Consider the following 71,479-nt stretch of genomic DNA (forward strand, 5'->3'; position numbering starts at 1 on the left):
GCACCCTCCAGTTGAGGGAGGGGGGTATCCAGACAGCCCCCCTACCCCACTGCCTGCATCCCAGACCTGGAGGTATTACCCTAAATCTCTATCTTTACAGAGCCAGAGCCCTGGAATGTAGTCTGTTCCCCCCACCACCACTTCTGGGGGCTGTGGGGACATTCTGACTACAGACCTGGTGGCTAAATGCAGAGGCCTTTCTGCACATTCTGGGCTGCAGATACAGTTGAAGTTTTCAGGCTCAGAGCAGCCTACGGAATGGGGCTGGGGAGGGGGGTTGTTCTAGGCTTTCTCAGCTCAAGACCCTGACCCTTCTCTTCCACTGTGGACTTGCCAAATCAGAAGGGGCAAGATCAGGGGCTCCTTTGCATCCTAAGTGTAATACTGCTTTCTCCGATCCCTGGGAGCTTGGGAATCTCCAGCACTGATAGCTCCGCTGAGTCTCTAGAACGATGTTCCCACAGCCATTTCTTATTTCATTAACCTGAAGCGGGTGGTGGTGGTCATAGGGAGGGGTCTCATCCCCCAAATTTGAGGGAGTGGGGACAACATCAACACGCCTAATTGATAAAGTAAGTATCAGTGCTAATTCTTGGTGGAAATATTGGAGAATACTGGATATTCTGAAATAAAAACCGCTAGTGTTCCCGAATACTTCCGGTCAAAAAGCAGGAAACCGAGAAGCGAAGACATTGGGGAGGACGACACTAAAGTCCTGGAAAAAACATAATAAAGCCAGATTTAAGTAGGCAGCAGGCGAAGTGACCCCCTGAGAAAGGAGAGATTTTCCCACCCTCAGTCTGACCTTTTTTTTTTTTTTTTCAAAACGAGTTGGTCAAAGTTAACTTTTGCCATCATTTCCATTGTTGTTACAATTCTTACTAATTTTCCCAGCCCTATCCGCACTTCTACCTACTTTCTGCCTTCCACAGAGATCCGAGTCAGGCGGGGACACGTCGGGGGAGAAACGGAAACAGTGAATTCTTAAGCGAGTTCTCTTCGGGGAGGAAAGAAATATGGTGGTTTGGGATGCGGCTTTCTTAAAAGTAGAAGGCAAGAGTGAAGGAAAAAGATTCACAGCGGACGCCCTGGTTTTCTTGTTTTCGACTTTTAAACTGGGTAGCTCTGTTCTCCTAGGCATGGCAATATTAAAATCTGGGCAGGAATTTTGCAAAATGAGGAAAACACATTTCGGGAGAAAACCGAGCTGGGGGCGGTTCGGGAAAAGCCTCAGTCCTCCGAAAGAAGGGAGGAAGGTTGTATCATCAAGTCTCTCTTTCCAGTTAACTGTCCAGTGATTGGGGAAAGAATGGAATTTCTCAACTCTAGTTGAGGTCTTCGGTTTATTCTATCCGTGGTGCGGCCTCCGGCCCCTCTGGGACAGCGGGTTTGGAAGGTGAGCCTGCGGAATCTTTCGTGAGTCGGTCCGGGTGATTGCGGGGCCCGCGCTGGGGATGCGAGAGGAAGGAACTAAAAGGAAAAGAGCTGGCTCCGCTCGGAGTTTCGCTTTCCCCTTTGGGGCCCAGGCCTCGGTTTCCGGCTCACCTCGGCCCAGAGGTCAAATGGGAACCCGTTTCCAGGTTTTGGGCGAAGGATTTCGGGTTGCGCTCTTGAGCATCCACAGGCGCAAAGGCTGCACCCAAAGGGCCTTGCATTGGGTAAAAAATAATTATTAATAATTTGGGAAATGAAAGCGATGCTCGGTAAAGTTCTTGAGGCCTGACGGAGAAAAGGCACGCGGGTTCTGTTTGCTGGAAGCAGCAGAGCCTGCGGCCAAACTGGCCGGGGCGCCCGCGTCCGGCGCTGGAAACCACTGGTCGCTTTCCCCACGGGCCTGACCTTAGCTTCTGAGGCTGCTCGGTCGACTGCCTTCCTGCACATTTTGAGCCGCTCCAGCCCCAGATGGACGGGGCCTGGAGCCAGGCCATGCTTCGGAAAGCCCTGGGGGCTGGCCGCGCGCGGAAACCCAGTCTCGAACTCCGAAGCCGGGGGGAGAGCCCAGATTCCGAAGTTCGGGCTCTCTGGGAGCCCCTCGGCGGGGAACTTACCCTTTCCGGAAGGTCGGACGCTCGATCGCTCGGAGTCGGGTAGGCCTACCTCTCCTCTCGGCGCTGCCGGGGACGTCTATGGGGTACGTTTCGCCCCTGAACCCAGTGCATTTCCAGCTGCGCGCAAAGGCTTATGCGCATCCACCACGGGGCTGCTTAGAAGTTATGCCCACTGATGAGACCAATAATAATGATGATCGTTATTACAAAACAAAATAGAGCGCCTCGTCCTTCTACAGGATCCGGCACTGCAATTTTTCTCTACAGAAATCACCCTTCTCCACCCCCCTCCTCCACCACCCAATCGCACCCCACCCCCGCCGGGCCACCCTGGGACTAGCTTCATCCCCAGACCCAGCTAAAGGAAGATTTGCAGAATGCGGCTTTTTCTCAGCCAGAAACACTGGGGACGACTCTTCGTCCTAACGTCTCTGTCTCTTTTCCTCTCTGCGATAACCCAGTAATTGCTTCTATGCACGTCTGCAAGAGGGCACTAAGTTATCGCGTCCCAAACTTAACCAGTTATAGAGGCGCCTCAAACGCCAATGCTGAGAGCTCCTCCTGAGAGAATTAGGAAAAAAAAAATTCTCTTAACCTCCTTCAGGAGACCTCGATTCCTGCCCCCCTTCCCCCCAACCCGATTTCTTTCTAACCTTTGGGCTGAGGTGGGATTCTCACCTCCCTTCGCCCAAAGCTCCCCTCCTCCCTCCCTAAGAAAATCGATCTTGGTTCTATTTGGGGATGCTGTCCGCCACCCCCATGTCCCCAGAGAGAGTTGGATTTGTTTATTTCTTTATTTTTCCCCTGGCCCAGGCGTCTGGGACTTGTGGTTGCGCAGACCCCTGGAGGGAGTTGTAGGGGAAGTCGGGGATTCGAGAAATCAACATCCCGCCACTGCCCCCCAATCGAGCGTGACAGCGCGCGGGCCGGTTGCGTGACTCGTGACGTCTCCACGTCCTATAGGTGCAGCGGCTGGTGAGATAGTCCGTATCGCCTGGTCGCCTCTTTATTTTATTGGGGTATGCCTGGTAATAAACAGTAATATTTAATTTGTCGAGGACCACAAACCAACTTCGAGCTGGGAGGTACCTTACTACCCTTGACAGACGCTGGAAGAAGGCTTGGCCTAAAAGGGGTCTCTCTTGGGGGGTGGGGGTCCTTTCCAAACTCTCCACCTGAACACACCCTTCCCAGCGAGGCGTCACTCCCCGCTTCTGCGCTGGAAAGAAGAGGCAGGATTTTTGGAGGTGAGTTTTGCTCTGGGGGTGGGGGGTATAGGATTGCCTTAGCACTGGCCTGCCTACCTTCCCCTGGGTTTACCGCCCCAGCTTGACCCCGCCGCATGCCTCCTCTCCCAGCCTCCCGATTTTTCGCTATCTAGATAAGAATGCACTCATTTTGCTCCCAGTGTCACCGGGCACGAACAGATTCTCTCTTGAGATCTCAAAATCCCAATTTCGCTCGGTGGCCCTCAGGATCTGCACTTCACAAACTAAGCAAGTCTGGCCAGGCAATTACTCGGGAGAGTACAGATTGTCCCTCTCGGGAGGGGCCTGCAGATTATTTATGGGAATTTCTTTTATCCTCAAATCTCTAAGAATTTAAAGGGATTGGAGAGCTCTTTCTGGATTTCCCCTTCGTTTCTGTCAGAGATGCTTAGATGCCGGTTCCTCCTAAAACCATGTTTGTTTTCCATCTTTGGCCGAGGGTCGCCCCCTGAGCAAGCCCAAAGTACTCTGAGCTGACGTTTTGGAAGGGTGAGGGTGTTTTCACAAATAAATAAACTGTCTCGGGGAAAGGCTGTTTGAAAGCAAACCTGGAAGGTGGAGTGAGAACTCTAGAGACTGCTGGGCTTGGTTTGCTTGCTGGTTGCCCCGATTTTAGGGTTGCACAGTCCTCCACTCTGGAATTCTGCAGCGATGCGTCAGGCCTGCCCTGGGATTGTAGTTCCCAGGAGCCACAGAAGATCACACTTCTGTGGTCTTCTGAGGTGGCCTCCGATCTCCAGGGTGGTTCTCTTGCCTCCACCCTTCTCCCCAGACCTTGGCCTGCAGGCCTGAATCTCTAGACCAAGCCTGAGTAAAAATCAGGGTGATGGATATACGAAGGAGAAATAAAAACAGGAACCCTGACATGTGTTCCAAGCACTAATTCTTGATTTTCCAAGCTGGGTCTGCTCAGGCTAAGACCTACTGACTGTGTTTACGCTTCTATTGACCTCTTCAACTCGACCCTCCAAATAATACATTTCAGACAAGGGGAGGGCAGAGAGAGGAGCCGAGTGGAGATGAAACCCCAGCCAGCCCCCAGTGACTGTTTGATTATTTTAATAAAACTGGGCACTTGCCTATGTACACCTCCAGCCAGGGAGGTCTGGTGGCTCTGGGGGTGGGGGGGGGGGGCGGGGGGGAGCCCAGGGTAATTTCTGGGCATCTTTGATCTCGGCCCCCATCCCAACGCACCTTCACCCTGCCTTCACCCCGGAGTCGCCTAGAGTCGGGGTGATGAGTGGGGAGGGGGGAGATGTCAGGGCGGCTAGCGGCGGCAGGCTGGGCCAGGGGAGGTCAGGCAGCTCTCCTGTCTTGAGGTCAGCGGCAGAGAGAGAACGCGGGCCAGGCTGCAGAGGAGGCTCTCGGCGGGTGTGTGCACGCTTGGTGCGTTCAGACTCCCGTTCTCCGCACCGCCCGCGACACCGAGATTATTTACCCCGGCAGAAGGCGAGCGGGTTTGCGATGATTTGTGCAGGATTTTTTGCAGCCACCGAGCCGCGCTCAGAGAAGCCGAGATGGATGGAGGTTGGGAAGGGGGTGGGAAGAAGGGGGGTGCTCTCGAGGTCTGGGTTTGAGACTCGTGTTGTGATTTGAGTGTTCGGGAAATCTAATGGAAAAGGTGGTTGGGGGAGGGAGTGGGATGGGAGAGGGAGGGGGGAGGAAGAGAGGGAGGGAGGAAGAGACAGACAGAGGCAGGCAGCGTGCAGTGGGAGCGAGTTGGATAGGCAATTTCAGTACTCTGCAAGCATCAAGGCAGCCCAACGTCACTGAGCTCAGCTGAGTCGGCTTGTATTTCTGAGAGGGGGAGAGGGGGAGAGAGAGAGATAGACTCTTACCTCGGATTCCGGAACTTTAACCCTGAAAGCCGCGCTCAGCAAGGACTTCAGCCATTCCCAGGCTCCCTCTTGTCTCCCAGCTTTCCCCCCCTGGGGGTGCAAGGGAGAACCGGGCACCGAGATTGGGGGTGCTCCGGGAGGCTGCTGTTTTGGCGTTCTTGAGAGCCCTGCTGGCGCCTGACAACTTGGAAGCCTGTAGGGAGAGTGAGCGCACGGCGCAGGAGGTGTGTGTTGGATTGTGGGCAGTCGCTGCGGCGAGGCTCCCGCGGTGGGTGCTCCCTTTGTAGGCAGCGGTTGCCGCCGGTCCGGGGAAGCAGTCTCCCCCGTAGACCCCGGAGCCACCATGCCCGTGCCCCCGCCTCGCCGCCGGCTTCCCTGCTAGGAGTCAGAAGGAATGTGGTGAATGCACCGGCTTCACCGAGCGAGGTAACCGTTCCGCCGATGGCCCGGGAGGCTGGGGAGGGAGCCCGCTTGCCGAGGCGGCTCGGGGAGGCGCGCAAGGCGGCTCTCGAGCCTGGCCCGGGGATTCTGCAGGGCCTGGCTCGCCAGCGATTTTCCGCGGCCCGGAGCTGCCCGGCGCGTGGAGCCGAGGCTGGGGGAGAGGCGTGGAGGTTTGCAGGACGCGCGGCCTGCTTCTGTCAAACCGCATCTCGTTCGGGCCCGCCAGCCCCCCAGCTCTCCGGAACCTCGGCCAGGGCTCGGGTTGGGATTGTCCCCGCGGCCGGCGGGTGCAGGGGAGCGCACGTGGGGACGCCAGCACCGCTTTCTTTTGTTGTGAGCCGGCTTCGGGGCTCCCATCACCGCCTCCCCCGAACCTCAAGGGCGTGGTGAAGGAGGCGGCTTGGAAATCGTGCTTAGTAGCCGATCGCCTCCGTACCATTTCTGGGTCTCCGGCCACGGCAGATCGGGGGAGTGGGATCCAGCCTTTTGCTGGAGCGGCTGCTAAAATTGGGGGCGGCATTTCTTGCGCCTCCTTCCCAGCGTTCCCGGGTTTTGAGGGAGGAAATCCCTACTTGGGAACGTAGAAGAGATTGGAAGACGATCAGAGTATGGGGCAGGCTCCTCAGGGCTTGAACCCTTCTGCAGCTGCTATTTTGCGTGTTCCGACCTCACATGCCTGTAAAACCTGGGCCATTAGGCGCCTCGCGTCGGATCTCAGTGGCGGGTTCAACGCCGGAAGCTCAGGACTTATCCGGGAACCGCTTTGGCGTCGCCAGCCCCAAGCTTAGGCCTGCAGTTCCAGCGAACCAGGCCCGGCTGAAGCTCGGAGAAGCTCCCCTCAGTCAGGCCGCTCGACAAAACGCCCGGCTGGGGCTGGAGAGCCGAGAAAAACGTGCTCCGGAGGCCGGCGGCCCCGTGCTGGCTTCGGGCACCCGGGCGCGCCTCCTTACGAACCGCAGCGCGACCGCTTTCTCGACCTTTCTGTTTGACTCCTTTTTTATTTTTCACGTTGCTTACGACTGGGGAGAAAGGGAGGACTCTTAATGTTAAAGGACTTCTAAGTTTAAGGCCCGGAACTGATGAACGTGAATTTTCAGGACCTGGCCTCTTCTGTGAATCTTTCCTCTCCTGTTTTTGATCTTTTGCAAGAGGCGGGTTATTTCAGGCATTTTGGCTACTGCAGGGAATACTCCTGTTGCCAGTTTTCATCAACAGGGCTCTGCTGGCCTCCTGTAATTTGACGAAGAGAAAAAATTCTCAGGGCAGTAGGTTTGTGTTTTGTTTTGTTTTGGGTTAGTACCCAATGGCTTCCAAAAATACCCAGGCCTTATCTTTATTGGCTCTTCCAGAAGTCCAGACAAATTTGACGGGCAGCTCGCTTATCGCGGGGGAGCCTGCGCAGCGGAGATGCGGGCCTCGCCTCCTCCCGCTGTGACGCGGGGCTTTCGCAAGAGGATGTGCGTGGTCATAAAGTAATAGTAATGCTAAGAATAACGGGACCTTCTGCAGCCTCCTTCAGCGGGGGAAGGAGGTGCTGCGAGCTGGAAACCGCGAGTGGCAGCCTAGTAACTGCCCCCTCCTGTCACCAGAACTGTGCTTCCAACCTTCTCTTTTTCTCTCTCTGCGCCCCCCTCTCATCTGTCTGTCGCTGGCCTTCCCGTCCTCAGAGCAGGACCCCGAGCGGTCGCAGGGCCCAGGGATCACCATGGCCGACGCAGACGAGGGCTTTGGCCTGGCTCACACACCCCTGGAACCAGACGCCAAGGATCTACCCTGTGACTCCAAACCCGAGAGCGCGCTAGGGGCCCCCAGCAAGTCCCCGTCGTCCCCGCAGGCGGCTTTCACCCAGCAGGTAAGAAGGGCCTCGGGGCCCTTTGCAGAAGCCAAAGCCCCTCTTTTCAGGGGTTGAGGCGGAGGAGGAAGCGGGGGCAATGCCCATAATTACCCTTTTTCTTTTTATCCCCATTCAATTCCACCCTTCTCTGCCATGCCTCCCCAAATGCCAGTGTGTTTCTATCCGCTGTATTGTGACGACTATTTTTATGGCCATAGGATTTTTGAATCAGTGGAAGTGGTTAGGAGAGTCATAAAGATCCGGCTCTTTGGAGCCAGCGAACAAGGGTCCAGATCCTTCCTTTCCTGCTGCACGAGGTGTAAACTCGGTCTGAACGCCTCATTAAGGGCCGGGTCAGCGGCCGCTTCAGGCCGGCGTGAGCGATGGCTTGACCCCTCTTCAGATCTGCCTTAGCCTTCGCCTCCGCCTGCCTCCTCCGAGTCGCCGCCCCAGCCCCGCGCGCCGCATCGTTTGTCTGGCGTCCGGGGCCTGGAGAACTGGCGAGGCCCGGGCCGGCAGGCGGGGAGCGCGCAGGGCTGGGAGGGGAGGGCGCGGGGAGCCGCGGGCTCGCCTGGCTGAAAGCTGGGCCCCAGCCGAGCGTGAAGCCTCGCCTCTCGCTCTGCGCCCTTCACCCGGGCGCCCTGGGCGCTCAAGGCGTCCTCTGTAGACCTTGATGATTTTTAAATAGGGTGTCAGAGGGCTGGAAGTGGTTGTCTTGACCTGGAGAGATACTTGCACGTAGCTGAAACCCTTCTTTGGGATTTCGATGGCGTTCTTGGCTTTTCCATCGCTTCTCTCCTCTGCCCTTCCCATCTCAGGAATATGCCCCTATATTTGTAGCGTCGCAGAGGGCACGCATTTTCAGAAACTTAAGAGGTTTTCTTCCAGGAAAAAACAAATCTACCTATTAGACGTTTCCAAGTTATTGCAAAATGAAGACATATGTATGTATATATATGCATCAGTTTTGTAAAACTTGTAGTTGATACCAGGGATGTTAAATCGCTGTGCCCAGAATCAAAACAGTTTGAAGTGAATGAAGCTGGATGGGAGGAGGGCCTAGGAGGCATATTCATAGAGATATTTGAGATTTGATAATTAAGTTTTGTTTGGGACTGTGGCAACCTATTATAATATATAAACATTAAAAAATTTAAATTTCACCTATGTCTATATATGCACCACCATAGGGAGATTAAACACACACATATACAGTATTCTCACATCTGTGTGTTTGTGTGGACATCTGGGTGCCTACATTGGAATATCCTGAGTGAGTTTTTCGAGATTGAGGCTTTTTTTTTCCTTTTCCTTTTTCTTTTAGCTGCCTCTTGGCTAAAATGTAATTGGTTCTTTTTTTTTTTCCCCTCAGCCCCATCCTCCCCATGCACATTCTGGAATGCCCTGATGGTTGGGGTTTTTTTTTTCCTCTAGCCTTATGTTGGTGGCATTAGAATGAGACAGATCTGCACCATGGGGTTAAGACCTTCCTGGACAGAGCACACACACACAAATTCCTGGGCAGGGGCTGCTCCAGAGCCCAGACAGTGCTGGGGACTGGGGGCAGTGGTTCAGCCTATACGCCCACTGGCTTGAAGGGGAAGGAGGAGAAAACTCTGTGTTTTCAGGGTGTGTGGGGAGGGAAGGCTCATTGTCTCCAGGTCTTCTCTGTGTGACTTTTCTCTCCTCCTATAGGGCATGGAAGGGATCAAGGTGTTTCTTCATGAAAGAGAACTGTGGCTGAAATTCCACGAAGTGGGCACAGAAATGATCATAACCAAGGCTGGCAGGTGAGATGGTCTCCTCTGTGGAGGACGTGGAGGGAGCTTGTGGTAGAGATGAAGAAAGATGTGGGAGATCAGAAAAAGGAAGGAATAGAAACAAAGAGAGGAGAGAGACAGAGATGGAATATGAATATATTTTGTTTGACTCTATTGTGGTTAAAGAGGCATAGCGAATTCCCCCAGAGATCGCCATCAGTGTAAGAGAAATAAAGTACCTAAAAGATTTGATTCTTGAAACTGGGCATTTCTTCCACCTCCTATATAAGAAGACCCAGAGCTGGGGAGGCCATGCTCTCTGGATGGATCAGTAATGAGAGAAAGAAGAGATGAGATGGGAGAGCCCACGGGAAAACAGAAAGGTGCCGAGACACACAAAGATGAGAGGGGGGGCTTTGGGTTTCATGGGATCTCAGACTTGATTCCTCGCCCAGACCCTCCTTCCCATTCTCCCTGACCTTGGAGCGGTTCCAGGGTCGCACCCGATCGCCAAACCTCGGAATCGTTGAGTGTGTTCGCTACCTCTTTCATTGTTTATAGAAAGAGGCGAAGCCTTTGAAACTGAACCGGGGCTCGGCCGGGCTCTATATACAGACACCGATAAACACGGCAGTTTCGTCAAGACACTCACCCCCAGAGTTCCTCTTAAAAGCTCGCAGAGTTTTAGCTAGAAATGCGAGACTTCTGGGGGAGGGGGTAGGAGGGTCGTGCTGCTCGGTGTCCCAGCGTCTGGGTGCGCGCGGGCGTGCGTCCCGGCGCTGGGAGCACCCCGCCGCGGCCCTAGCAATGCTGGACTGGCCCTCCTCGTCCTTAAGGGGCAGAAAGCCCCGGCCTGCGTGTGAAGCCGAGGAGCCGGTAGGCCCGAGCCACCGAGTGTGTGAAGGGGGCGGATGGAGCCGCCTCTCCAGACGCCCACCGCTTCTCCAGCCCAAGCCCCCCGCAATAAACTGACAACAGTGACATTTATTATTATTTGAAATTAAACAATGTCTGCTCCCCTGCTCGGCCCCAGTGAACTAGGAGGCGCGTTCTGTTTATACCAAAGAACTCAAGTCCTCTTCCCATTCCGCCGCCGAGGAAGGAAAGAGCGGCCGGGGCCTCCTTTCCCCCTCCCCAGCCTGAGCCGACGGGATTTAACTATAAAAGGCCTGCGAAGCCTTCTGCGCCTCCGCCTCCAGGCTCGCTCCCTCGGGCAGATAAACACTGTGAGGCGAGGCTCTAAGGCCCGAGGGAGAGGGCTCCCTCACCCATTCCCGCCATCCCTTGGCGAGCCAGGTTCCAGCCACTGGTTCTTGAATCCCGATCGGCCTTGGGAAGGCTTTCGGGGCGGCCTCCATCGGAGGCGGGATGGAGACCCGGGAGTGCGCCTGGACGCGGAGAGGGAGCGGCCACGGCGCATTCGGGACTGCGGAACCTCCTTCCAAGCACCCGATCTCGCGCAGGGATCAGCTTCTTCCAAAACCAAATTTCTTCGCGGAGGGGCAAAACGTTTAGACTCTCCATGTTAGAGTGCCAGCGCCTTGGAGAAGCGGTGAAACATTTATGAATGAATTCCTGGTCGAGATTCGTGTCAGAGGTCACGCGCTGAGCCATACCCTGGGGGCAGAGGACTGGGGCCAGGATGCACCTTGTGTGGGCACCCACGCGCCGGCAGTCCCAGGGCGCACCCACCTGGGTGCTCACGTGACGGGCAGCTCTGCGCAGAAGGGCCAAAGCACCTGGCTGGGCGAAGCAGGCCACTTTTTTCCGCCCTTAAACCTAATAAGCATTTCCCTGCCCCCGAATAAGAAAGTAGGTGTCTGGCTCTGAAAGGAGCATTTAGCAAGAATCGAAATGCGGGGTCCCTTTCTGGCCCTGTTTGAAACTAGTCTCTAGAAGCTCTCTCCTCCTGGTTTCTATTTCCTCCGGTAGATAGGTGTAGTCCCAGCTTGCTTGCTCAGCTCCGGACCTTTCTCCTCCCCATAACTTGGAGGGAAACCTGGGCTGGATCTTGGCAAGTGCGGAGCAGGGGCCACCGTATCTCCTCCGTTTCTTAAAAGATACGTCGATTCTTTGCATAAAAATTTGTGGATGCGATCTTCAGAATATTTGGATTAATTCCCTGTCTCTGTCTCTCCGCCTCCGCCCCTTCTAGGCGGATGTTTCCCAGTTACAAAGTGAAGGTGACCGGCCTGAATCCCAAAACGAAGTACATTCTTCTCATGGACATCGTTCCCGCGGACGACCACAGATACAAGTTCGCAGATAATAAATGGTAGGCAACACAGTAGCAGGGTGGGAAGGGTGGGGTGGACCGTGCAAACCCAACTTCCCTCTCCCCACCGAACCAATAAACGTTGTTTTGAGCTCCTACTGTGTGCTAGAGGTTTTTGCTGCCCACGGCTCTGCATCCTCCTGACCTCACCCTGAAAAAAAGAAAGAGCAGCCAGTAGCTCCCATTTTATAGATGGGAAAACTGAGGCTCAGAGGAAGTAAAGTGCCGCTGTCTGTTGCTGGACTGGAGGGTTTGTGGATCTTTACACAGGGTATTGTTCCCAAGCGTTGGAGCTATTTCTAGGGGGCATAAACCATTAACAGTTTTTTTTTTTTTTTTATGAGTTACCTGCTTTGAACATGCCTGTTTTATGAAATTGCAAAATCCATCCGGGGTATTTGAGTTAAACAGGCAGGAGAGGAGAGGTTCATTCTTTGGGTACTTCGCTCTCCCAGCTGCCAAGAGTGCAGAGGCTTGAAGACGAAGCCCCTTTGGAAAGCCCGCAAGGATTTTTTTTTTCCCCGAGACTTTTGTGCACATCCAAGCTTTCCAGAATGCGCCAGTTGTTCGTGGGCAGAGAGATGCTGCGAGATGGAGCCCTTGGTGCTGGGGAAGGAATTAGGTGGAAGGCGAAGGAGCCAGTCAGTTGGTCGAGTGTGGGGCGGGGGGGAACGCTCACTTGGACACCGGCTCTAGGCTTTCTGGGCATCTGGCATTGTAGGTTCCCGAGCAAGACCTGAGGGTCAGGCCGTTTCCAGATCTGTCTCGTATTCAGCAGCCGTCGCCCGGCTCGCGAAGCAGCCGGCACCGCGGTGCGCTAAGTCTAGGCGGGTGGCGCCTCTCCTTGGTCTAGGTCTGTGACGGGCAAAGCGGAACCCGCCATGCCGGGCCGCCTCTACGTGCACCCGGACTCGCCGGCCACGGGGGCGCATTGGATGCGGCAGCTCGTCTCCTTCCAGAAACTCAAGCTCACCAACAACCACCTGGACCCATTTGGGCATGTGAGTACCTCCCGCGGTCCTTTCTTGTATCAGTAGGTCCACACCTCTCTTTCTCACCTTCCCCCTCCTCTCCCTCTTTTCCAGAACTTTCTCTCTCTTCCTGGCTCCTTGTGCCCACCCATGCTTCTTTCTTTGCTCCATCTCAACGCCTTGGCCTCTTTCTCCCTCTACCTTTTTGACGTGGCCTTCTTTCTTTTCCCTTTCCTTGCCTCTTTTTCATCTCTCATTCCTTTTCTCTTATTTCTCACACCTTCTAATTCTTCCTGGCTTTCTCCGCCTCTCTCCTGCTCAGGCATCTGCCCCTGGCAATCCTTCCTGTTGTCCATTAATCCACACTCTGGAGTGTGTCTTTCCCGGCTGGCTGGTGATTGAGTCCCTTGGTTCTCCTGGCTTGGGGCTCACCCTGCATCTCTGATGCCAGCATCCAGCCAACCTGCTTTTGCTGAGGGACAGGGGTTGTGGGTGACTAAAGCTGTTCATTCCGGGCCTGGAATTCCTGTTCGTTCAGCCCCATCTGTGATTAGGGACTGGTTGCAGTCCTGCAGAAAACATGGGCCCTCTAGCTCGGTGGGTACTTACTCGGCACAGATCACAAAGGCTGGACCACAGTGGGAGCCTTATACCTTACCTTTTGTTGTTGTTGTTCAGACGCTAAGTTGTATTCAGCCCTTTGCGAACCCACAGACTGTAGCCCGACAGGCTCCTCTAGCCATGGGATTTCCCAGGCAAGAATACTGGAATGGATTGCCATTTCCTTCTCCAGGAGATATTCCCAGCCTAGGGATGGAACCAACATCTCCTGAATTGGCTAGTGGATTCTTTACCACTGAGCCACCAGGGAAGCCGATGCCTTACCTACCTCCTTCCAAATCCTCTTATCATTGGGATGATCTAGATGAAAGGGAGACCCTAGGCCCTCTGCTTCCTGTTTTATAGATGGGGAGACCAACCCCCCCAGAGGCGAACTCTGGTACCCAAGCCCCTTTGAGCTTGACACTCTTGGGTTTATCTGTTTGTTCCAGTTTCCAGCTTTTCCCTCTCCTCCCACCATGCCCAGAGTGGGCAAGCCCAGATCAGGCTCTTACACCTGGAATCTGGATTGACCCTAAGAGACAGGGGCCGGGGGAACCCCCTGAAACTGCAAGATATTGCGGGTGTAGTCTCCTGCCTTCCAAGAGAATATGTAGCTCCTAGAGATCCAGTGTTCTTGCCTGGAGAATCCCAGGGACCGGGGAGCCTGGTGGGCTGCCGTCTATGGGGTCACACAGAGTCGGACACGACTGAAGTGACTTAGCAGTAGCAGCAGCAGATTCTCTATAGCATATCATTCTCTGTTCCCCAAAGAAAAACCAACAGAACATGGATTTGGGGGGAAACGTCCCTAAATCTCTTAATTGGACATGATTACCAGGACAGAACACAATCTTTGAATTCAGAGTTCAGAAACTTTAGTTTGCTGATTCCACCAAACGAGTCGGGGGTGGAACCACCCTGAGGTAGTCCCATCTCAGGGCATTTGACCCTCAGAGCAGCTTAGAGAAGAGGATGGAAATAAAGCATTTATAACTGGGAGCTCGCGGGAGGGGAGATGACCTGCCTAAGGTCACACAGCTTGTATTGGGGAAGGAGGATGTGAGGCTAGGTCTAATTCCAGAAGCGATCCAGGTCCTGCCACTCTGTTTAGAGAGAAGATCAACAAACACATGATCCCCAGTTTGGGGACCTGAGGGGCCTGGGTGCAGATGCATTTGGTCAGGAGGGAGGAAGGTTTGTGAAGGTTCAAATGAAAAATCAGGTTCCTGAGGCCTTAGGGCTAATACCCTGAGCCCACAGGGTCCAGTGGTGGAAGGGGACCACAGGTTCTTCACTGATGCTTTCAGTTCCGCTGTACACGGGGTTGGTGTGAGACCGGACTGGCCACTCTGGCAGAGCAGAGAGAAGGAAGAAGATTCATTCCCTTTCTACGCTGTAGGAAGAGATTGCAAAGGGGCAGAGTGGGTATTTTCTGGGCAAAATACTGGGGCCTCCTTTGCGTTTAAACCGGGTATTTTGCCGGCAGGGTCCAGCTAGTGGTGCATCCAAGCCAGGTGTACTCTCCAGCTTGCGTGGGGGTTGGCGCGTGGGCTGTTAGGTTTGGGAAAGCATGCTGAAGCTAGGCTTTACGTTAAACAACAGAGAGAGGACCATTTTGTAAAGGACCTGCCTGCATCTTCCCGGGACCGCATCCTTCTGGAGGCTAGGAGCCGTTGGTGGGGGGCCTCCGTGAATCCTTGGTCTGGGCTCCTTAGCTTTCCCTCTGGGGACTTGGGTGTGCCTTTGGGGTCGCGCTGGGGTAGACCCCTAGGGAAGGCGCGCGCACAGCCCCGCGCCCGGCGCCCATGTGAGTTGCAGGTCTTTCTGCGCCCGAGGAGGAGAGGCTCGGGACTCCCCAGCGGCCACGCATTCCCACCCTAAACTCCGGACTCGGAATCCAAAGCCGCCCTAATGAAATTAAGGGCCATTAGATCGCCCTCGCGCTGATGTCTCCACACTGTCCCCGGCCGTCAAAGCAATTTGGCTAAGCCGGGACGATGGCCGCGCCGGCCGGGGGCTGCGGCGGCCCGCGGGGCCCCGCTGCGTCTCTCTGTCGCCACGCCGCCCGGCCCGGCGTCGCTATCGGCCGGGGAGGCGGCCGGGCCGCGGCGGCCGGAGATTAGAGCCTCGCGGCCCGGGGGTCGGGAAGCCGCGGGGTCCCGAGCTTTTTGCGCCCCTCCCCCGGCCGGGTCGGGCCGCGCTCCCCTCCCGCTCCTCCAGGCCGATCTCAAGGGTTGGCCCAAGCACCCTGCCCCAGGGTCATCCATGCAAATAATCAAAGACACTGAGACTCCCTCTGCCGCTCAGTGTCGCGATCCTGGGGAAAAACCAGGCCAGATTTTTCAGCTCAGGAAACGCGGCGGTTAGCACATTCGGGGGGTATAGCTCTAGAACGTTTTGACAAACATTAGCGTTACCAGCCTCCCGGCGGCTGCAAACTGCAAGGCGTCAACCAGATAACACATTCGGTTTTATTCGTGAGGATGCTCGTCTTCTCTGGTTGGTCCTGCTCCAGAGAGAGAGAGTGGTGCCTGCAGACCCCTCTTGGTCTTTACTGTGGTGGTTGTAATCATAGTACAGCGGCAACAGGGAGACCCCACTGGTCCCTGAGACCCCCTCCCCAAACATGGAGAAGGTAGAAAGGAAGGAGAAAAATATTGCCCACCAAGTAGGATGCCCCAGTTCTGTTTAGGGCCAAGTCTGGAGATAATTCCAGTGGTGGATCCTGAAATGTAAAATTGGAGGAAGGGACTCTTGAGGCCACCCAGGCCCCTGTTTGGTGTTAGGCGGGGCTGTTTCTCCCCCCATCTCACACCCTCCCCCACCACTTTCCTCTCGTCTTCATTGACTCCCCTTTGCACATTATCCAAACAAAGGACCAAGCCGGTGATTTTTCCTCCAGTTCTGCAAATGCTTGGTCTCTTCTTCTGCATCTCTTTGAACTTTTTTTTGGGGGGGGAGCAGAGAAGAGGTGGTTATTTGTATGTATGTTTATTTGTTTCTGCACTCCTTTCATTCAAAAATTACTGCCCAGACTTCCTTGGGGGCACCAATTCCCCAAACTTGCTTCACTCGCATGGAGGGGGCGGGAAGTGCCCTATGTAGAGAGTTAATTTATTAAGCAAACTTTATTAAGAATTCTGATTTACTACCCCGTGTGCTTTCGGTAGATTCCTGGAATATTACTGTGGCTTTTTCAGATGGAAATTGTCATTTTTGAAATGTTTCTTTTTAATGAAATCACTGGCTTCTTTTCAAAAACAGGAGTGAAAAAAAATCAGACCTTTTTTTGAGAGTCTATATAAGGAATGTAACTTTGGGGTGGAGAGTGGGGTTTTATGGAAACAAAGGGGGTTTGATTTTTCTTACCATCTCATTTTCTTTATTATTTTTAGATTATTCTAAATTCCATGCACAAATACCAGCCAAGATTACACATCGTGAAAGCAGATGAAAATAATGGATTTGGCTCAAAAAACACCGCGTTCTGTACTCATGTCTTTCCTGAGACGGCGTTTATTGCGGTGACTTCCTACCAGAACCACAAGGTAAGCCCAGGACCCAGGAACCAGCAGGCCTGGGGTCACCTGCTTGTTTGCATGAATCCGCAGGGGGCTTCTGCTAAAACCTTAAGCCTTCTGGACACCTTTATTCCACCCTACAGTGGGCACCAACTTCTGTCCAGGGGGCTGAGGCAGGAACAGAGCTGCAGCCTAAGGATCGCAGCTGTTTGTACTGTATTCACAGGCTTGGCATGAAAGCCATACTCCCACACACTAAATGGAAATTGTCAAACCATAGCTGACTACCTGGTATCAACACTTATCCTCAAATGCAACAAGAAGTCATCCGCCTGCAGTGGTGGAAAGATCAGTGAAAAGAAAGGTCCCCTCACTGACGGGCTCGGTGCCCTTGGGTGGGGAACCTGGTGCCACCCTGCCTGGGGCCACCTTTTCTGTGGGGGGGAGGTGTCGGTGTCCTTTCCTCCTCTACTCTTGCCTTTTGGATGCATTTCAGCTCCCATCGGGGGAGGTGGCTGAGTTGCTGGAAACCTTGAGCTTGGACCTTCCCAGATGCTTTCTTACTTGTTTTGGTAATGACTGACCCCAAAGTACATACTCAAGCAAGACTAGCATTGCTAAAAGAAAAGCAAAAACTGAGAAACTTGTGTCACCAGCTGCCTGAATCGAAGTTCTGGGGACTTAAATAAGATCCTGCCAGGACACAGCCTGGTGTGGGGAGATGTGCACAAGGCCAGCTCATTGTTTCTGGTGGCTGCAGTGTTGTGTAGAGGTGGGATGTTGCAGATGGCTTGTGTCACCGTCAGAACCCCACACTGTTTGAAATTCAGGCCCCAGTTTGGTCCTTCAAAGCTTGACAGTGATGCTAGAATAAGATGCCTCTCTAACTGCAGGTCAGGGGGTAGAGATCTTGCTTGGGAGAAAGGGCTCATCTTGACTTGTTGTGGTTCATGTCTGTTCTTTAGAAACCCAAGTGCCCATAGTGGTAGTGATAGTGAAGTCACTCGGTCGTGTCCGACTCTTTGCGACCCCATGGACCGTAGCCAACCAAGCTCCTCAGTCCATGGGATTTTCCAGGCAAGAATACTGGAGTGGGTTGCCATTTCCTTCTCCAGGGGATCTTCCCGACCCAGGGATCAAACTCGGGTCTCCCGCACTGCAGGCAGACGCTTTACCGTCTGAGCCACCAGTGCCCATGGATTCATCTTATTGGCCTGGATATTATTGGCGTGGGGAGGGCAGGACTGAATGATTCCTAAACCTCGATATGGAAAGATCTGGAAGCGGGAAAGGCAAAATATAGGGGCTGGGGAGGCATCGCTGCCCCGCTCCAGGGTGGTAGACTCTTAGGAATATTGTGAAGTGATTTGGGGTTAGGGGCTGTGGGAGGGGAAAGTGGTGAGGGGGTCCACATGAGATCAGTGAGGGCGGGTCATGTGGATGACTTGCGGAGGTGGACAGGGAGCTAGGGTGCCCTCCCCCTCTACAGCGCCCACCCCTCCCCCATCTGCAAGAGAAAAGTGGGGTGGGGGGAGGCTGCAGAGGCTGTGGAGCCAGACTGGAGAGGCCAGGTTACAGTGAGAGATGGGCTTAGCACCCTAAAGCCTCCAGTCACCCCTTGAAGGTCATTTCATGCAGGCTGTGTGTTGGCTAATCCCTACCCCCAAGGAAGCCAGGGCAGTTACGAAATGCTGTGGGTAATCTCCAAATTCAGATTGTCAGTGACCAAGCCAAGCTGTGATGGATGGTCCCTTGCAGGCCACACGGCCTGTTTGGGATCCCAGGCCTTGGCAAGCTTCCTTTCAGCAGAAAACGCACTCCCTCCTATCCGCTAAATGTGATTACTTTTTAAAGGAAAAGAAGAACTTTTTATGTTATTATTTAAAAAAAATTTCTACCCACTTTAACCAATAAGAGAAAAAAAACGGTAGGGTCAAGTGCCCTGAAAGTTGCTATGCTGTTTCAGGCTAATTTGAGTCTGGCTGCTAGAAACCTGTTTCCTCTATGGCTGCTGTAAACCTATGTTTAACTTTGTGGTGATGGCTACAGGGGAAAAAAATGAAAAAAATAGCAACCAGAACGCTCAGTTCCCCATATGTGTGTGTGTGTGTGTGTATATATGTGTGTATGTGTGTGTGTGTGTGTGCATGCTTAGAGCTTCCTAGTCTTGACACAGGGCCCAAAAATATGTTGAATCTTTTTTTTTCCTGCCAGGAAAACCCAGGTTCATCCAGAGAGAGGGGACAGGAAGTGATAGACATATGAAAGCGGCCTGGTAAAGAAACACATGAGTGTTCAGGTCCTTTGGGAGAAATCCCCAAGCTTTATATATTAATAGCAAAGATCTTAGGGATTCCTCAGGAATGGGTAGATTTGGGGGACCACACAATCTTTCTCTGTTTATAGCTTTGTTGACGCGTAACTGTCATATGATAAACCACACTATTTGAAGTATTCAATTAGCTATTTGGCATATGTGTATGTCCATGAAACTGTCACTGTAGTTACTTGTGAACACACTCAACACCCTTTAGATTTTATTTATTTAAAGGTCTTCTTCAATGCACATATTTGCTCATCTATGTGTGTGGAGTGCCTGTCCAATGGGGTGTGTACATGTAAGTTTTGAACACAATCTAGGAGATTGTGTATCTAAATGCTCATGGGTCCCAAAACGTGAGTTCCCAAAGATGCATTTGAATATATGTGTGTTGGTTTTTTTTTTTTTTTCCCGCTGGTTTTTTCTTCCAGTTTTATTGGGATATAATTGACACATGTACTGTATGAGTTTCAGGTGTACAGCATCACACTTTGACTTAATGTCATGAAATAAGGACCGTGATCAGCTGAGTGATGAATATAGGTGTATTTGAGGATCACACAGGAATTACTGATCTTCTTCATTGGTTGAGCCAAGAAGCCAGGCTGAGCTGTACATACAGGGTTTTTTTTGTTTGTTTGTTTTTGTTTTTTTGAGCCAGCCTGGCATCCATAAGAAGGATTTCAAGCGCTCAAGGAGATGACTTTCAAGCACTCTCTCCTGCATGAGGTTTTCCCCACTTTTGAGTTATCAAGTACCAATAACACCTATTTTCTTTGTCAGGAGGAAGTCTAAAGCAGTGTATTTTTCCAGTTGCATTCAGGCCCCTGCAGACATGCCCCACGTGGATATATGATGTGTGACTTAAATAAGTGGGGCAGTTGGGTTGACTGTGATTTGTGGGCTCTGTTTTGTCACTTTATTGTCCCACCTGGATAGGGTGTTGAGACTCTTGGCTTTGTGGGTAAAAGCCACCTGGGCTGTTCCTCATCCTCGTGTGTTAGTGTCACAATCTGGCGGTAGATGCTTGGGTTCAAATCTATCTGACTTGGGCAAATTATTTAACTCAGTTTTCCCCATCTGTAAAATGGGAATAAGAAGAGATTTTTTTTTTTTTTTTTTGGTTATTATCATGGTGGGGATTAAAATAAGCTAATCCATGAAACGTGTAATCATGCAGAGCCCGGGTAAAGAGTCAGCACAGGTTGTTAGTGATGAGTCATGATCGACTTCATAACTGATCAGTTAACAGTAACAGGGCAACTCCATCCAAAACACAGGTTCTGGAAATCTCTTTGCCTATCCTATTTTAGAATCTGAAAAGCTGAGATTTTTAAATAAGCTCTTATTACTGTGGTTGAAACACAACTACAACTACTTTGTGGTCTAATTGGTTCATTTCCTGATTGTTCTGTCAGTCCAAGGACAGTTTGCCTGGCATTATGCTTTGGAAAGAAAAGCAGTCTGTGTGATTGAATTGCCAGGACAGTTTGGAATAATGTGGTTGTTCAATGGCAAAGTCCTGTCCGACTCTTTGCAACCCCATGGACTGCAGCATGCCAGGCTCCTCTGTCCTTCACTAGCCCCTGGAGTTTGCTCAAATGCATGTCCATTGAGTCAGTTGGAAAAATGCGAGCCACCAAGTTTTGTCCCAAAGGGCTTAGTGCCTCCAGACTGCTCTTTGCATGCAGGTACCAGGTGGAGGCAGGTATGTGGCAGGCTTCATTTGTTACACTGCCATCACACACCTGTATACCATGGGTTCCTAATGACACGGCATATTTCCTGAGCCCAGCTGTGATCCCAAGCTGGATTTGGGGGTTATTTCCCCAGATGGTTGACAGCTTGAAAAAGATATTTAAACACTCGAATCTTCCCCAGCGACGCTCACTCTGTGAAACAGGTTTTTGTAAGGTTTGTGCCGCAGTTGTCAGCAGCTCCCAGGGCAATCCCTAGAAATATTTAGGTGTTAAAAAAAAGGTCACATGGGCATTTCATTTCCCCGCTTAGGCAACAATGGCTTTGTATGCAAGCGTGTCTCTCCCTTCAATATTAACTTACTTTGCCATTAAAAGGCATTTTCCTCCTGTTTAAATCATTGTGTATGGAGCCTGTATTTATGAGGTATGAGCTCTCTGGTCAGGACCAGGAAATGAACCCCTAATAGAGAGACATAATTAAGATTTTTGGCCCTCGCGAGGGTTTTTTTTTATTTTTTTTTCCCCAAAAGCGAGAATTCACAACAATTATTCTCATTAATTTTTACAACCTCTGTCTCAGTGGTTGGACCTGGCATTTATATTTGTTTTTCTCCCCATCGGGCCCCTCCCCCGGATATCCGGTTTTATGCTGATTTTGGAGGGAGTACGTTTGTATGACGCATGGAAATCAGTTTCAGTGGAGCCTTTGGGTAGAACTCAGACATCCAGGTGTATTTGTGCCTGTGAGTGACTAGCTCCACGTTAGGAAGGGAATTTCATAGACAGAGTTATGGTAAATGAGGGGACTAGTATGAAATAAGATAGACATTTTCACCGGCCCCTAAGCTTACATGTTAAGATTTCTCAGGGGTAATTCTTGCAACCATAGCCATCTATCCTCAAATCTACAGAGCAAGGTAGATAGGTAAGATCCACACATCTCCGTGTATGTCTCACCAATTGTGCGCATCTCTGACAGCATATTTTTGGGAGGTATGGTATAAGAACAAGAATTCTTTTTCTGTTTGAATTCTGTTTGAGGTACAAGGGATTTCATAGACAGGGTTATGGTAAATGAGAGGACTAGTATGAAATAAGATAGGCATTTTCACCTGCACCTAAGCTTACTTCGAGCAGAAGTTTTTTTTGAGCAAAAGATTTTGCTGATAAAATACCAAAACCCACCCTTTTCTTTTTTTTGCTCTGAGTAATTTTTTTGTGTGGAATAGCGATGTCATGGAATAGGCATTAATTCAGCCCAGTTGCCCCACCCCTATTGTCTTATTGTTCTCAGTATTTTCAGGAGCTGGCTTCTGTCTCCGATGGGTGGGTGAGGGGCATAAAAATCGGGATAAGGGTTCCCTCCACCCTTTTTAAAAATGATCTAATTTTTACTCAACATTTTGAGAATCTCTCCCTCCTACCCCTCACCATTAAAAATGCTTTATGTTTTTATGGTTGCATTTTGCTGTCATAAAACTGGTGTGAGAAAGAAAGCCCCGCTAGGTGATGGGGCTGAGTTGAGGAGTGCACATGTTCAAGATTGTTATCCAACAAGACTTTGTATTTTAAAAAAATTTTTTTTTATTGAGATAAAGTTGATTTACAGTGTTGTGCCAGTCTCTTCTGTTTTCCAGAGAGGTTTTACAGATGTTTCTATATACTCTGAAGAGTTGATTCGAAGTCAGAAAGTTGCAGGAATGGGTTACCATGTTAAAAAAAAAAGGAAGGAGAAGGGAACGTGTATACATAGACATCCCCACGCGTAGTTTAAAAGTTTTAAAGTTGATTTTATTTTTTTGGAACAGTTTCAGGTTCATAGTAAAGCTGAGTGGGAAGCAGAGCCTTGTATAACCTCTGTCCGCTTCCCCCAACCATGTACAACCTCCCCTACTAACAGCACCCCCCACCCCCAACCTCAGAGTGGGACACATGATACCACTGATGAACCTGCATGGACGCATCATCACCCAGGGTCTGTAGTTTGCCTTCGAGCTCACTCTTGGTGTTATAGATTGTGGGGTTTTTTTTTGGTTGTGCCATGCAACTCATGGGACCTTACTTCCCTGACCAGGGATCACACCTGTGTCCCCTGCAGCGGAAGCTCCAAGTCCTAACACCTGGACCAGCAGGGAATTCTCTAGATTCTGTGGGTTTAGACAAATGTGTAATGACACGTCTTCACCGTGATGTATCCCACAGAAATCATTTCATTGCCCTAAAAATCCTCTATGCGTCTCTTGTTCATTTTCCCCTTCCTCCTAACCCCTGGCAACTGCTACTCTTTTTGCTGTTTCCCTAGTTTTGCCTTTTCCAAAATGTCATAGTTGGAATCACATAACATTTAAAAAATGTTAAGTTTATATATATTTTTATTGTGAGCACACAGACTCATATATAGTAATTTTATATTCATGACAGAGTCCTGGGGTTAGAAGGAAATGCTGTAAGACCGTGTCTAGCAGAAAACAGAATGTTCTTGCCCTCAAATGGACAAATCTGTACATTCATTAATTATGCCTAGTTTCTCAAAGCAACTTCTTGGTTTCTCGAAGTCTGTAAAGGTGCTACTGGGGGGTAGAAAAGATGGCTCTGTGCGGATCTGTAGATGATGGAACCATAGGAAAAAAATCTGTTCTTGTTCTAACTATCTTTCTATTCATCTACTACAGAAAGGGAGACTTACCTCGGTACTGGTTTATGTTAAATACTTCCGTAAAAGTGTCGGATTTTCCTTTGCAACAAAGGGAAGGCTGGCCTTCAGTGTGGAACTTTCTAGGGGTACCAGTAGAGAGAATTTGATACACTTGTTATCTTTGTATTGACTTGCACGTGTTTCCACTTTGACATATAGAAAAGTGATATAGTATATTTATAAAATAGATTTACATAAAAAGTGTTTGATTTTGGACACGTCCACAGTGGTCTATTTAAATGGATAACCAACAGGGACCTACTGTATAGCACAGGGAGCTCTGCTCAATGTTACATGGCAGCCTGGATGGAAGGGGAGCCTGGGGGAGAATGGACACATGTATATTTTATGGCTGAGTGCCTTCTCTGGTCACCTGAAATGACCACAACACTGTTAATTGGCGATATTCAAATACAAAATAACAAGTTTTAAAAGAAGAGAATCATTAAGAAGCCAGTAGAGGAAGAACAATGAAATAATACAAATATAAATAATCAATCCAAGTAAGACCAAAACTATGAAAGAATAAATAAAAAATAGTAAAAACAGAACATAATTATGACTACCTTAAATTTTAATCAGTAATTATAATTCAGTAGTTAAATTGAAAATAAACAGAATACTGGGCTTCCCTGGTGGCTCAGTGGTAAAGAATCCATCTGTCAATGCAAGAGATGTGGGTTTGATCCCTGGAGAAAGAAATGACAACCCACTCTAGTATTCTTGTCTGAGAAAATCCCATGGGCAGAGGAGCCTGGTGGGCTACAGTCCTTGGGGTTGCAAAAGAGTCGGACACGACTTAGTGACTAAACAACAACAAACAAAATACTAAGAAGTAAAAAAAGTGGTTTGATTTAATAAAAATATTAAGCAGATTAGTAGACCAAGGCTATATAGGTATAATAATGATGAAGTGATTTTTGAATGACCTCTGATGAACACTGCCTTGGTGTCTGTAAAGTGATCTGATATATAAAAATTCAATTCACACACAGTTTTTGGGACATACTTCTGGCAAACTTCATAGGGATGTACTCTTCTACCTAGATCTGCTACTATACATTCATGCTAACAGAATATGTTGATGATTTCAAGAATATGTGTGATGGACCTTGAACCAAAAGACCCCATTCTATCACTGAGTTTTAGACATGGCAACAAAAATTTCCCAGAAGAGGATTCTTTCTTCCTTATATAATTAAAGAGGTTTGGAGTTGTTAGGTAGCTCTTGTATATATTATAATTCTATATGTTGGTCTTTATTTAATTAGACACCCTCCTTTTCACTGGAACTAGCAAACTCTGTGAAAACTATGAAATGAATGTGAAATGAGGCATAATAGGATTTTGAGAGCAATAATCAAGTCCTTCCCAATGGAGATTGCCACGCTGCAGGAAACTGACATCGTGTCAACATGGTACAATTTTCCAAGGGGGTGGAGGACCAAGTGTTGAGGTCTGCATTGTGTTTGAAACACAAAATGCTATGATTGAGACAAAAATGCCAATCCGGCTGGAATGATGCAGAGTATGACTCCAATTAGTGGGCAAACTGAAACCAGGTTTTTGTCCCCCCTTTTATAGACAGTCTGATCTAGGACATTTTTCAGAGCCTCATTTTGAATGCAGTGATGGGTCCTGTTGACATGACGGGCTTAATTTGCTTCTTTGGGTTGCCAGAGACTGTGTTTCCATGACACTTATCATTAGCTGGGTCACCAGGCGGTTTTATAGCAACCAAGTGAACACGGAACTCTCTCTCTCTGCTTCCTACAGATCACCCAGTTAAAGATTGAGAATAATCCCTTCGCCAAAGGATTCCGGGGCAGCGATGACATGGAGCTACACAGAATGTCGAGAATGCAAAGGTAAGAAAGTGGGATCCTTGGCTCCCCGCTCTCTGCATCCCTTGCCCTTCAATAGCCCAGGTGAGCCAGCAGCCCCGGAAGACCAGGCACAGAGAAATGGGGCCTTGTTGCCATCGAGAGAAACGAGAATGAGCCTCTGGAATCCCACTTTCTGATAAGCCTTTCACTGTCGCCCACCAGGCTTCTCTGTCCATGGGACTCTCCAGGCAAGAATACTGGCGTGGGTTGCTGTGCCCTCCTCCAAGGGATCTTCCTGACCCAGGGGTTGAACCTGTGTCTCCTGCAGCTTCTGTGTTGTAGGCGGGATTTTTATGGCGTAAACCAAACCCTCCATGTGGTCTCCTCTATCAGACGCTCTGGAGCGTGTAGATTTGGGGAAGACTGTGTATGCGGGGACTTGACCATTTGCATCTGCCCACGGAGCAAAAGCTACAATTTTCTCCTCTTTCTCTGCTGTCTTCCTCTCTAGTGAAGTCCTCTCTCTCTTTCTTCCCATAAGTCACCGCCGATGAATGATTTTCTTTTGGCAACAGCTCTTGGTAAATGAAAGGGGAGTTAATGGCTTGATTTCCGTGGGGTGATATACAGACTTGACATCACGCGGCCTCCCAGGCATGGGGCGGGGATGGTGGATTAGAAGCTGGTGATAAAAATGGTTTGGTCTTTTTACATATCCTGTGGTCTTGGTCGCTGATATGATGAATAGGAGGGGCTGTGGCAAATGGACATAGTGGGAATTCGGTCTGATTTGAAACGATTGTACAAGCATTGCCAATTTTGTCGAATATTCTCTTGGTAGAGTTCCAAAATAACTTACCATATGGCAAGAGAATTCAAGATGCATTTTGTTCCTTTTGACCAAGAAATGTTGTTTTTTTCTTTCCATTTTGGTGGGTTTAGCATTTCAAAATAAAATGAGGTCATTTAGGAAGCTTAGTCTTATCCTTTCTGGAAAACCCGAAAAGGGAGAGTTGGGCAGATGGACACATGTACTCATTCAAAGGAGGACAAGAGACCCAAGAAGAAGAGGGAGAGAAAGGTCCCAGAGCTTTGTGGTTTAAACGTTGGGTTTGGAAATAACATGCTGTAGAAATCTTTTTCAGATAGTGGGCTTAGCAGATCTAATTTTGCATGCTTTTAAAAAATAAGTATGTCATTATCTTCAGGTCGAACGGGTACACCAGACTCATATGAATTCCTGTATTAATAACTGATTTCCTTCATGATGGTGGACTTGTAAGATGCTTTATGTGGTGAAAATAACGAAGTCCTTAAATTATTATTTAGAAACATTTTTAGCTTTACGTGTCTTCACTTGGAAGTTGGAGTTGAATTTAGCCTGTGGTCGGTGGAAAAATTGATAACAAACATCACTTGAAGGTGAAAGAGGCCAAACTATTTTCAGCTGTCGGCTCAGGGACCCACGTGTTGTGTATATGGTGTCTAAACCCCATCCTGTCCTGATGGTCATCTTGTCATCATGGCAGCTTAGCCACTGATGGACAGTCTCATCTTGGTCATCCTGCAGGTAGGGGTCCAGGCTGTGCAGCTGGGGACTGAAGGGCTTTTTCCATCCCCTACTTCTTCCCCCCTTTCCATCAGGTCCAGGGCAGGTGGGATTATGGGTTTAAGGTATTGCAAGTAGCCCCCTCAATTTTACCCGGTCATCTGGTCTCAGAGGTGCTACCTTCTTATCATGTCTCACAGTTCACCTCCTTTCTCCATCTAGGCTGCCTTTCCACCAGCAGCCTCACCTGCCACAGCCTCTAACCTCTTTAGGCCTGACACCAGCTCTGTTCCCCTCCCAGACATGTTCCAGGCAGCTGCCAAAGACATCTTGTCCCTGTGCTTGGTCGCTCAGTCGTGTCCAACTCTTTGTGACCCCATGGACTCTAGCCCACCAGGCTCCTCTGTCCATGGAATTTTCCAGGCAAGAACACTGGAGTGGGTTGCCATTTCCTTCTCCAAGGGATCTTCCCGACCCAGGAATGGAACCGGGGTCTCCTGCATTGCAGGGGATTCTTTACCAGCTGAGCTACCCAGGGAAGCCCAAAGACATCTTTGTACAGCACAAATAAGACACATTTCTTCACAGCCTCAAACACTCCTATTGCCCTCCGTGTCAGGTCCAGACACCTTGGTGTGTTTGACCACGCCCTTCCCATCTGGCCTGGCCACACCCTTCCCATCGGGCCTGGCCACGCCCCCTAGCTCTGTTCCTCCCGGTGTCCCCTCTCCCTTTCAATCAGGCTGAAGGAGTGGCTCCAAATCTGTCTTCTATCTATTGTTTTTGGCCCCGTGAACACCACGGTTGGTTAACTAAGCTCCATCTTTCCCCCCTCCCCTTCCATCTCCTGCCCATCACTAAAGCCTCCTTGTAACTATTTCTCCTTGTAGCTGTGCCTTCCTCCAGGGAGCTGCTTCTGGCCACAGACTGCCTGGTCCGGGTGTGTCTATTCCTAGGAGCCCTCACTGGTTTTCTGTGTCAGGCTGGGCACCACACTTTGGAAGCTGGTTGGACAGATGATGGGCATGGAAGCAGAGACAGTGGGGGACAGACAGGTGTTTGAGAGTTCGCATGTCAGCAATCCTGGAGTCTCTTCCTACAGCTCTGAACTATGTGCCTGGTGAGCTATTTAGGCACAGGACTCTGCTTAGGTCTGAACTCTGCCCTAACTACTCCTTAGGGTTATTGCACATTGGCTGTGGGCTTCTTCCCACCTAGGCACCTGGAGTTGGAAGGAAGGAAAGGTAATTGGTCCTCAGTAAGAGGTCAGGGATTGACATGTTGGATTGAAACTCTCAGCCTCACAGACACGTGTGTCTTTGTGGCTGTGTGAGGAGTTGCATTGGGAAACAGAGAGTTGGACTGACCACTCTCCAGGCTGGGAGAGTGGACAGGGTCATCCACCCAGTTCTCTGAATCTGTCCCCTGGCGGGGAGAAGGAGCAAAGCAGAGAGGCTCCAGTAAGGTTTGGAGTCAGACAAACCTGGGTTCAGTCCTTGCTCTGCGCGTATCAGCCCATGACCTCGGGCAAGTGATGTTACTGCAGGGGGCCTCAGTATCCTCATCTGTAAAATGGGCATAAATAAAGATAGCTTCCCCTTTCGGGAGTTCTTGTAAGATCTATGTGAGAGAGTGCCTGAAGGGTGCTTGGTTCCTAGTCCATGCTCTAAAATATGATCTGAGTCGGGGAGAACTCCTCATTACTCCTAGTTTTGCCCTTGTTCAGCATTGAGTCTGGGCTGTGGTCCCAACTCCCAGGTCACAGTTGGTAGTGACAAGTGGGGAAGATGGCTCTCCGGAGACGGCTCTGATAACAGCCTGGCTGGAACGGCGGGCTCACTGTTGATCTTGTAATCCTGTTTCCTGTCCCCCACACACCCGGTGACAGCTGGCTCAGGCAGCAAAGCGGGAGGAATGAAATTTCCTCTAATTCCAACAATCGGAACGGAGGGAGGGAGAGGGGTGGGGTGATGGAGGGCTGAACCTTAACTCTGCCGTGATCCCACGTAAATAACTTTTGGATTAGCTTGGCAAGTGTCTGGGCACGTACCCTCCTCCCCTCTCTTCACCCAGCAATCTGTGTTTGGAACATGCGGAGAGTATCTTAGTTATTTTCAACGTTTATGTATGGTTTCTAGTTACAGAAGCGATAACTACTTATTCTGAAAATGGGAGAGTGAAGGGAAAGCAGAAAGAAGAAAATAAAATCATTTTGCAAATCCTGTCTCTAGCCGACTGATTAAAATATGTGCCAAGGTTATTTGGAAAGGTTAATCTGTGGCTTAAAAACATCTTATCCTAAAAAACCAATATTTCCCAATTTGCAGGGCCCCCTCCCCTGGTGACAAATGAGATGACTTTAGAGCGTGCCCACAGATACCAGGCACATCAGGCTGATTTCATAGACAATATTGTTTAGAATAAGACTAAGTTCTCTTTTATTGACTTATTTCTTTGGCTGTGCTGCACTGCATTTGGGATCTTGGTTTTGTGACCAGGGGTTGAACTCATGCCCACAAAACACAGAATCTTAACCCCTGGACCGCCTGGGAAGTCCTCAAGACTAAGTTTGAAGGAAGGAAGGGAAGAAGGAAAAGAAAGAAGGAGGGAGGGAGAAGGGAAGGCAAGCTAAGGCTGGTTGTTTAGAGAAAATATTCATTGTGACCCCATGGACTGTAGCCTGCCAGGCTCCTCTGCCCATGGAATTTTCCAGGCAAGAATACTGGTGTGGATTGCCATTTCCTTCTCCAGGGGATCTTCCCATGAACTAAATAGCAGAAGAGGTGATAGGAAGATTTGGCCAACGTTGTCAAGGTGATATGCAAATCACAGAAATTCGGGAGATGCACCTAAATGCTCACCCTAGTGAGAAAGCGTGGGCACTTCACTGTCAAAGCTGAATGAGAACTTCCTGGGAGTCAAAGGTCCCGGTGGGGCCAAGGACAGGGGCCACTGAGTGCAGGGAGGTGCTTTTATCGAGAGGATGGGAGTCAGGTTTTGTGGGATGAATGGGAGTTTTTCTTTTTGCTAGCTCTTGTTTTTTAATTTTTTAAACTCTATTTTATTTTCAGCTGTGACAGGTCTTAGTTGCTGCACATAGGATCTTCATTGCGGCATGCAGGCTTCCCTCTGGTTGAGGTGCTCAGGCTTAGTTGCTCCGAGACATGTGGGGATCTTAGTTCCCCTCCCAGGAATCGAACCCACATCTCCTGCATTGGAAGGTGGATTCTTAACCACTGGACCACCAGGGAACTCCCTAGGGTTTTTTTTTTGGCTGAGCTGAGTGGCTTGTGGGATCTTAGTTCGCCTACCAGGGGTTGAACCCACATCTCCTGCATTGGAAGGTGGATTCTTAACCAGTGGACCACCAGGGAAGTCCTGGTGAATGGGATTTGAATCTGTTGAGAGGAAGGGCTTTCTGGGTTGGATCAGAGGAGTGTGCAGGGATCTACCCGTCTGGGGCTCTGGAGGAGGCATCAGACTCTAAAGATCTCTGAAAGTCAGCTGCCGTGGCACTGTGACAGGGAACAGTGTCCCTAGAAGCGTGGGATTCTAGTGGTAGAAGGGACCCTGGGAGGCAGTGTCTGGTTTAACCTTCCTGCTTTTGCAAAAAAGAAAACTGCAGCCTGGAGACTCATTTGTTTTTATTTTTTTAATTAATTTATTTTAATTGGAGGCTAATTACAATATTGTAGTGGTTTTTGCCATACATTGACGTGAATCAGCCATGCGTGTACATATGTCTCCCATCCTGAACCCCCCTCCCAGAGACTCATTTATTTATTCAGTTTTGGATCTGTTGCTTTCTTCTTCAGCGGACACCCATTCTTTCAGGGCTTACTCTGTGCCAGGTCCTGAGGATGCAAAGGTGAATCCATGCACCGAGGGGCAGGGTTCACTGATGCTAAAGCAGGCTCTCGAGCTGGGGTCCTGGCTAGTACACTGATGAGCCCTGGGGCTCCCCTAGCTCTATCTCCTCATCTGTAAAAGGAAGATAATTATAGCACCTACCTCCGGGGCTGTTGCATGGATGAGGTGAGGTAATATGGGTGTCCTAATTACTATTGCTATGCAATGAATGATTCCATTCCTAAATTTCCCATCTACTAGCTTCGAAACCCTGGGCTCTGAGCTGGCTCATTATCGCTGCATGAGACTCTGAATCCAGGACAGCCAGAGCTCCAGCACTTCGCTTCCAACACCTCTGCGCCCACGCAAGGGGGAGGACGTACAAGCAGCCTCGGTCCTCCCATGAGGAGCTCAGAGACCATCACAGTGCTCCAGATTTTGTCCACTTAACAACCTACTCCCGCTCAGGAATGCTCCCTAAATGCTGCTTAGGGCGGAAAAGCCAGGCATCGCTCGTTGTCACTGTGCCCAAAGAGAAGCCGGAAATCCCCAGGGAGGCACTTGGGTTTAGCTCAGGGTTTGGGGGTTGGGAAGGATGCCTCTGGACAGGTGTGATTGCTGTCAGGTTTTGGTGGGGACGGCTGCAGGTATCTGACGGCCAGACAAGGCTGGGTGTTCAAGATGGCACACCCCCACGACTGCAGTTAACGCTGGCTTTTGGCTGGGAGCCCATCTGGGTGGTCCCCTGGAGCGTGTGCATGTGGCCCATCCAGCATGGACTCCCTCCATGGTGGCGAACTGTCCTTGGACAATCTTGAGAGGGCCTTTGCTCACTACACCTTGGGAGCCTGTTGCATCTCTTCTGCTACTTGCTGTTGGTTGAACAAGACTCACTAATGGGCTCAGATTCCAGGAGAGCCAGGGATCCTCCCTCTAGACAGAAGGAAGTCAGAGAGTGTGCCTGGGTGATTTAACACTGCCCCAGCTTGCCTAGGAACGCCTGACACTATCCCTGGGTTGGAGTGACCCTGGATCATGTCAGGAGGAGATGGGATCCATTCCCTCTTGAAGTCTGAGGCCAGGTTGACACCCAGTAAAGGTGCAGATACCTGGCAGTGAGCATCTTCACGATAGAAGGAATCACCTGTCTGCCCCGGCAGGCTACACCTGGTCTTTCTGTAAAGACAAACCTCAGAATAGGAACAGGCAGCAGCAAAGTGCTTCCTTGGGCACTGCTTGCTTTAATTCACACAGTGTGGCTGTGACTCATGCCTGGCCTTTCTGGCATACGAGCATTTGTGGAGCATGATGGGGAGACTGGCAGCGCCCAGCGGTGGCAGCTTCAGAGCTCTTCATGGGAGAATTGAGGTTGTCTCTTCCTCAGTCTTCTCGTGGACTGCCGATGCCTTGGCAGGAAGTAATCTCCAGAGCCAGGGTCCCTGGAGTCTCTGGTTAGCCTGTAAAGACTGATACCAAAGTTCCAATATTTTGGCCACCTGATGTGAAGAGCCGACTCATTGGAAAAGACCCTTATGCTGGGAAAGATTGAGGGCAGGAGGAGAAGGGGGCGACAGAGGATGAGATGCTTGGATAGCATCATCGACTCAATGGACATGAGTTTGAGCAAACTCTGGGAGATAGTGAAGGACAGGGAAGCCTGGTGTGCTGCAGTCCATGGGGTCACAAAGAGTTGGACACGACTGAGCGACTGGAAAAGAACAGCAACCAGAGAGCAGATAGGAGAGCCAGGAGTCCAGGTTGTCCCAGGTAGAGCAAATAGGTTTTGTCAGCCCCAGGCTAGGGGCATCTCTGTCCACCCACTTAAGAAACAGACCATTGTCCCCTGACTCTGCAGGGTAGGTCACCTCCTCCTCATCCACCTTATCTAAGACCCCTTTGGAAAATCCAATTAAAGCAAGAACTCTGAAAAACTCACAATATATAAATAGAAGAAAAAATGTCAAGCAATTTTGAGGAATTTATAGGGTCTGGGATCCTTAAAAGCTTAAAATCCAGGACTTTCCCTGGTGATCCAGGGGCTAAGATTCTGTGATCCCAGTGCAGGGGGCCGGAGTTTGATCCCTGGTTGGGAAACTAGATCCCGAGTACTGCAACTAAGACCCGGCACAGCCAAATAAATAAACAAATATTAAAAAAAATTTTTTTTAAACCTTTTTAAAAAAGGTTAAAATCCTTGCACTGGAGCCATCCCTTCTTTTCCAGCAACCACCCCCCGCCCCCACCCCTGCCTTCCTAATTTTAAATGACTATTCAGCTCCTAACTTCAAATGGTTATTTTTCAAAAAGAAGGCTCAGCGCTCTTGTATTCTCATGCTTGTGGTTAAAGCTGATATGCTTAGTCACTCAGTCGTGTCTGACTCTTTGCGACCCCATGGACTATAGCCTGCCAGGCTCCTCTGTCCATGGGGATTCTCTAGGCAGGAATACTGGAATGGGTTGCCATGCCCTCCTCCAGGGGATCTTTCCAACTCAGGGATCGAACTTGGGTCTCTGATGTCTCCTGCATTGGCAGGCAGGTTCTTTACTGTCTGAGCCACCAGGGAAACCCATGGGGATGTCCAGTTAATGAGATGTGATCTCCAGGACAGCGAACATTCTGGAGGTGACATTAACTCCTCACTCCTTGCTGTACTTTTGGCTATGCCTGTGGCTTCTCCCAGGAAAGTGTGAATTTATGTAAAACAAGAAGGCTCTTTATGTTTGGGAGGCCAAGCCAGCCTAAGTTGTAAGTGGAGGTTTGTTCCGAGAGGTCTCACCTTGGTCCTGGTTGTCCATCATTCATCTGCAGCCCCACACCCAGCTCTCTGCTCCCCCAGTGAACCTGCTCTTCAGGGACAGTGTCTGAGGGCAAATCGCCCGTAAGCATTGTTTCTCAAACTTTTGGCAGACATCACAATTAGCTGGGGGTGGGGAGGCTGGTGAAAAAAGCAGGTTTCTGGGTCTCACCCTTAGAGGTTCTGAATCAGTGGCTCTCGGGAGAAGGTACAAAACTGTCCTTTATCAAGTTATTTGATGGAGGGGTCCCCTGGTCAGACCTGGATAATTTCTTGGCCCTACAAAATGAGCAAAGACGTGCAGAAAATAACGTGTGACCTTACCTTCTGGAAACGGAGCTCATGGGCTGGGCTGTTTTATAAAAAGGAACCCGTTTCTCTACTTGGTGGCCAACTTTGGCTGAACATTGGAAATCCCGAGAGTGTGTCCAATGTTGTATTATGAAAAATGTAAGACATATAGAAAACATGGAAGAATTGCATGGAGACCACCCATATACCCACTGATTTGGTTCTGTAATTAATATTTTGCTATATATTTGCTCTATCACACATCTGTCCACTGATGTATCTCTCCATCCACCAATCCATCTATTTATCTTTTCATCCATCAATGCATACATACATTTATCCATCCACCAATCTACCTTTTCACCAATCCATCCATCCATCCATCTACCATCTTATTTTTTTAAATTTCTATCTTATTTTTTTTCTCAATAATAGAACTATTTTATTAAACATATGAACACACTTATTTTGTACAACACGCATTTCTTTCTTTCCTCTGCTGCAGGAAGCCAGGCTCTAGAACCCCATGTTTATAAAAACACACTTTGGCAGCTACTATGGCAAGGTGAAAAAAGTGCAATTCCGAAAGTAACAACACAACCAAAGTGGGGAACAAAAAAGGCAGAGCTGAGTGGGCCCAGCGCTGCTCATCTTCTCTCAAGAGGCAACAATTTAAGAACAGAAACTCTTGAGCGTTATTTAAGCAGTACTGCCCAACTCTCTTGGTAGCATCTCTCTTTCAATTCCATTTATCTTGATGTTGTAACTAACTAATCTGTTACTTCTTTAAGAAATTCTGCCCTGGTTTATATCCTTTTCAGTGGCCCATATCCCTTTGAGCTTCAAAAACACACAAGTTGCTCAGTCGTGTCCGACTCTTTGCGACCCCACGGATTGTAGCCCACCAGGCTCCTCCGTCCGTGGGATTTTCCAGGCATGAATACTAGAGTGGGTTTCCGTTTCCTTCTCCATAAATTTACTTTTTAATTTGGAATAAAACTGCTTTACGTTGTTTGTGTTGGTTTCTGCCATACAGCAATGCAAACTGGCCATAATTATACATATATCACCTCCCTCTTGAGCATCCCTCCCCTTCCCCATTTTTTTGGATGTATTTCACACTCAGTTGCATTTGTGAGTACCTTTCATCCTTGTATACTTCAGTAGGCATGCCATTAACACGGATTCAATTTTTGTTCATGATTCTGTTTCAGGTAAAGTCTACATACCATGAAATGCACAGATCTTAAGTACACCATTCACTTCTTGACAAATGCATATACCTGTGAAACCCAAGTCCTTATCATAATATAAAACATTCCTTCACCCAGAGAGTTCCCTCATGCCCCTTCCCAGTTATTCCTCTTCTACCTCCCCACCAGAAACAATTAATATTGTGATTTTTTAAAAAACTGTCAGGTTTGTCTGTTATAGAATTTTATATAAAGGAAACCATATACTATTTACCCTTTGCATAAGGCTTTTTTCTCCTGGGGAGAACTAGAGATCCTGGGACCCCTTTTGAGTAGCAGATGCAAGTATGGACTTATCCTTAGAAAAACTGACAAGCTCTAATGCTCTGGTATTTGGGATGGCATGGGGAGTGGAATTCATAAATCAGGTGAAGCCTTTGCAAGGTAAGAATGTTTGCTTCAAAATATAATCACGTGGTGTATAAGCTGGGGTTTATGGAGCAATGTGTCTCCAATATATGCTAAGCCTTTCTAAGCATTGTATCGTTTGACCACCCAAGAAGGGGATGATTCTGACTATTCCCATTTTATAGACAAGAGACTGAGGCTCAGAGAAGGGAAGAACTTAGCCAGCCCCGCAGTGGCCAAATTGGTGGCTGTGTACCATCAAAGGCAGGCACATCTGTACAACCTGACTTCAGAGTCACAACTCAAAATGAGCACCCTAATATGAAGTTATGCAGAGATTTACTATGGGAACCCCAAGGTCGCCCACCAAAGTCGTCATGATGCTGGGTGCTCTTGGCCAGCGAGGGTGTTGTCTTTGAGTTTCTTTCTTTTTTCTTGGTCACGCCGTATGGCATGCGGGATCTTAGTTCCCTGACCGGGGATTGAACCCATGCCCTTTGAAACGGAAGCTCAGAGTCTTAATCACTGGACCGCCAGGGAAGTCCCAACCTTTGAGATTCTTGGTGCTGCTCACATCAGACAGCCCTGTTAGAATCAATGGTGGGAATTCATGTCACTTCTTCGTGCCCCCCTGGTCTGCCCAGTGAGATGGAGCAGCTAGAATTCACAGTGCTTTTCTCCACCTCCCTGGTGGGGTGAGACCTGAGTCATAAAATGGTCGCGAAGCACTTTGTAGATGAGAATGATGGGAGTGATTATTATTTGCTGAGCTAAAATCCCGCTTGGGGTGAACTGCCCCCATCCCTTGAGGGTCCATACACGTTAGATCGGAATCATTTCCCCAAGCGTATCAGAAAGTTAATAAATCGGGAAGGCTCTTGTGGGATGTGGGGAGTGTCCTCTTTTCATTCTGATCGCAGATTAAAGTGCTTGTGAGAGGAGGAATTTGCTTGCAAGAACAGATTTTACAGTCTCCAGCCTTGCCCTTGTGCACTGCTTTAGTGGTTGGAGAAAGGCTGCCAGAAACTGAGTAAGCATCGCCAGGGGAAAACAACAACAGAAACTCACCCCCTCCTCAGCACCCCAGCACCCCTGCCACCTGCTCCCGTGAAAAGGCCAATTCAGTCGGCTGCAGTGGAAAACATTCTCGGGGCCTTTCGTTAGCTGGCGGCCGGCTGCGATGCCGTTTGGCTGTGGATTTCAATATTCCCTTGTAACGTTTTACAACCCAGAGCCGGCGACAATGGCGTCATTCATTGCATCCGCTCACGTGGAACAGAATGTGAGAGAGTGGTGGAGCCGGGAGAAGCTGGTTGGTGGCCCTGGTACCCAGGGTAAACTGGGGTTGTCGGGTCCCTGTATCCAGGCTGGGCAGATCGTGTCTGTGTCAGCCAGTGCAGTGGGATTTGACTTTTGGTAAAGCAGGAATGATGGACAGTTGGATCGGTAGAGGTTGATGTTACCTGATAAAACCAATACCTAACTCTAGTACCCTCAAAGATGCTCTGTGTGACAGAAGTGTCATGTTGCCCTAGCAGTGATGGGAAGGCAACGATTGCCTATTATCAAGTGTAAGTTGGGAAAAGTTTTGGAATAGCACTGACCCCGGGTGCAGCTCAGCTTTACCTCTTCTTAGCTAGGTGTTCTGGGACCTCTCTGAGTCTCATTTATTTTCTTTGTCTCCAAAGTAAATGTCATCATACGGATGAAATGGGATTCTTGCCAGGATCAAATGAGGGAAAGCATATAAGTCAACCACTGCAGTGGCTGGAGAGCTGCCCCCATGACTCAGTGGTAAAGAATCCGCCTGCAATGCAGGAGACCTGTGTTTAATCCCTGGGTTGGGAAGAGCCCCTGGAGAAGGGAATGGCAAGCCACCCCAGTATTCTTGCCTGGAGAATCCCCATGGACAGAGGAGCCTGGTGGATTACAGTCCATAGGGTTGCAAGAGAGTCAGACGTGACTGAGTGATTAAAAAACAACAGCCGTGGCTGGAACAGTAGGATGCACAAAAAAACAATGTAAATGATAAGGAGGAAGATGAGGATGAGGAAGGTAGTGGTGATGGTGAGAATGGTCATGCTGATAATGATGATGTTGGTGAAAACAATAGCCCCCAGTTGCTATTCTCTTCCCAGACCCATGAGGGCTTTTCAGCTGTCCTTTTAATTCTCTGCTGCCTGTATTCTTGAATGATGCTGCCTGTACACTTGAATGATGTAGAGGAAAATAGGTCATCTTCTCCTCATGGGGACTTTAGAGGCTTTTGCTGTGTTGCTACTCACGAGTTCCTTTGATTCGTGCATTGATGAGCCCAGGAAAAATGATCCTGGGAATTTCCTGGTGGTCCAGTGGTTAGGACTCTGTGCTTTCACTGTTGAGGACCCGGGTTCAATCCCTGGTTGGGGAACTAAGATCCCACAAGCCACGTGGCATGGTCAGAAAAAGAGAAATGATCCCAAATGGTGTTTATTGGGACCCTTTTCTTCTCTTTGTCTCTGTTACTCTATCCTGACTGAGAAGTCACTCCACTCTTCTATGCCTCGATTTTGACACCTGCCAGGTGGATTTGGGGATGTTGTATTGCAGACACCAGGGGAGACATGCGTGGTTGATGGTGGGGCTGATGTTTCAAGCTCCTGAGAGAGAAACATACTGAGAGGGACAAGTGGTTATTGAGATAATATGCCTTTCCCACTTCTGTGAGTATTAGTAATCAAAAACAGGATTTGGCTTTTCCAGAGGGTAATTTTGCAATCTGGCAGTGCCGGAAGGGAGAATTCCACGGAGTCCATTGATACATTCTCTTGTAAATTCCCTCAGCCAACATTTTTTAAGAGTTATTTTCTTTAATTAAAAAAAAAAACAAACCATCCCCATTAAGAATATCAAACTAAAAAGAGACTTCTCCTTCCCTATTGGATCTCTGACAGCCTAGTACTCAAACTAAGCAAGATTTAAATTGAATTGCTAGCAAGATTTGCAACTTTTTTGTTTTATTATTATAATGATTTTTCTTCTTCTTCTTTTTTTTTTCCATTACGTAGCTTCAGCTGCCAAGCGAGAACTATAAAGCTAATTTCATTCCTTTCAGCCTCCTGGCCCCAGGGGGAGAGTCTGAGCAGTGGAGCTGCTCAGTATGGCTCCAGCTTTGGTTCTGAAATGACACAGTCCACAGGAAGGCTGGGCTAGGAAACCCCAGGGTGTCATGAGTGTGTCTGTAACCTCACGGAAACTTGGCAGACACTCTGTTGTCCCGTCTGGTCACTCTGACGTGGTTTGTGATGACAAACAAAGGCAGGGGCCCAGAGTGGGAGATTGTCACACCCCTGAGAGGTGGGTGAAATGAAAGAGGAGTCTTAGGCTCCAAACCCCTGCACCCCTAAAAGCATATTATGTTTTAAAAATGGAAAGAGGTCAGTAGGAAATTGTCTAGAAGTAACTTGGAGACAGTTGGGTTAGAATTCTGGTGGTGTCTCTTTCTAGCTCTGGGACCCTGGGCAAGTTATTTCATCTCCCTGGGCCTCGGTTTTCTAATCTGTAAAATGGGGATAAGAGCAGTCCCCACTTCAGAGGGTCACAGAGAGGATGAAGGGGGTGAATGCAGCGTCCTTCAAAATGTGCTAAGCGTTGTGCTCTTTGTACGTGGTATAATTTCAGGTGTACTTTTAAACATTTCAAATAGGTAAGTGTTTTTATTTTAATTGCATTAGAGGACCTTGCACCACAAACCCTTTAATGTCATGGCTGTTATTACTCGGAGTAAGGCAAAGCTCATTTAGGCAAATAATTCATTTAAAAACGGAGTAAGGTGAAGAATGGTTGGTTCACAGCAAACATCATAGCTAAGTTCAGGATTTCCTGATTCGTATATCTTCTACAGAGGGATTCTTACCCTGGTTGGGGCCCTGGGCTCCTCTGGCAGTCTGGGGAAGCTCAGGGATCCCATCTCAGAAGAATCTGATTAAATGTGTAAAATAAGATGCATTGATTGCCAAGGAAGCCCATTATATTAACACAGAGTGATCAAACTCTTTTCTAAATGGCGACATAGTAACATATGCACTTCATAAATGTCTTAAGTAATGGGGACCTAGTAGCAGATTGAAAATAACTGTAATTTTGAAGTCATCATGAGCGTAAGTGGTATCTGGAGACCTGTACAGCTGCAGCAAGATGGGAAGTTATTTTGTTTCTGTTGATGACAGTCGCTAGGGCTGCTAACTCAACTGTGGCTTGATGCCGACACCCGTTACAGAAAGAGATACTGAATTCCAATTCAGGATTACTGAAAATAAAGACATCATCTTGAAAATCCAAGTTTACACCCATGAGTTTTTCCCCAAAGTTGAGACCTCCATGTTCAGGAGACAGGCTTATGGCACGGCTCCCTCCCGAGAAATTTTATGAGCTGGAAGCGCGAGTCATCTTGTAACGGCGGTCATGACAGCTTCTACTATGTGCCAGACATTTTCTAGAGTATGTTATTGGATAATTTCAACGATCTTGAGAGATAACTGATGCTCAGAGAGATGGACTGTCTTGTCTAAGATCACACAGCTGTTAAGATGGTAGGTCTGATACAGAATGCACTTTTGCCTGAGTCTAATATCTTTTTTCTTCCCACTATACCCTGATTCTTAGATACTCAAATAAAAATCAGAGTTCAGTGAGTGGGTTATCAGGGAAGGGAAGGTGTCTGGGGGACTCAGGGCTGGCTGCTGTGGTTTCTTCAGATCATCTCTTTATTTCCCCATTTTGCAGGTGACGCTTAGCTAGGTGACCTGCTTTATCCTAGCTCACTGAGTTGGCAAGGATATTGGACCAGGAGTGCTACAGGCTCAGTGGGGTGGAGGACCCAACGGAAGGTATTGCGTGAAAAATGGACATTTCAGGACTTTCCTGGTGGTCCAGTGGTTAAGATCCTGTGCTCCCATTGCAGGGGGCAAAACTTCGATCCCTGGTTGGGGAACTAAGATCCCACATGCTGCGGGGCCAAAAAAAAAAAAAAAAAAAAAAGGACAAGGAAGCACTTTTTTTAAATGTTAAAAAAAAATTAGAAGGGACATTTCCCCAGAAGTAGCAGCTTTTCTGGATCCACAGATGACAAGATCAGATTCAAATCCTTTTCTGTCCTCCTCACTCCCAGGGACCTCTCTTGGGAGAAATGTGGGGGAAGCTTTGAATATCTTCTACTTCATTTTCATTTTGCTTTCCAACCAAGGAAGATCTTCCCCTGTGAATTTCACCTCTGTTTCCATTGCCTTTTGTTGCCCGAGGTGGTGTGGAGGGTGGGGGACGTGGGAGGACGAATGGAGAACCTGGAGGGTCACATGTTGTCGTCCAGGAGACTGCAAGCACTTCTTTTATCTTGCGTGTATCCCTCCTAGACTAGTCCTCCTGCTCTGCTGTAATTAAAATTATATTAATAGTTTATATAGTATTCTATTAACAATTAGTAATAATTATTATTTTCAACACGGAAATATTCATCTAAACTTCATAAATGGTGGTGGTGGTTTAGTCACTAAGTCATGTCTGACTCTTGTGACCCCATGGACTGTAGCCTGCCAGGCTCCTCGTCCATGGGATTCTCCAGGCAACAATACTGGAGTGGGTTGCCATTTCTTTCTCCAGAAACCTCATAAATGCTCACTGTAAAAAGAATCAAACAATGCAGATGTGCAAAAAGTAACATTTAGTAGCTCAGTCGTGTCCAACTCTTTTACAACGCTATGGACTGTAGCCCGCCAGGCTTCTCTGTCCAGGGATTTCCTAGGCAAGAATACTGGAATGGGTTGCCATTTCCTTCTCCAGGGAGTCTTCCCGACCCAGGGATGGAACCCGAGTCTCCTGCATTGGCAGGTGGGTTCTTTACCACTGAGCCATGAGGAAAGCCTGTGTAAAAGTAATAAGTTGATCTAAAAGTTCTCCCATAACCCCAGCTTCTGGAGGGACCATGTTATATCCTACCTCTTTGACTTTGTTTATCTTGCACAGATTTATGAATTTATTCATAAACAGGCTTCTCATTATTTTCAAAGGTTGCATGAATATTCCACCATCTAGCTCTGTCAGAGTTGACTCAGCCATTAATGAGGACATTTAGACTGTTTCCAGTTTCTTCCCTTTGTTCTGGAGAAGGAAATGGCAACCCACTCCAGTCTTCTTGCCCAGAGAATACAGTGGGCAGAGGAGCCTGGACAGGCTGCAGTCCACGGGGTCGCAAAGAGTCAGACGTGACCAAGCAAGTGAATACTTGCACTTTCATAGACCATGCAGTGGAGAAAAATCCTCATACTTAAACCTTCTTAGGAAAATCCATAGTAATGGGATTGCTCGGTCCACCTTATTAAAAATTTCAAAAATGAACGCCGTCAGGAATTCCCTGGTGATCAGATGGTTAGAACTCAGTGATTTCACTCCCATGGCCCTGGGTTGACTCCCTGGTCTGGGAACTAAGATCCTGCAAGTTGCGTGGTATGGCCAAAAAAATAAAAAATAAAAAACCAAAGAGTGATATCATATTGCTTTCCAGAAAAGATGGGCTGATCACCTTATCCACGCTGTACTAGTTACTGTCCTGAGCAAGATATCCTTTCTGATCCCAAACACTGGCAACCCTCTTCCCTTAGTGGATGTGAGAACGTTATGGGTTGGACTATTCTCTTCTTTAACACCCTGGACATTTCTGTCAGTTATTCCTTTTACCTTTGAGCTTCTCTGCAAATTCTCACTCAGTCCCTCTTTCACTCACCTGGTTTCCTTTGGGGCTCTTGGTGATACTCAGCTCCACTTTCCTCCTTTCCAGGGCAGGTTTCTGTTGAATTGCCTGAGCTCTTATGAAGACAAAATAGGAATACCTGAAAGCTAAAGGGAAGGGAATGTGGGGGGACCTATCATAAAAGTGTGAGGGACCAGGAATTTCCCTGGTGGTCCAGTGGTGAAGAATCCACCTGCCAATGCAGGAGACACGGGTTTGATCCCTGGTCTGGGAGAATCCGACATGCCGTGGAGCAGCTAAGCCCATGTGCCACAACTACTGAAGCCCACGCACCTGGAGCCCATCCTCTGCAGCCAGAGAAGCCACTGTGATGAGAAGCCCGTGCACCGTAACCAAAGAGTAGTCCCCGCTCGCTGCAGCTAGGGAAAGCCGATGCAGCAACGAAGACCCGGCACAGCCGGTAGATGAATAAATAAAAATAATGAAAAAGAGAGTATGAGGGACCAGATTTTGAGCGCCTTGGTAGAGGCTGTCCATATGGCATTGTATGCTGAGGTTTAGAAAGGCTGTGGTCCATATGGCATTGTACACTGAGGTTTAGAAAGGCTGTGGTCCAGTGGTGGAGATGAGACCCGACTCTGGACCTGCCTCTCCTTAGATCCCAGGCTCTGTTCTCTATCTTCTCTGTCCTCTTTCTTTTCCTCTTCCTGCCCCCCTCCCCCACACTGTGTCTCCAAAACTGTGACAGTCCTGCTGACGGCTGTCATTTGTTGTGACAAACGCCACTGTAAGGCTTTCACATGTATTAACTCATTTCTTCTCTCAACAATCCTTTGAACCTAGATTTTGTTTATTATCCCTTTTTTACAGGTGGGGAACCAAGGGACAGAGAGGTGAAGTATTTTCAGAGGCAACAAGTACAGCAACTTAAAAGGAAATTCTAAGGCACAGGCAGCAAACTCTTCAGATTGGGGTGACCTGGATTTTTCTGTGACTACCCTAGATGGTCAGCTGCCATTCTTGATTAATGTTAGGGAAAGACCACAGCCCCATTTTAAAGATGGAGACCAAGAAGTTAAGTCTTAGTGACTTCTCAGCTCTTTAGCATTTGAATTAGGGAATGCAAAGACGTCTAGAATAGGGTGAATATTTCAACTGACATGTCTTTGTTGATTTTTAGGAGGAATTCTGAACTGGGGGTGCTCATTTACCTTTTGGCATATGTATAGAGCTGTTCGTGAACCAACTTGCCTAATGTGTAAGACGTGAAAAGATGGTGACCAAACGTATATGTCCATGACATAGGATGCACTTGAGCATAACCGTATCTCTCCATTCATCAAAGATCCCTTTGTTTCTTATTCTGTGATTATTTTCCCCAGTGGATTCTTTGACCCTGTGGTTCAGACAATGAAAAGGTCTCTATCATGCCACTGATCGATGTCATTTTGTATCTTCTCTCTTTCAGTAAAGAATATCCTGTGGTTCCCAGGAGCACAGTGAGACAGAAAGTGGCCTCCAACCACAGTCCTTTCAGTAGTGAGCCTCGAGCTCTGTCCGCCTCATCCAACTTGGGGTCCCAGTACCAGTGTGAGAATGGCGTGTCTGGCCCCTCCCAGGACCTCCTGCCCCCACCCAACCCGTACCCGCTGCCCCAGGAGCACAGCCAAATTTACCATTGCACCAAGAGGAAAGGTGAGTGCGAACGTGTTGCCCACCTGGCCACTTTCTTTTCTTCTTCTTTCCCTTGAAGAAAGGAAATCCACCTAACTACATGTATATTTATTTTTAAAATGTAAGCAGTGCACTGAGAGACTGAGAGAATGTAAAAGAGTCAAACCATTCTGGTACAGCAAAAGACTCCTTTGACACATCTCTGCCAAGTTCTAGCCCCTTCCTTGAGGAAAGCTTATTTGAAATGTTCAGACGCATTTATTTATTTACACTTGCACGTACACACAAATACAGAATTTTGCTTTTACTTTTAATTGTTGATATCATACTGTACCTATTTTGCAACTTGTATTTCTTAAAATTTTAGAATATATTGTATTTTTTTAACTTTTTATTTTATATAGGAATATAGTTAATGAAAGGGCTTCCCTGGTAGCTCAGCTGGTAAAGAATCCACCTGCAGTGCGGGAGACCAGGCTTCAATTCCTGGGTCGAGAAGATCTGCTGGAGAAGGGATAGGCTACCCACTCCAGTATTCTTGGGCTTCCCTGGTGACTCAGCTGGTAAAGAATCTGCCTGCAGTGTGAGAGACCTGGGTTCAGTTCCTCATTTGAGAAGATCCCCTGGAGGAGGGAAAGGCTACACACTCCAATATTCTGGCCTGGAGAATTCCATGGACTGTATAGTCCATGGGATCGCAGAGTCGGACACAACTGAATGATTTTCACTTTCATAGTTAATGAACAATGTTGTGTTGGTTTAAGGTGTACAGTAGAGTGAATCAGTCATACATATACATGTTTTGATTCTTTTTTAAATTCTTTTCCTATTTAGGTTGTTACATAATATTGTGTAGAGCTCCCTGTGCTCTACAGTAGCATACACTGTAGATGTCTTTTCATGACCCTAGAACAGCCTCATTCTTTTTAGCTGCTGAAAAGGAAATATTACCCCAAAAGGATAAAGCCAAGTTTATGTTTTCAAGGGTAGTCAGGGAGTATGCTTTCAGAGTCTTGGTTGTATTATAAGCCTATAACTTACACTCCAGGGAACCTCCTTGGAATTTGATGTGCTGTTTAGTCCTTGGGCAAGGTTTTTCCCAAGTGAATTCTGAGCTCTTCTTTCTTTTCCAGATCAATACCAAAAAAAAAAAAAAAAAAAAGACAGAGAGGGAGAAAAGAAAATCATGATAGATTTTGCCTCCTGTGCATCCCCTCTTTAAATCTCCTAGGCTGTTATCTGAGACATCTCATCATTTCCTTTGCCTAATGAGAAATGGATGACTTCTTCCTAAGCTATCTGAGTCCAGAGGGGAAGTTAAGGCAGGAAATTTCGGGTGGCACATTTTCCAAGGCAGAATCGAAGGTGTGGATGTGGGCAGTGGGGCCAGGGAAACAGATTTGAGTCTCAACTCTGCCACCAACTTCCTGGATGACCTCAGGCAGGTGTCCTAGCCTCTCCGGGCATCAGTTTCTCACTTTGTAAATGGTGCTAAGTTCCTGAAAGCAGTTGGTGCTTGGTGAGCACCCCATGGGTGGCAGCGAAGTGAATCCCAGGAGGAAGTAAAGAGACAGCTGCTCATTTAGGTGAAGGTTTGGGAAGACAGACATAAGGGGAGGGGACTGTGCAACCTCCTGCCTACACCTGTGATTTTCAGAGTCAGACTAGTGAGATAAATCTGACCTTTGCCATTTTCACATGTTTATGATTAGGGGAAAGTTACTTATTCAGTGCCTCTAATCCTCACAACAGACCTCTGTAGATTGCAGCCCACAATTGGACCTGTCTCCTTGGCTTGGTGTGAGGAGGCTATGAAATCAGCGCTAGGTTGACTTAATAAACCAGCTCTGTTTTGCTCCAGACGGTCCATGGTCCCATCATCAGAGTGCTCCCTGTTGGATCTCAAAGCCCCATCAGCCAACACGACGCCTTTCAAAGTCCAGTTGTGCCTGGACCTTCTTTTTTGACCTGAGAAAAGGAACACAGTTTGGCTATTTGACATTTACCAAAGTCACGTTTTGAAAGAGGGAAGAGCTGTCATGGGTCCAAACATGGGGCTGGGGAGCTGACCCGGTGAGACCAGGCTTTGCAGACTTACCTGAAGCCCATCCAGACTCTTGGATCTGGAAGGCCTGAGCAGCATCAGCCCATCAGACCCCCTGGCCCGACTCCCAGCACGCCCGCTGCTGGATGGGCTGGAGCCCAGATGCCTGCAATATGCCTCTTCAGGCACAATCAGGGGTTAAGAATGTCCTGTAGAGCATAGATCCCGGTGCAGAGATGCTGTTTCATATTATATTTCAGGGAGCCCTGCCGAGGTTCCAGGCTACAACCTTTTCAGGAACATTATTAAGTAGGCACTGTTATATAAACCCATTTTACAAATAGGGAACCCGAGGGAAAATTGTGAGCTGATAGTTGTTTTTTTTTCTTTTAATTAATTAATTTATTTTAATTGGAGGCTAATTACTTTACAGTATTGTAGTGGTTTTTGCCATACATTGACATGAATCAGCCATGGGTGTACATGTGTCCCCATCCTGAACCCCCCACCCACCTCCCTCCCCACCCCATCCCTCAGGGTTGTCCCAGTGCACTGGCTTTGAGCGCCCTGTTTCATGCATCGAGCTTGGACTGGTGATCTATTTCACATATGGTAATATACATGTTTCAATGCTATTCTCTCAAATCATCCCACCCTTGCTTTCTCCCACAGAGTCCAAAAGTCTGTTCTTTATATCTGTGTCTCTTTTGCGGTCTAGCATATAGGGTGATGGTTACCATCTTTCTAAATTCCATATATATGCGTTAATATACTGTATTAGTGTTTTTCTTTCTGACTTACTTCATTGATGTTCTTTTTTTTAAAGCTACTTTTAAAAATATTTTATTTATTTTTATTTACTTATTTATTTTGGCTGCATTGGGTCTTCGTTGCTGCGTGTGGGCTGCTCTCTAGCTGCGGCGCTTGGGCTTCTCATTGCAGTGGCTTCTCTTGTTGGGGAGCACAGGCTCTAGGGAGCGCGGGTTTCTGTATATGCAGCATGTGGGCTCAGTGGTTGTGGCTCCCAGGCTCTAGAGCACAGGCTCAGTTGCCCTGCGGCATGTGGAATCTTCCCAGACCAGGGATCGAACCTGTGACCCCTGCATTGGCAGGCAGACTCTCAACCTCTGGACCACCAGGGAAGTCCGAACTGATGGTTCTTAAAGGCAGAGTTTGAACCCACGCCTGGCCTGCAGACTCTGCCTGGACTGTGAACCATCACCGTACCTGTCTCTATTACCTTTGCTTATGAGCTGCAGTCTCCAAATTTCATCGTCTCACTAGAGATCTGCTCTTGAGATTGGGTCCTATTTGCTGATGAAGAGCTCACAGGTTTGAATTAAAGAGTTCTTTCAATTAAATTGATGCCAGACCTAGTTACAAAGAATCAGGGTGCTGTTTTAGGTTCGATATTGATAGCAGCATCCTTGGAAATGCACTCCTGGAGGATACAGGAGGAAGGCTTTGAATGCAAGGCTGTGAACCTCTTTGGGTGATGGGAGTGGTTGTCCTGCACGTGGTGCTTTGCTGGGATCCTTGCGTGAGCTTGGAATCGACTTGAGGTGGCCCCCAGGAAAGCTGGAGTTGGTGGCTGGTCCACTGCAGTCTCCCCCAGCAGCTGATACTTCCCAGCAGCATGATGGTGGGTAACTTGCTTCAGCTTTCTGAGCCTCAGCCAGCTTTTCTGCAGAATAGGGGAGGACAGTAGCGCTTACGCTGCAGGGTTGTCATGAGATGAAATGAGATAATCCCGGTGATGCACTTGAGAACCTGGTACCTATAAGTCCTCTACTGAAGGTGAGCTCACAGCTGCCCTGACTGGGAAATGCACACCGTTTCAAGCAGTTCAGACATTACTATGACTTGTTACTGACTTGTTTGATGGCAGTGGAAATCCAATGCTATGGAGATACACAAAGTGCTAACAGAAAGCAAAGTGGGGGACTTCCCTGGTGGCCCAGTGGTTGAGAATCCACACTTCCAATGCAGGGGACGTGAGTTCAATCCCTGGTTGGGAAACTGAGATCCTGTATGCCACGGGGCAGCCGAATCTGGGCATCATGCTGTAACAAAGATCGGACACAGCCAAATAAATAAGTGTTTTTAAAAAGTTATTAAAGAAAAAACAGCCAAGTGGATTATTGGACTAGAGTGGGGTGTCAGGGAAGAATTTCAGCTGAGGTCTATGGAGAGTGGGTGTCATATATGAGATTGGGGAGCCAAGTAGGTGTCTAGGCATAGAGAAGAGCAGACCCTTGGAAAATGGGGAGGCCCCTCTCACTGGGGGAGTGGACATAAGGCCAGCATGGTTTGAAGACAGAACAGGGAAGAGTGATGGGAGAGAAGGCTGCTGAGGAAGGCAGGGAGCAGCACAATGCTAGCCCTTGTGAGCCACTTTGAAGGGTTCGGATTTTATCTTAACACTGATGGGTGGCCTTTGCAGGGGCTTGAATCCATGAGGGATGTGATTTTGGTTTTGTTTTGAGCCAGTCCCTTTGCTGTGATTGAACTGATGCCAGGGATGGTTCATAGGCTCCAAGGTGTGTGAGATGGTGATGGCTCAGACCAAGGAGTGTGGAGAAGAGCTGGAGATGTCAGAGGAGTCAGGACGTTGCGACTGGTTGCAGATAACAAGGTGAAGGATTGCCCCCTCTTTGACAGATGTTGACCCTGAGGCTCAGAGAGATGGAATAACTGGCACAGAGTCACCCAGCGAGTAAGCAGCTCCGGCCCCTGATTCATTCTGAGGTCTGTGCACTTGGGGTGCAGGGCTCATTTTACCTTTGCAGAAACCTCTGCCCCTCTTGCCTCCCTCCACCCAGAAAAGACAGCTCCTAGGGACAGAGAACATTCCAGCCAAGCTCCATCTGTCCTGCCTGCCTGCCTCGGAGACAACAAAAAGCAATTCATCATCAGCCTCCATTGTAAAGCGATAAGGAATCAGCCGAGGTTTCCTTCCAGTTTGGGACTCCCGTTAAGTGATAACTCCATGGGTGGCTTCTCTCCCACCCTGGCCCCTGCCTGCCCCACTATCTGACTTCCCCTCATTGTCTGTCTCCTTTCCAACCGGCCCAGGAGGCAGCCCCAGTGAAATGTCAAAGGACCAGGCCAGCCGGGGGGCCCCTTGTGTTTGGACCCAGCTGTCTCCAAACTATCTCTCCTGATGGGAGGAGCTAAAAAAGCTGGGAAAGTGTTTTATCAACGCCACTCAATCACATCCAGTTCACCCGGGCCTGGGAGACCACTTGTCTGTCTTTCTCTCTCCTTCCCACCCTGACAGCCCTCCCCAAGCACTGGAAACCAGAGGCGACCCAAATAAAGGTTTTAGCAAAGCCAGTTACTGCACTGGATACTGAGAAGGAAAGGGGAGTGAAATTGGGTACCGTTAAGGGCTTTGCATTTCCTCAGCCTCCTTGGTTTTTAGAGCAACCCCACACCCTTTCCTTCACTGGAGTCTCCCTGTAGTCTTTGAGTCACAGGAGATGCCTTCCACCCCTGTGGCAAATAGGAGGCAAATAGAGGAATAAGAGCTTGGGATAGATTCCCAAGGTTATATGGCTGATGAGTGGCCAATCCAGGCTGCAGTCATCAAATAAATATTAATGGCACACTTTATACCGGGCACTGTGCTGTATGCTGAAGATAAGGGGAGAGAGATGGCAAAGGTCTCTATTCCCAGGAAGCTTGTATTCTCACTGGGGGAGACTGATAGCAAGCAAGTCAGTACATCCCATGGCTTTGGATAGTGACTCACTGAGATTTGAACTGGAGTCTTTGATTCCCAGTCTTCCCACAGTACCATCCAAGTTCTTTTTACTTTAAGGTTAAGAGCTAACACCATGGGGACAAACACAAACATACCAATCCATCCATCCATCCAACTATCTATCCATCTGTCTGTCCATCCATACATCTGTTCATCCACCTACCCATCCATTCATCCATCTGTCCTTCCATCTATCTATCTGTCCATCCATCCATCCACCCATCCATCCATCTATCCACCCATCCATCTATTCATCCACGCATCCATCTATTCATCCATCTGTCCTTCCATCTATCTATCTGTCCATCCATCTGTCCATCCATCTATCCATCCATCCATCCATTCATTCATCCATCCAAAGAATCAAGGTTACCACCTGTTCATAGTCTCTGAACACAGTGGGTTTCTTGAAGGCTGAAAGGCTGGGGCCATCTATCAGAAAGAGCACTGTTCAGAGTCATAAGGCCTGAATTAGAGTTCTACTTCTGACTTGGCAAAGGTCACTCAGCTAAGGAGTGGCATTTTATCTCTCTGCGTCCAGTGTCTTTATCTGTGAAGACTCCCCCACAATCTTTCATCTGAATGAATTCCATCAGCAAGGGAAGTGACCTGTTTGGCAGTGGTGAAAATCTTTGCTCAATGGGATCAGAGATTTGAAATTAGCTTTATGAGTTTCCTAGCTCTGGAGTTCACCCAAATACCTTCCAGTATTGGAGGACCTTCACAGAGCCGTCTATCCAGTCTTCCAAGAGGGGAAAGAGAGTAGAATTGTATTACTTGGACAGATAAGATTGGAATACTTAGTTTAAATACAAGGAAAATAGAAACTAGACTGCACTATTATTATCTCAATTCCTACATGAAATTTATCTATCATCTTCATGTATAATGGGTTTCCCTGACTGCTCAGTGGTAAAGAATCTGCCTTTGATACAGGAGCCTCAGGAGACTCAGATTTGATCCCTGGGTTGGGAAGATCCCCTGGAGAAGGGAATGGCACCCCACTTCAGTATTCTTGCCTAGAGAATCCCACGGACAGAGGAGCCTGGTGGGCTACAGTCCATGAGGTCTCAAAGAGTTGGACACGACTGAAGTGACTTAGCACATTAGCACCCTGTGTATAATACAAACAAGATCTGAGATTTGAAGGTCTAGGGGTTTGCCCAAGGTTATGTATCCAGTGAGTCAAGAGACATAACTCAGTGCCCTAAAATCTGTATCCTGGCTTCATCATTAAAGCCATTTTATCCAGAATCAACAACATCCGGAAACATGCCAGGCACTAGGGTTTTTCACGATGTGGTGTGGTGATCGGTGGTAAGAATCAGGAAGAGCTTTACTGTTATCCAAGGGACTCAGCTGGGTTTTGGACATTTGAAGTGTAATTGACCACCCATATACAGCTTTCTGAAAGCAAGCTGTGGACTCATCTCATCAAGGACTTGACCTTTGACTGCAGCCCATTCCCCCAACTGTGGAAGATAAGCAGGACTCGGCTGGGACAGATGTATTTGCTGTTGATCAGTTATCAGGCTTCCAATAAAAAGATAGAAACCAAGCCATCACGAAAATAAACACAGAGATTACATCCCAAGCATTTATCGTGACCAGCGTGAAGTTTTGATCCTGGCTTTGGAATTTTGTTAGAGTATGATGAGGATCAAGAGAAACTGGAGAATGCTTAAGTCCTGTTTCCGTCAATAACCCAGCATCAAGTTTTTCTTAGGACTCTGCATCAGATCTTTGGAGTATTAAGCCTTGGAATGTGTAATTTTACAATTTTCAAAAATGTGGCTCTGGCCTTTTTCATATTATCCTTCCTTGTTTTACTTGTAACCAATCTGGAAGGGGATCAGAAACTTGGGACTGGTTAGTTTGCCTTTTTTTTTTCTCTTGCCAAGGGTACCCTGCAGCTGTACTTTCTATTATTGAAAAGGGGAACGCCCTGGTTAAATGGAAAACCCAAAGGTTATTATTCCAGCAACAATGGAAACATTCAGATTTATGGATCTGAGGGGTGGAGGGAAGGAAGAATGGAGGGAAGGAATTGAAGGAGGAGGTGGCCAGGACGAAAATAAATAAATAAATGGTGTGTAGCAGTGTCCTTAAGATGCCCCCAAAATGCTGGGTTGAAAAGTGAAAAATATGGACCCTTGCTCATCTGGATGTCTTCAAACATCTGGATGGTTGAGATCATGTAGCTAGAACACCTGGAGGAAAGATGATTGCATTTTTCAATTTTTGGGGACCAGTGTTTGAGTATCCTATGGGTCCCAGATGTGTCCCAGAAAGTTTAGCTGAAAATAAGTGCTTGCTATTAGATGGGTACAACCTAGATGTGAAGATACACGTTTGGGGGGAGATTTCGGAGGTACCTGGGGGTATCACCTGGAGAATGATGAGAGTGGAGGTGTTGGGTGGAACCCACATCCAAGCTACCCTAGTTGGCATGGGCTCTTGGCTTATAGTCCAGTGCTGAGCCGTGGGACTTACTGGGGGGAGAAGACTGACTTGAAGATTTACCCCTAAGGACTACCTGCTCATCACAGTGTCAGCCTCCTGCTTTTGTAGGTCCTGCCCTCGTTCCCTTGCCCCTGGATGGGGGAGGATGGAGAGGGGCCAAGGATGTGCTCTGAGCAGGACCGCAGCAGTTGACCAGCGCCTGGTAGGGGCTTGGTGAGGGCTCAGTCAGTATTTGTTGGGAGGCTGAAGGAGTGGAATTGGATAGGAGAAATCTAGAGAGCTGGAGGCAAGGTGCGGTCGGCAAAGTGAATTAGTCATGTCTTTGATTCCAGCCTCCACTCCTTCCCAGCTGCATGGCCTTGAGCAGGTCACTTCTCTGAGCTTTGGTTTCTGCCTCTTAGAGCCGAGAATGAGAACAGCCACCTCGAGGAATGACGGTGAGATTGGAGTTAGGTCACTTAGTAGGTGTTCAATAAATTCTAGCTCTTATTTCCTTCCTTATTTAGTCCTATGTCCTGCCATCAACCATCATTGTGCTCACAGGTGTGGGAGTGTCCCAGGGTTTCACTTTTCTTCACACCCCAAACATGGCATATTTCCTTTTTTTTATATAGACTTTTTTTTTTAAGAGGCAAGTATGTTCTTTTATTGTAAAGTTTAGGCATGAAAGATAGAGTGGCTTACCCAGACCGTATCACCATTTGACAGCACAGCTGGGAAAAGACTCTGTTTTCTAAGTCTAGTTCTCAATTATTATCGGCATATTTCTTGGTGTTGTTCATTAGAAAGAGATCGGAAGTGAGGAAAGAAAAATCTCCAGCTTGGGGAGTAAAATCCCAGCCAAGGAATGAATCCGTGTGAGGTTTATGCCTCAGTAGAAACTCCCTAGGACTGCTTCCTCTGAAGGAAACACCTGGAGGTGTGTTATTACGGAGGGGGTCTGCCAGGACACAGGTGGTGTTACCCTGGCAACACGAGCTGCCCTGGGTGATGGATACAGGAGATTTCCATGCTCGATACTATTATGCCTGAGTTGCGCAGTGAGGTAAGTATTGCTGACTCTGATTTGAAGATGGTAAAAAGGAGTCCCAGAGATGGCAGATACCTTGGTAGTATCCCACCGATATTAAGTAAAAGGGCCAGAGTCAGGCTCATGCATGTCTAGGTTTTTTAACTGAGGTCTGCATCTTAGGGAGTCTTTGAGCCCCTTGAAGTTGTATGCATGGCTTTTGTCTATGCCTACAGTTCTCAAAATGTTGTCCTTCAGTGTTTTTTTCCTAGGAGAGAGCCCAACACTTTTGTTAGAACCCAAGGGGGTCGGTGACCCCAAAGTAGTTAAGGGAGACCCTCTTTCAGAGACAGAACTCTCTATCCGTTGCTCTCTCTTAGGGATTAATTAGTGCCCACAGGAGGGAAGTGACTTGCTTGGCGAGGAAACGGTGACACAGTAATTGTACTGTACCAATTACTGTGTCCATTACCAACTCCACCGATCCTAACTAGGCCCTTGTTCACATGAGATGTCAGGAAGGGGTTTGGGGATTCATTCCAGTTTCCATCCATGAATCTGTCTGTCCACTCACTGTTCCATCCATTCCAGAAGTATTTGCTGCATGTCTTAATGTCTAGCATGGATTGAAGAGCCCGGATTTTATCATCAAATTCCTAGGATGCTAATCCCAACTCCGCTGTTTATCAGCCATAGCGGACCATGGGCAAGATTTTTTTATTATTGTTGTCGTTCAGTCACTCAGTCATGTCTGACTCTTTGCGACTCCGTGTGGACTGAGCACACCAGGCTCCCCTGTCCTTCGCTATCTCCCGGAGTTGGCTCAGATTCATGTCCATCGAATCGGTGATGCCATCCAGCCATCTCATCTCCTGTCATCCCCTTCTCCTTACAGTCACTTTACAACGCCATGCTACTTTCTCCTGTACAGCAAAACGAATCAGCCTCACATATGCATGTATCCCCTCCTTTTTGGACTTCCTATGCAGGTCACCATGGTGCATCAGGCAGGTTTCTCAACCTCTGTGTGTCTCCTTTCTCTCGTCTGTAAGATGAGGATACTAAGAAAACACACCTCATGGGGTTGTTGAGATTAAATGGGTGACCTCATGAAGAGTACTCAGAACGGTGACAGACAGTAAGCCCTGTAGTGTTTTTATTGTTATGGTTGATGCTGTTGTTATTGTTATTAGGTATAAGCCCCAGGTTCTGGGAAGATAGTGGTGGGTGTTCCAGACCATATGTTGCCTTCCTGAAATTTACATGCTGGGGAGTAAGAGAATAATAATAATTGTCATTTATTGAACGTTTCCTTGTACCAAGCTCTGGACTAAGTACTTAAGCTATATTTTCCTATTTCTTTAGAGCTTCCCTTTCTAGTGCCATTATGACTCTTTCCATTTTATAGGTGAAGAAGCTGAGCTCAATCTCCCCAGCTTACTAGAAACTATACAAAGCATCTTCTATAACAATTGCATTAATGTTCTTCTGAGGGAATACACTGAAATTTATTTTTTAAAAAAGAAACTGGGCTCGGAAAGGTCAAACTGTTTGCCTAGGGCTCCGTACCCCAAAGTCTTAGCCGTGACAGGCCATCCCCTTAATGATCAGAACGGAGGTTGGAGCTAATCATCTCCCAGACTTAATCCTTCCATCCTTGGGCCAAATGGCTGTCTCAGCCTTGAGCTGTGGGGTGGCTGGTCCCTGGCCTCATGGGTGTCTGTCGTCCTGTCTTCCCACAGATGAAGAATGTTCCAGCACAGACCATCCCTATAAGAAGCCCTACATGGAGACATCACCTAGCGAGGAGGACCCCTTCTACCGTTCTGGCTACCCCCAGCAGCAGGGCCTGGGTGCCTCCTACCGGACAGAGTCAGCCCAGCGGCAGGCCTGCATGTACGCCAGCTCCGCGCCCCCCAGCGAGCCCGTGCCCAGCCTGGAGGACATTAGCTGCAACGCCTGGCCCAGTATGTCCTCATACAGCAGCTGCACAGTCACCACCGTGCAGCCCATGGACAGGCTACCCTATCAGCACTTCTCCGCCCACTTCACCTCGGGGCCCCTGGTCCCCCGGCTGGCCAGCATGGCCAACCACGGCTCCCCGCAGCTCGGAGAGGGAATGTTCCAGCACCAGACCTCCGTGGCCCACCAGCCTGTGGTCAGGCAGTGCGGGCCTCAGACTGGCCTCCAGTCCCCAGGCAGCCTTCAGGCGTCGGAGTTTCTGTACTCTCACGGTGTACCAAGGACCCTGTCCCCGCATCAGTACCACTCCGCCGTGCACGGAGTCGGCATGGTTCCAGAGTGGAATGACAACAGCTAAGGCCAGGCCTGCTCCTCTGCTGCCATTTCCAGAGGGAGGGGAGAGAGAGGGAGAGAGAGACAGCCACAGGGAGAACCCCACGGAAGAGATGTCTCATTTCACCCTGCATTCACGTCTGCACTTGAGAACTGCCCCTGCCCCCACACCCCCCACCCCGACACTGATGTAATCAGTCGCTTGAAACCACAATTCAAAAAATGTGACTTTGTTTTGTCTCAAAACTAAAAAACGACAAGAAGAGATGAGTCCCCGCCCTCCCCCGCCCCCCTCCACGACCACCACCCTCCTCGACCGGCCACAATCACACCACCTCCAGGATGCCCTCCCTGATTTCTTCTTTTGGACTCCAGAAAGTCCTGCCTCCTGGAGTGTTTGATCCTCATGCGTAGTTGGAGTCCTTCCCTGTCTTGGTGTTAATGTTGACGTTGTTATATAATAAATAATAATATATTTTTTTTCTTTCAATTTTCTTAATGGGACCCAGTCCCTTATTTGGGGGAGGTCTGAAGCAAGTATGTTTCAAGATATGTACTTGTGGGGTTCCCCTCAAATACTCCTCCAACCCCCCAAACCTAAATTGGCCACCCTCCCTCTTGACTAAGAAATTACCTACCTCTGCCAGGGATGTTTCTGCCAAGCTTCCCTGCGCCCCAGCTTCTCTCTGATCTTGGCCTCCCTTCCCCATCCTCACGGAGCCCAGGTTTGCCTCCTGCCCACCAGTGGGGTCAGGATAACGCCCGACTCCATCTGGCGTCCTATCTCACTCGGCCCTCCTGTCTCCGCGTCCTTCCCGCCCGCTGAAACGTGGCCTATACCTTCCCAACCGGAAATCTCGCTTTGAAAAACTTAAAAAGCCCCGGTTTACATGCGGGCAGAACTGTGATAAGGAAGGCGCAAGCTCTGTGCTGACAAGCGTTGTGAAAAAGCCAAAATAAATATTCGTCCTGATAACCAAAAAAAAAAAAAAACAACAACAACAAAGCCAGCCCCCAGCTTCCAAACCTCCATCACCGCCGCCGATGACCCAAACTGGATACAAAAGCACCACCACCATCCCTAAAGAAGAAGCCAGACTTATTCACTGAGGCGCGTTCTCCAAAGACATCACACCAGCAGCAAATGCAGACCCTAAACTGTGGTTACTGAAAGCAGAAAATGGTATTAAAAGAAAGTGTGTAAGTAAAACGTTATTGCAGGGTTCTTCAGATGTAATATTTTACTGGTACTATTTATTTATAAATAGGAGTTCTAATTAAGTAATAACCTGAAACGGAATCCAGCATGGGAGCTGGCCAAAAGCTTTTAATTTTATTGATACTCAAAACCAAGTTTGCATTTTTCCTTCCCTTTCAAATGTGCTTTGCTTTCATGATTAAAAAAAGTTATTGTTTTTTTTTTTTAAACTGACCCTAATAAAGAGAACAGGGTAATATGTGAGACTGCGTATGTTCAAGTACGTAAGAGTGTGTGAGTCTGTTTGTCATGTCAGTGTCTTTCTGCGATTATGTCTTTTTATGTTGCTAAGGGCGGGGTGGGATGAGAATTAAGTACTCGTTTCGTATATTTGTGTGCCAGTTAATGCCTAATAAATACCATGTGCTTTAAAAAGTACAAGGGACTTGAACACCCATTTTTTCCCCCTGTGTTCTTTCAATGGACTGAATTGAGAGGAGATTCAGTGGAGGAAACAGAAGTTGTCTGGCAGGTGAATTTTTCGCCCCATCTGCTTTCTCCAGCTGTTCTCAGGGGTGTTTGGAATCCTGTATTCAAGCGTGATGGAGCTGAATGTGTTTATCCACTGACTTAGACTTCTGGAATGGAGATATTTGTTTTAACTGAATTTGAGTCGGCACTGGAAAAGAAAAATCAGGAATCCTAACTGGTAAAAAAAAATGATATTGGCCATACCTAATAATCTTGGTTTTCTGAAAGATTTCTTTCTTTGAGTTAATTTATTGCAATGACTTGTTTCAGAGGTCCCCAGTTCAGGTAACTTTCTGAACCTTCTGTGGATATTTACTCAAAGCCCACAGATTTAGGATGTATGAGTTTGTCCTGACACTTAGAGGGCAAAACAGAGCAGCAAACCTGTAACGAGTTTAGTGCTGCCATTTTTTTTTTCTATTTTTATAATTTTGGCGCCCATACCTTTCAAATGATCTAGAATCATCAAATGTGTCACATTGCCTTAAAACAAGAACAACTGGCTTGTTGATTCCAAATTATTCATTTAATCGGGTCCCCCTGGACCTTTCCTAGCAGAGAACTCCCAGGAAGTGTGAATTAATTATAAAGAGATGACAATTCAGCTTCTCTCAAGTACGATGGAGAAACTAGGTCAATGGCCTTCCTGTCCCCACAGAGAATGAATGAGTTAAGTTTTACTGGAGAAGTTCTGACTGTACTCTAGATATTTACTCTCATGAGTTAATAAAGGGGATTTGAAAAACTTACCTTCCCAACTAATTAACCAACTACACAAGATAAGCAGTCTTAGTCTTTCTCAAGAGCATCACAAGAATACTGAGTTAACACTCCTATCTCCAGCACTCAAACAGTCGCTTCTTTGGAGAGTCATTAAAAATATGTCCAAGCTTCATAAGTCAAAAAGGGGACACTGTCCTTCATAACAGAAGCTAACTGACCTCTTCGGGCTCCAAACAGTGGTAATAAAGGACCTTTATACTAAATTGGTAGGTTTAAGGATGTCATATCCAAAGATTCATGTAGTCTTATCATTGTTTAGATGTCAAAAGACACAACACTGGGGACTTCCCTGGTGATCCAGGGGTTAAGACTTTGCCTTCCAAGGCAGGGGATGTGGGTTTGATCCTTGGTCGAGGAGCTAAGATCCCACATGCCTCATGGCCAAAAAACCAAAGCATAAAACAGAAGCATACTGTAACAAATTAAAGAAAGACTTTTAAAATGGTCCACATTAAAAAAAATATTTAAAAATTTAAAAAGACACAACACAAATGACTATATTTCTGTAATATCTTTCGTGGATGCTTGCTCTGGACTGGACAAGGGGTAAGCATGGAGGACACAGTGATGAACAAGGTCATAGAGGTTGTGTCAGCCTGGAGTTTATGGCTTTACTGAGAGAAACAGCCCTTAGGTAATTGTCTTCTTAATGAGTAATTGCAAAGGCAGGGAGAACTATGAAAGCAGTGTGCGTAATGTCATAAAGAAATAAAACATGGAGTCCTAACCTGGGTTTTGAGCGCTGAATGATGAGCAGGAATTAGCCACATGAAAAGTTGGGAAGGAAACCTTTCAGGCAGTGGGAACAGCTTGTGCAAAGGTCCTGAGGCAGAAATGGGGGTGGAGGAATGAGCTACAGGTTCATGAATGGATAGTAATCACCGAGTCTACCTTTATTCATTTGTTCAACAAGCATGTGTTGGAGTCCCAACCTGTGTGAAAGATACTCCTGTCTGTCGAAGACCTACTGATGGTGTAAGGTCTTTTCCAGTTTCTCACCATAGCTGCAGAGGACAGACAGGATTTGTGAGCTGGTGGGCTTCTTTGTACTTGGGAGAGAAACAGTACAGCGTCCTTCTGGCTTCCTTGTCCAACACTGAGCACTCAAGTGTGGGAATTAAAGTTATGAGGCAGAGGAGCACCAGAGCCATCAGAGACTCTGACCATTAGTATGAGCCCAGAGAGCTTGGGAGCACTCACAACAGTGTGGCAGAGCTCAGCATGGAACCTAAGTATGTCCAAGCCTTGGCTTCCTTGGTCACGAAAAGGACCTCTTTTACCTGCTTCAAAGGACTTTTGTGAGGTTTGAGATAATTATCTCTGGACATGTCCAGTTAAGTCCCTATCTCAGTACATGCTTAATAAAGAAAGACTTTGATCCATGAAATGCAAGTTACATATAACTTTTTATTCATTGACTTAGCGAATGCACATTTTAATAATAATTATAACAATACAGAAATTTCCTGGTGGTCCAGTGGTTAGGACATGGAGCTTTCACTGCTGAGGGCCTGTGTTCAATCCCTGGTCAGGGAACTAAGATCCCACAAACCACCTGCCATAGCCAAATAATAATAATAATGATGATGATGCTAATGAGAAAATAGGAAATTTCATAGACTCCTGGCTGGAATGAAGATAGATAAACCGTTTGGGAGGAGAGTTTAGCAAAATAGTCAAAAGCCTTAAAAATGTGCTAATCATTTAACTGGAAAACTCTGTTTTAAGGAATTGGTCCGAAGGTCATAATCTGGGGTGTGCTCAGATATTTATTTTCTGGGATATTCATTCAGTTCAGTTCAGTTCCACTCAGTTGTGTCCGACTCTTTGCGACCCCATGAATTGCAGCACGCCAGGCCTCCTTGTCCATCACCAACTCCGGAGTTCACCCAAACTCACATCCATCGAGTCGGTGATGCCATCCAGCCATCTCATTATGATTTCTTTAATCATACAAAACTGGAGACAACTGGAGTTGGGGTAAATAAATTAATGTCCAAGCAGACAGTGCAATACCGCTTTTCCATTAAGAAACACATTTATGAAGACAACTTGAAGGAGATGCTCAATACCCATTGTGACTGAAAGAATGGGTCACAAGTAGCATGCCCACCAGCACCTCAGTTTTATTAACTACATCTGCATTCATTCATGCTCAGAGGAGAAAAACCAGGATGTAGAACGCAATAATAACAGTGATGAGAATTGTTGGTGCTGATGAGAATTGTGGGTGTTTAAAGTTTCTCTGTGTATTTGGATAGTTTCTATTTTTTGAGATGAAGATGAATTATCTTTATAATTAGGAATAGAATTAGGGAAACAAAATCACATTTATTTTCTGGCCATTGACCAAATGGAATTTGTGAGGAAGGTGAGTTACCAGTATCTGCTTTGAGGATAAAGAGATGGAGATTCTGTAAGGGGTGACAGTGGGCAGTGACAGAGCTGGGTACCAGTCCAAGACGGCTGCCTGCTGAGTGTGGGATGTTCTCCTTGGCAGAAACGAGGAGGCATCTGGATATTTCTCTGGCTCCATTTTTTGGGGTTGAATTTTGGAGGCTTGGTGCTCTTATTGGGTCCTGAGAGAACTGGTCTCTTGTTAATGAATACACACAAGCACGCACACACACAGACACAAGCACACATGTGCACACACACACATGAACACACAGATATACACATATACAAGGACACAAGCACGCACACAAAAGACAAAAACACATATACACACATATACACACATATACACACACATACATACACACATGTGCACACACACACATGAACACACAGATATACACATATACAAAGACACAAGTACGCACACAAAAGACAAAACACATATACACATATATACACACATATACACATACATACACACGTGCACACACACACACATGAACACACAGATATACACATATACAAGGACACAAGCACGCACACAAAAGACAAAACACATATACACATATATACACACATATACACATACATACATACACACATGTGCACACACACACATGAACACACAGTTATACACATATACAAGGACACAAGCATGCACACAAAAGACAAAAACACATATACACACATATACATACATATACACATACATATGTACACACATGTGCACACACACACATGAACACACAGATATACACATATACAAAGACACAAGCATGCACACAAAAGACAAAAACACATATACACACATATACATACATATACACATACATACGTACACACATGTGCACACACACATGAACACACAGGTATACACATATACAAAGACACAAGCATGCACACAAAAGACAAAAACACATATGCACATATATACACACATATACACATACATACGTACACACATGTGCACACACATACACACAAGCGCACAAACTAGACCACTAAAGAAGTCCCTTATCTATGTATTTTTAATTGAATTTGATTTACAGTGTTGTGCTGTTTCAGGTGTATACCAACGTGATTCAGTTTATATATATTTATTCTTTCAGATTCTTTTCCAGGAAGCCCTATTTCTAATCCTGAGGTTTAGGTCCCTGGAAATGTCAGATGTTCATACTCTGCTGATCTTTAGAGAAGAGGAAACGAAGGTCTGAGTGTCTCCAGGGTGGAGGCAGTGACTTGCCCAAGGCCAAGAGGCTACTTAATGGCAGAGATGGGGCCAACACCCAGACAAACTGCATTTGTTCTAGATTCCTTGTGTGATGGGTATTTGGTATTTTGTGACCTCCCTGCATCTGTTCTTCCTTCTTTTGGAGATTGCACCCTGAATCTTTGGGAGGGTTTATATCATTCGCATTGTGTGTAGTCTTGGTGGGCACAGCAAATGGCTGGGTCAGTGCCCAGCTCTGTCTCCTGGGTCCATCCTCTGGGTCACTTGCAGATTGGGTGGATGGTCTAGCTTCCTGTATCTGAGTCTCTCTGTTTTTGACGTCTTTCTCTAGCCTTAGGCATGTGCTTGGCCAGGGAAAAGTAATGAAGGACCAGAGTACTACCTTGTAAATATCTCAGCTTTCTGTCCCTTTGATGGGACCACTTTGGGTTTGTTTTACAGTCTCTTATGGGATCCCTAGGGGGACTGAGTCCCACTTGCTCACAAAGGTGACCTGCTGTTGTTTAGTCGCTCAGCCGTGTCTGACTATTTGTGACCCCATAGACTGTGGCCCACCAGGCTCTTCTGTCCATGGGATTTTCCAGGCAAGAATACTGGAGTGAGTTGCCATTTCCTTCTGCAGGTGATCTTCTTGACCTGAGGATCAAGTCCAGGTCTCCTGCATCTCTTGCAGGAGAATTCTAGCAGGTGAATTCTTTACCACTGCACCCCCTGGGAAGCTCGCCCTGCTTGTTACCATAATATCGAGTCTCACTCCATTCAAGTAGACCACTGCACCCAAATCCTTGTTTTAGGGTCTTCTTGGAGGAAACCTGCACTAGGAGAGTAACACTGTTAATTTAGAGCTTTCCTCTTCTTAGACAAGAGGGTGGGAGCACGCGACCCAGAAAGGCCTATTGCACCTCTTTCTTCCCTCTCCAAGAGAGAATCTTGAGTGGAGAAATAAACAGACCAAGAGCACTAGTGCACATTCAGTTTAGTCCCTTATAAAACCCTTTTTGAGTTCCTTCCACCTACATCCCCCAGATTGTCCCTTTATTATAATTACGACTCTCCAGGCTTCCCTTCGGTAATGTGAATTCCTTTTGAAAGCTGCCACCCCCACTTATAGAGACTGAGCAGAGCCCAGCCCTCATAGCAGGTCATTCACATTGATAGTCTGGCCAAATGGGGCCCACTTGAAGTAGTGCAGTGCACAGCCTGCCCAACTGTCCATGGTGGCCCTGTACCACTGATGTTTTCAACACTTTTTTTAAAGATTGTACCATAGTGGATAAAAACCTTGGTATAGAAATAGCCTTCTGCCGTCAGGTAAGTGAATGTTTAAACCATGAGCATGAGATAGTTGAAACACAATTCAGGTATTCTTAAGGTTGAAATTTGTCCCTAAAACAGGAGTCCAGAGGAGAAAAAAAAAAAAAACACACAATGAAAAACAGGTACAGAAGGGAAACTTGGGGCACAAGATTTGACTTTGCTTTCTTAATACCAGTTGTATTCAGGGAGTTAGCCTCATTTCTGTTACTTTCATGCAATTGAAATAGCTAGCCAAAAGCTTAGCTATTGCCAGTGGCGTTTCCCAAATCTATCTGGTATCTGCCTTCTTTTCCTGGGGGAAAAAAAAAAACATTTGCAGAAAAAGAAGGGGAGAGAGAGAAAGAGGCAGAGAGATACATAAAGGAACCTAAGAAAAGCTTTTACATTGCTCTAATTTCTGAAACATAAAAGCTATTCTTTTTGAGTAAATCCATTTTTTTCCCCTGTGGCATTAAGGATAGAGAAATTCCTAGGAAAATAATTTGTCAAGTCCCGACTGATCAAAGATATGTATGAAAAGACCTCACTTTTTTTTTTTTTTTTGCTTCCCGAGGAAAAAACCAGCCCCCATCTCCGTTCAGAATGAATTGGCAATTCATTTACTGACTGTCAGATGAAGTAGCACGATCCCCATCACATCTTTAACTGGGACAGGACCAGAAGGAAGCAATTCTGTGCCCACCGAATGTACAAGCTGGGGGTATGTTAGTGATTAAGGGCTCCAGGCCTGGGGGAGGCAGGGAGATATGACTCAGATTCGAAAATGCACCATAAATCTCCCTCTTTTATTCAAAATGTGTGTTTTATAGTCGTTTCCTGGCCAATTGCTGCCTTGAATAAATATATAACATATCTGGACTGAGCTTTTAGGCCCAGAGCTGGGGTTTGTCTTGAGGGCCAAGTATTCTTGATATTTCCAAGAACTTAGCAAAGGGCAAATAACGAAAGCTCTCCTTTCTTCCTGACTCACCAGCCACATCCTACATGGAAAAATCAAAATAAGCGATCAAGGCTAAGTGGGCAGAGAGAGGTAAAGCAACAGCTACTCAGTTGAGCTAACTGCTTGTGTCCTTCAAACAGGCTTCCACTTTAACCTCTCCTCTGATACCCTCAACCAGATACACCCCAATGAAGTTGCCAGCTCCAAGCCATGGACAGCATTTTGTTCAGTCAATGTAGACTAACTCCGACATGTGGCCCAAAACTTTGGTTTGGTGGATTAAGAGTTTATAAAGAGTTTTAGGTTTCCATTTGTTTTTTAAACATCAGGCCATCTCCCCAGCTTTGCCTGCCCCCCACCCCACCTCACCAACTTTCATTGCATTATATCGAGGCTGTCACTTCCAGAGGTGGGAAAGAGAGGAGGCTCATTTCACCCAGTCTCTTTTTCCCTCTCCTTATCAACTTCAGTTAAGCTTGGAGTTTAGGCTCCAGAGTGCTTCACAGCTCTGATTATTGAGGATTTATTACATGCTAAGCACTCTGGTGGCTCAAATGGTAAAGAACCTGCCTGCAATGTGGGATACCCGTGTTCGATCCCTGGGTTGGGAAGATCCCCTGGAGAAGGGAATGGCTACCCACTCCACTATTCTTGCCTGGAAAATCCCATGGACTGAGAAGCCTGGGGTCTCAAAGAGTTGGACACAGCTGAGCGACTAACGCTTTCAGTTTTTTTTCAAGCATTTTATGTGATTATTATGCCTAGGCTCCACACTTGCTATTGAGTATTTTTTGTTTTTGTTTTTTAATTTCTTTACATTTTGGCTGTATCGTGCATGCAGCGTTCAAGACCTTAGTTCCCTGACCAGGGATCGAACCTGCACCCCCTTCATTGGAAGAGCCAAAGAGTCTTAAACCACTGGACCACCAGGGAAGTCCCTACTGTTGAGTGTTTTAGAAGTCAAGGCTAAAAGGGAGATCTACAAAAGATCCCCAAAATGGACCTGGGAAGTGTGCAGGGATCATTTTGGTCCCCATTTTACAGGTGAGCAAATAGAGACTCAGAGGATCTGTCACTCGCCCAGGTTTTCATAGCTGAAATAGACAAACACTTCTACTTCCTCCATCCGCAATGTTGGACACTTATACTCACTGCAAAGCCAAAATAGCATAGTCCCCGCCCTCCAGTGGATCTCAGTCCAGTGTGACATTACATGTCCGTCCTGTGCCTGTGTTCCTGAGGGTTAGCTCAGGGCCTGGCAAGAAGTGGGTGCTCAGAAACTTCCTGTCAAATCCCCCAGTTCGCAACAGGCTGGCTGATCTAACTTGGAGAGAATGTTAATCTTGATATATACATGAAAGTCAATGAAACTTTTTTACTTCTTAGAGAAAGTTGCACTTAAGAACACCTTGGGGGGTACTTCCCAGGGGTCTAGTGGTTAAGACTCCGCACTCCCAACGCAGGGGCTTGGGTTTGACCCCTGCTCAGGGAACTAGATGGGCTTCCCAGATGGCACTAGTGGTAAAGAACCCGCCTGCCAATGCAGGAGACATAAAAGACTTGGGTTTGATTTCTGGGTGGGGAAGATCCCCCGGAGGAGGGCATGGCAACCCACTCCAGTATTCTTGTCTGGAGAGTTCCATGGACAGAGGAGCCTGGGGGTGCTACAGACCAGAGGGTCGCACAGAGACGGACACGACTGAAGCCACTTAGCACACACGCACACAGAGAACTAGATCCTGAATGCCACATCTATAACCTGGAGCAGTCAAACAAATTAAAAAAAAAAAAGACCATGTTTTAAAAAAAGAACACTTGGTGACTTGGTGGTCAGAGGAGACATTTTGGGGAGGAGACAGATGAATCCTGCAGAACCTTCATGTCCCAGTATTATCTCAGGATCTTGCTTGGAATGAGGTTCAAAGCTAAAGAATGGAGGCATGTGGGGTGGGGTGACTACATGAGGCCACCGATCAAGCTGCCCAGAAGGGAACCCCACCTCTGGCACTTCTCCACAATGCCAAATCTGGTAAACATCTTCCATTTCCTGTGCTCTGGTTTCTCTACTTGTAAAATATTTTTTAAGATATTTATTTGGCCGCACTGGGTCTTAGTTGCAGCACTCTAGATCTTTCGTGGCCGTGTGGGGGGCCCAGTTACCCCGCGGATTAGTGGGATCCTAGCCTCCCACTCAGGGATCAAACCAGTTTCCCCGCACTGTGCACTGCGAGGCAGACTCCCAACCACTGGACCACCAGGGAAGTCCCTCTGCTTGTGAAATGTTGATAAGAGGATGTTTGTGAATAAAAGCAGCGAAGGCAGAATGAAGGACCTATTTGCATGGCTCTCAGCATGCAACAAATACTCAGAAACTGGCACTGATGACAGACACCGTCTGTCTCCTGCCTGTTTCCATCAAGAATCTTGGACTGGGCTTCCCTGCTGGCTAACGAATCTGCCTGCCAGTGCAAGAGACACCGGTTCAATCCCTGATCCAGGAAGATCCCACATGCCATAGAGCAGCTAAGCCCATGCACCACAATTACTGAGCCTGTGCGCTAGAGCCTGGAAGCCACAACTCCTGAGCCCATGAGCTACAACTACGGAAGCCCATGCACCGAGAGCCTGTGCTCTGCAACAAGAGTAAGCCACCGCAATGAGAATACCACACACCGCAACAAAGCGTGGCCCACGCCTAGAGAAGGCCCACGCAGCAACAAAGACCCAGCACAGCCGGAAGTAAATTAGTAAATAAATAAAATTATATATAAAAAAGCATCTTTGACTGTGTATACATGTGCTCCTTCTATGTTTGGATTTCCTTCTCATTTAGGTCACCACAGAGCATTGGGTAGAGTTTCCCATGTTATGGGGCTTCCCAAGTGGTGGTAGTGGCAAAGAATCTGCCTGCCGATGCAGGAGACATAAGAGGTATGGGTTCGATCACTGGGTCAGGAAGATCCCCTGAAGGAGAAAATAGCAATCGATAAAATAATAAAACCAAGAGTGATCTGCACACATCAGTGAATTCCATTTGGATGTGTGTGGCAAACTGTGTTTTCCAAAGGTGGCCATGGCGATATTTTTTTGTCCCATACTGTCTTCCAGGGCCGTGATGCTTCTCTCCCATCAAGAGATGGAATCTGATCCTCCCCTTGATTATGGGCTGGACTTACTTCTGGCAAATAGAATATGGTGACAGTAGTGGAAAAATGCTCCCCAGTACCCAGGCTGAGCTAAATACAGGCCAGGCCCCAGCTAGGGGGAACAAGTGATGACCTCTTGAGCCGGAAGACCTCCCAAGGCTAGGTTATAAAAGGCGATACGGTTTTCCCCTAACTTGCCCCTGCACTGGGACACTCACTCTTGAAACTCAGCTGCCATGCTGTGAGGAAGCCCAAACGACCTCAGTGGGAGACATCCCTGAGGAGCAGCCCATATGGAGCAAAGCTGAAGCCTGCAGTCCACAGCCAGCATCCAGCCCCAGACATGTGAGTAAAGAGCCTTCAGGTCATTTGACTGATTGCCCCATGCTGTCCCCTGGCTCAATCACTGACCCACAGCATCCAAGAGCATTGGTAAGGGTTGTTTTACATCACTAAGTTTTAAGATATTTTGCTTCTCAGCTTTTGGAACTGGAACATCCCATGCAGTTAATAGAAATAGATTTGGCTACGGGCTTCCAAATGCCAAAACAAGGAGAGAACTGTAGTTAGTTATAGGAGCCCACAGAGTTCATAAAAGACAAACAAATCGAGGTGTTTGCTAAAAACCAGGAGGGAGTTTTCCCTTGGGTTCTTGTAAAGATGATGTAATGCTGTGTAATTTGTTTTGGTGATTTTCTTGAGGATGCATTAAGATTAATGAAGCCCAATAGCAAATATTATGTTGGTTGGTTTAGTCGCCAAGTTGTGTCCGACTCTTGAGACCCCATGGACTGTAGCCCACCAGGCTCCTCTGTCCATGGGATTCTTTGGGCAAAAATACTGGAGTGAGTTCCCATTTCCTTCTCCAGGAGATCTTGCTGACCCAGGGATCAAACCCGGGTCTCTTGCACTGCAGGCAGATTATTTACCAAATGAGCTACAAGAGAATATCATAGGACTGTCTCTCTCAGGTTCCCTGGATGAGCCACAGAACCTACAAATCACAATTTGACAAAGTTAAGTGGCAGAGAGGCTGAAATGATAAAATCTGTTTCCTAAGGTCTCTGTGGGTGTGGCTTAATTTTGAGGGCTATATTGTAGAAATCAGTAAGTTGGGGTCAAGTCTTTTTTTTTTAGTTGGAGTATAGTTGCCTTACAACGTGTTAGATTCTGTTGTATAGCAAAGTGAATCAGCTATATGTATACATATATCCTTTTATTTTTGGATTTCCTTCTCATTTAGGTTGCCACAGAGCACTGGGTAGAATTTCCTATATTATGGGGCTTCCCAGGCTGTGGTAGTGGCAAAGAATCTGCCTGCCAATGCAGGAGACATAAGAGATGTGGGTTCGATCCCTGGGTCAGGAAGATTTCCTCCCTGAAGGAGGAAATGGCAACCCCCTCCAGTATTCTTGCCTGGAGAATCCCATGGTCGGAGGAGCCTGGCCAGCTACAGTTCATGAGGTCGCTAAGAGTCGGACACGACTGAGCACACATGTAATGCCCTGTGTTATATAGTCATTTCTCATTAGTTACCTATTTTATACATGGTTCATGGTTCCTCTGTCCATAGCATTTTCCAGGCAAGAATACTGGAGCAGATTGTCATCTCCCAGTCCAGGGAATCTTCCTAACCCACAGACTGAACCCGAGTCTCCTGAGTCTCCTGCATTGGCAGGTGGATTCTTTACTACTGAGCCACTTGGAGAGCCATTTCATACAGAGCAGTGCATATATGTCAATCCCAACCTCCCGATTCCTCCCCCCGCCCCCAGGGTCAAGTCTTTATCGCCAGCACACAGCACAACCTGACACGGAGGCAATGAAAGTATTTGTTGAGTGAATAAAGAACAAATCCTTCATGGTTATGATTTCTCATAACAGAGGAGTTGCAAGAAATACCCTGGTTAGAGAGGTAAGAAGTCAACTTTGGAATGGAGAGAAATCCAGGTTCAAATTCCCCCGACACCTCTGAGCAGCTGTGTGACCCTCGATGAGTTACTTAACCTCTCTGAGCCTGGTTTCCTTATCTCTGAGATGGGGAGAATCGTAGGTAGGCCCCCACCTCCTAGAGTAGTAAGAGCCATGGCGAGTTGTTACAGCATCCTGGGGCGGGATGGCCGAGGTCCCTTTGAACAGCTGCAGAAGGCCTTTCTCTTTTGCTCACTCTCTCTTTCCTGGGTTTCACACTCTCCCCCAGCCACTTAAGAAAGACAAGTTTCAGTTTCAAGTGGTTCCCCTGGGAACGGGGCCCCAGGTAGAGAGCCAGGGCGGGACCATCTCCCTAGCACTCAGGGCTGAGCTAAAAACAGGCCTGGCCTGGGGTGGGGGGTGGGGTGGGGTGACCTCTCCCCCACCTCGCAAACTGTGTGGTACTCTTTGGGGAAGTTGGGCCCCCAGGGTGCCTCGCTCACTTGCTCCCCTCCCCCAGCATCGCCCAGTTAGGACTCCTCTCAAGGAGCGAGCTGTAAGTACTTTAGACAACAGGCTGATAGTGTCAAAGAGATGGATGGGGCCGGCCGCTTATCTTGCTTAAAGAGACACGACCGGCTGGGTCTGCTGCATCTCCCCCTCCTCTTCCTTCCCAGCCTGTGAATTTAATTTTTGCTCACACGCGCATGCGTGCACACACATACACGCACACACGCACACGTGTGCGCACACACACAAGCATACATGCACACAGACTCTGGGAAGCTTCTTTGTTTCTTAGGACCGCTTACCATGTCTTCCTCCCTCTTGTCGACTCTTTTCATCACCTAGAAAACTCAGAGAGCCACTGGGACACAGACCGTGATCTTCAGAAGCCTGAAAGGACGCGCTGGAAATTTGAGCTGGGGGGAAGGAATGAGCGGACTGTCCTCCCCTCCCCTCGGCAGAATGACCTTAAAAGAGAAAAGGAAAAAAGAAAGGAAGGAAGGAAGGAATGGAGAGAAAGAAACAGAAGAAAGAAAGACAGAGGAGGAGAAAGAAAGACAGAGGAGGAGGGTGGAAGAGACGGAGAAAGAGAAAGACAGGAAAGAAGGGCGGGAAGGAGAAAGGAAGGAAGGAAGGAAGGAGAGATACAAAGACATCAGTTCCTTCTCACCCTTGTTTTATAGTCTCTTTGACTCCAAACTTCTGGGCTCATATTCTAGACTCTGGAATTGTCTTCCAGACATGATAGGATCCCTGGGCTTCAGCAGAAGGCAGTGTGAAGTGAAAGATGCTCAGGGTTCAAGCCCAAATTCTAAGTCCAGACTCACAGAGATGAGGGGACAGGATGTTGGCCAGCAGGATATTCCTGGAAAATGAGAAATGATGAATTAGTGCAGGAATTTTCTAGCCATGTGGACTCTAAGAAAAAAGTGTACATGTCCTGTAAAATCCAGCCATGTTCCTTTGGGGCCCCCACTCCAGAGAAGTTGTTCTCAGCCAGGGGCAATCTGGCTCCTCGAGGGATATTTAGCAATGTCTGGAGACATGTTTGACTGGCGTGATGTGTGTGTTGGGGGGTGTCCTCGGCGTCTAGTGGGCCAGGGCTAGGGATGCAGCTCAACATCCTACAGTGCCCAGGACAGACGCCCCTGCCCCCCAGCCAAGAACTGCCCACCCCCAAATGTCAACCATGTGGAGGAACCCTGCCCTAGAGAAATACCAGCACCAATGCATAAGGGGGAATGTACAAAGTGCCAGCAGGCTTTTTTTCTTTTTGTTTTAAATCAGCAACGACTTGGAAATAGCTTAAATATGCATGAACAGGGGACTAGACAAATGAATCAATCTTGACTTTGACTGCAAGTTAAAATTGCTGGAGTTGGAATATTCTGATACCTAGATCCTGTCTTCAGCACTCTCATTCCATTTGCCCAAGGATGGGCCTGGGCATTCATATTAGAAAGGACGCCCCCTGCCCCCCTCACCAACACACACAAACACCTTGATATTTTACCATGCAGTTAGTGTTTAATAAACTGGGCCCTCTCTACGTTTAGAAGTGCTATGTGACAGTGAAAAAGAATGAGGTTGACATGTATGCACCTCTATGGCAAGAGTCCCAGACACATCACTGAATGAAAAGAAAAACAAAACAAGTGGAGAATCATAGGTTCAAGGTGGTGCCATTCAGAAAACAAAACACAACAAATCAACCTATCCCACTGGAAAAGTCTCCATATCAATAATACATACACAGGCAAAATAAAGGAGTGGCTCAGTCAGTAAAAAATTCACCTGCAGTGAAGGAGACCCAAGTTCGATTCCTGGCTTGGGACGTCCCCTGGAGAAGGAAATGCAATCCACTCCAGTATTCTTGCCTGGAAAATCCCATGGGCAGAGGAGCCAGGCTATAGTCCTTGGGGTCTCAAGAATCAGACGTGACTTAGGGACTACGCCACATACAAAGTAAGGCAGCCAGTGTGCCTGGAGAACCCCATGGACAAAGGAGCCTGGCTTGGGAAGATCCCCTGGAGAAGGAAATGCAATCCGCTCCAGTATTCTTGCCTGGAAAAATCCCATGGACAGAGGAGCCAGGCTATAGTCCACGGGGTTGCAAGAGTTGGACATGACTTAGTGACTAAACTACCACCAGCACCAGTGTGTGGGTATGTAAAGCATCACATGGGTTCTAGAAAGATACAAACATCATGAAATGCAGTTCCAGGATTGCTCCTGGGACATGCCGAATGGACTAAGATGAGGGTAGGGTCCATGTGAACTGACCTACCAGGTTAATTTTTTTAAAGAAGGAGAATGTATTCATGATTGTAGGAGTAAAACTTCATTACAATAGGA

At 47.7% G+C, this 71,479-nt stretch overlaps 1 protein-coding gene across 1 annotated transcript; it reads left to right on the top strand.

The window, feature by feature from the left end:
* Positions 1-5,497: 5,497 nt before the first annotated feature.
* On the top strand, positions 5,498-55,434 carry TBX5 (T-box transcription factor 5). The gene is made up of 9 exons (XM_061384915.1): positions 5,498-5,580; positions 7,263-7,447; positions 9,125-9,219; positions 11,345-11,464; positions 12,318-12,465; positions 16,434-16,586; positions 25,051-25,142; positions 43,378-43,604; positions 54,608-55,434. The coding sequence occupies exons 2-9, from the start codon at positions 7,301-7,303 to the stop codon at positions 55,183-55,185; spliced, it is 1,560 nt and encodes a 519-aa protein (XP_061240899.1). The 5' UTR covers positions 5,498-5,580; positions 7,263-7,300; the 3' UTR covers positions 55,186-55,434.
* Positions 55,435-71,479: the final 16,045 nt, after the last annotated feature.

The sequence above is a fragment of the Bos javanicus genome, chromosome 17 (genome assembly GCF_032452875.1).
Source record: "Bos javanicus breed banteng chromosome 17, ARS-OSU_banteng_1.0, whole genome shotgun sequence".
In the NCBI taxonomy this organism is placed as follows: domain Eukaryota; kingdom Metazoa; phylum Chordata; class Mammalia; order Artiodactyla; family Bovidae; genus Bos; species Bos javanicus.

Coding starts and splice junctions, on each gene's coding strand:
- TBX5 (XM_061384915.1), top strand. CDS start 7,301: ATGGCCGACGCAGACGAGGGCTTTGGCCTGGCTCACACACCCCTGGAA. Junction 9,220..11,344: donor ATCATAACCAAGGCTGGCAG/GTGAGATGGTCT, acceptor CGCCCCTTCTAG/GCGGATGTTTCCCAGTTACA. Junction 11,465..12,317: donor AAGTTCGCAGATAATAAATG/GTAGGCAACACA, acceptor TCCTTGGTCTAG/GTCTGTGACGGGCAAAGCGG.